Source organism: Ochotona curzoniae, unplaced genomic scaffold (assembly GCF_017591425.1).
Source record: "Ochotona curzoniae isolate NIBS_2020 unplaced genomic scaffold, NIBS_Ocur_1.0 scaffold_4701, whole genome shotgun sequence".
NCBI classification, from domain to species: Eukaryota; Metazoa; Chordata; class Mammalia; order Lagomorpha; family Ochotonidae; genus Ochotona; species Ochotona curzoniae.
The window spans coordinates 64,880,149-64,951,732 of NW_024467122.1; the positions used below are offsets into that span (position 1 = coordinate 64,880,149).

A 71,584-nucleotide genomic window follows, 5' to 3' on the forward strand; every position below is an offset into this window, starting at 1 on the left:
AGAATCTCTCACAATTCTACCACAGCCATTGATTTACAGCGTCCTAGCTGGGCGGCTCCCCAGGTGATTCCTTAAATTCCTTCTCTCCAGGACCTGGCCCGGAGCAGGAAACAAATAAAATGGTTATCAGGAACAGGGAGCAGTGGCTGGCGCGATATTGTATCTCCTGCACTTCACCGTCTTTCCAGTCATTAGCATGATCAAGCCCAAAGCTGACAAAAACTGGAAAGACAAAAAAAAAAAAAAAATAGTGCCTCTCTCCCTGCTAAGAAGACAAATGATGCTGCTATCTTGGAAACCCAAGGACACCCCCCCACACACACCACCTGACCAGGAGCCAGGCGCTCTGCACGCGTCCCTGATGGCTCAGACTCGGGACCTGTGAGTCACTGACAGGGAGGGCGGAGGCAGGAAGCACAGCGGAGCCCGTTGGACAAGAGCAAAGTCAGGGCCAGGAGGCCAAAGCCCTAAATGGAAACAGGCCGTGCAAGGAGGACAAGCCACGAGGGAGGCCTGGGATGACGTCCTGACATCAAGGACAAACACCGCAGAGTGGGAAGTCGACCAGGTCCGTGAGGGCCAGCTCCCCACCAACATTGTCTGGTATTTGCTAATTCATGTATTTTCTAGCTGTGATTATATATCCATATTTATTTATTTATTGCCTTTTTTTTTTTTTTAGTTTGAAGATTTATTTATTTTCCTTGGAAAGGCGGGTTTACAGAGAGAGAAGGAGAGACAGAGAGAAAGATCTTCTGCATGCTGGGTCATTCCCCAAGTGGTCACAACAGCCAGAGCTGAGTTGATCCAAAGCCAGGAGCCAGGAGCTTCTTCTAGGTCTCTCACACAGGTGCAGGGTCCCAAGGCTTTGGGCTGTCTTCACCTGCTTTTCCTGGCCACAAACAAGCAGCTGGATGGGAAGTGGAGCATCCAAGACACGAAGTGGCACCCATATGGGATCCCAGTGCATGCAAAGCAAAAACTTTAACCACTAGGCTACTGCACCAGACCCTATTATCTCTTTCTTTTTTTAAGTAGAAGTGTTTACCTTTTATTATTTATTTTATTTAAAGAGATGAGGAGAAAGAGCATGACAGAGAGATCCTTCGCCTACTGATTCACTCCCCAAATGTCTACAATGACTTGGGCTGGGTTGGGCTGCAGCATGGAGCCAGAAACTTAATCCAGGTCTCCCACATGAACCCAAATACTTGAGCCATGACCTACTGCTTTGCAGAAGCTGGAACTGGAAGCAGGGCCAGAGCAGAACTCAAGCATGCTAATTGCTACAGCCACATTTGCCTCTAAAAGCTTCTTGATACCAAGCATGAGGCCCAGGGGCTACAGACGTTGCCTCACTCAGTCCTCACGGCTCTGTGAGCTCCTCCTCTGCCCAGAAGATGCACACACCTGGGCAGACTCCAGGGAAAGGACTCCGCTTCAGAGTACGCCCAGCCTCACACACAGGTTCGAGGGAAACAGGCTCGTGTTGGAGTAAGCCCTGCAGCCCCAACATGATCATTCCAGCCAGCCCATGGCCCACTCCCCAAAGCTGGGCTCAGACACATCCAATCCAGCTGACTAGCCACTGGGTGCCCTCAGCCTTGGTGAGGATGGGAAACGACCGAGTTCCTCATCTCTGAGGGTGAGGGATCAGACGCTTCCAGTACAACGCCCGTAACATCCACAGACAGCCCACTCTCCTGGTTCTTTCAGAGCTGTGTCTTATTTATATTTTGGTTGTAAATGAAATGTGTAATTGTGCTGTATCCTGAGCTTTCCTCATCCCCTGGTTGAAAACCTCCTCTTGAAAACCATCTCCTCTGTTGATGAGATCATAAATGTAACATTAAATACGCTGGCAGAGCCATGAGGAGGCAGGTAGCATTTATGCCTGGAGACAAGCTGATGTCAAGGGAGGCATTTCCGGCAGAAAGGCAGGTGAATGGAGTTGCAGCAGGACAAGGGAAGTGGTCTGGTCTCTGTACTCAGGTCACACACCCTCTGTGCTGAAGGAATAACCTGTGTCACCAACCAGGAAATTGCCCGGTGAGCTAAGCAAGATGGAGTCCCAGCATCACCAGTGGGACAGACATAGCAAGGCCCCTGGATGAAGTGGCTGGCTACCCCAAGTGCTGGGCAGAGTCTACCACCCAGGGACTGCTGCTCCTGTGATGTGGATGCCTACCCAGGACGGAACTGAGCAGAGCAGGGCAGACTTTTGTAAGAAGGGCTCCGGGGCCTGGAGAAAGGGGCAGTGCAAAGTCAGAACTTCAGCGTGGCAGGGGAGATGGCAGCAGAAGACAAGTTACAGCGAGTTCCATCCCTGCAGGGCCAGGGCTGCCAGAGTGGGGACAAACTGTGAGCCCCAGGTACCCCTTCCCAGAGGGGTAAGGAAAGCCAACAGAGCCCCAAAAGCAACCTGAGGTGCAGTTGAACAGAAAGATCCCCCACAATCATGTCAGCAGAGCTCTGAAGCTGGGGCACAGGCAAGGCTGAATCTGTTAGTGTGGGTTCAAGGCCTGTGGCAGTCCATTTGCCTGTACCATAAGGCAAGTTGGAAACTGGGAATGCACAGAGAAAAGAAGTTGACACAGCTCACTGTCACTGCAGGCCGAATGTCTGCAGAGTGTGAAGTCCACCAACTCTGGAAAGAGAATGGTTGGCTGCCTCACCTTGTGCAGGAGGGCGTGAAGGAGAGAAGAGAAAGCATATGACAGGACAGGGAGCCAGGCTGAGGGGCTAGGACCGCTTCTTCCAGGTTGTGACCCCTGCCCAGCAAGCTTCCGACTCATAAACCCCAACCAAGTCCACAGCAAAGCCACTCAGCCATGGGCATTACAGCTGCCACTGAGACCAGGAACAAAGCTGAGAAACCTGAGCCTGCTACGGATCTGTTAGCTCACCTGCCATTGACAATACTTGGAAACCACGCCAGTAAAATAGCATTGGCAATGACCCCACTGAAAGGCTGAAGGCTTGATTCCCTGCTATCATTATCTGTGGCTTCTCTGCTTTCCCAAAAACTTGGGCACAATCTCTCAAATGCATCCTGCACTCTTCGCTCTAGTGTGCTCCCAACAGGAACCTGTTTCCTTTCCGACAAACGACACTTAGTTAACTCAGGCTCTTCAACACAGAGTGAGATCGGCATTATGTTTACTGTGCTTTACCTGGCCTAGGTATTGGGAATCATAAAATGTCAAAAAAAGAAGAGGTTGGCACAGTGGTACTGCAAGCTTAATCCTTTGCCTGTGGCGTCGGCATCCCAGTCAGGTGCCAGGTCATGTTGCAACTGCTCCACTTCTGATCCAGCCACCTGCTAATGGCCTGGGAAAGCAGCAGACGATGGCTCAACTCCTTGGAACCTGCAACCACATGCGAGACCTGGAAAAAGCTCCTGGTTTCCAGCTGCAGGTTGGTTCCGCTCTGGCTTTTGCAACCACTTGGGGAGTGAAGCAGCAGATAGAAGACTTTCTCTCTCTGTGTCTCTCTATAAATCTAAATTTTAAATAAAAATAAATAATTCCTTTTCAAAAAAATGTCAAAAGGGGAGGCCTGTATGGAGGCTCAAAAGACTCTATGTGCAAGTGCCAGTATCATATATGGGTGCCAGTTCGAGCCACAGCTACTCCACTTCCCATCCAGCTCCCTGCTTGTGGCCTAGGAGAGCAGTAGAAGGTGCTCCTAGCCCTTGGGACCCTGCACTCACATGGGAGACCTGGAGGAAGTTCCTGGCTCCGATTGGCTCAGCTCTGGCATTGCGGCCACTTGAGGAATGATTCAGCGGACAGAAGATCTTTCTCTCCCTCTCTCTTTTCCTTTGTAGATCTGCCTTTCCAACAGAAATCAATAAATCTTTTTTTTTTAAAAAAAAAAAACTAGTATCTAAACTGTCACGCAAAATAAAATATAAATAGATATATAGGTAAACACATATGTAGATATACATATATTCTCATAAATGAACTATATAATGAAGACAAGTATACCAAGAAATGAAAACACATTGCAGTATGTGTCTCTACTCCCAAGTAAAAGGAAAACTCCCAATGAAACTGCTGAATATTTCTTGGCAATAGGATGCTGGGCTCTATACCATTGTCCATACCTACTACGCCATGATACACTTAGCAGAATGTTGGGCTTGTGACTGTTGGTATAATAATATGGGAGAGAAAAGGAGGGAGGCAGATGGAGGGGAGAATCCCTGTGTCTGTGGAATTACAGCAAGAAAAATATTTTCTAAAAAAGGAGAAAATGCCTGAGGCTGATGTGGTGGGATAGCAGGTTACGCCTCACCCTGCAGTACCACCAGTCCCACATGGGTGCTGGTTCGTGTCCCAGCTGCTCCATTTCCAATCCAGCTCCCTGCTGATATCCTGAGAAAGCAGCAGAGAATGGCCCAAGTACCCTACGTAGCTGTGATTGGTTACTGAGCCTCTCCAACATCCCCACCAGAGGAGAGAATGCTATGGGTGGTGTGCAAAGGCCCAGCTGTGCCATTCCCCCATAACTGGGTGCCTCCTGTTCCCCCTGAGACAAGCAACTTGCTCCTCCCTTTCACCCCGGCACCTTCCTACCATGAGGTGATCCAAGCCTGCCTTCTCTAGAAACAGACTTTGAAAAACCAAAAACCACCTTACCTCTTCCATGGGGCAAAGGACGTTGAGTTTCGCTGCTCAGTGCTTGCTGCCTGCTGAGACAGAGGAAAACCGCCTCTCTCGCCTCTGGTTGTCATCAAGGAAACGAGCTCGCTGGCCAGCAGGACACCCAGCCGGCTGTATTCACTGTGACTCATTCCACTTGGGCTCACAGGTGACTTCCGTTGTCTTCTTCATGCTTTTCTGTCTTTTCCAACTTTCTTCAGTGATGCCACATCCCTCTTAGAACAAAAATCATCTTGTTTTAAGGACTGATGCCCCAGACACCCTACAGGTGCCTTGTGCCAGACGAGGATCAGTGACTCCAGGCTTGCAAGCACCTGCAGTTGTTTCATTCACATCCCTGGTTCTTACTGTGCTTTATATCCACGTTCCTAACGCTTTGTTCCGTGACTACCCCACAGCAGGTATGTCGACTCAATGAATGAACAGGTCAATCCACGAATAAACGGATAAGACCAAATAGTTCCTTCATTAACTTCAGGCTTTAAAAATCATCCTAGTCAGGCTCAGCACAGCGGCTCAGTGGCTAAATCCTTGCCTTGCCAGCACCAGGCTCCCATACGGACATCCCATATAGGCAGCTGCTCCACTTCCCATCCAGCTCCTTGCTTGTGGCCTGGGAAAGCAGTCGAGGATGGAACCGTGCATTCACATGGGAGACCCGGAAGAATCTCCTGACTCCTGGTTTCAGATCAGCTCAGCTTCAGCTATTGCAGCTACTTGGGGAATGAACCAGCAAATGGAAGATCTTCCTGTCTCTCCTTCTGTCTGTAAATCTGTCTTTCCAATAAAAATAGATAATTCTTTTTAAAAATCATCCTAATCACATAAAATACTTATCTGTTAGGACCAAAATGGGGGAATAAGTGATACAGTGAGAAAGACACCCCTTGGAATTCCTGCACCCATGTCAGAACGCCTGGGCTGGAGTCCCAGCTTTGCTTCTGGTCCAGCTTCCTGCTAATGTAGACCCTGGAAGGTAGCAGGTGATGGCTGAAGAACTTGGGTCCCTGACACCCATGTCGGAGACCTGATGGTGTTCTTGGCTCCTTGCTTCAGCCTGACCCAGCTACAGCTATAGCAGCTATTTAGAGAGTGAACCTAAAATGGGATCTCTCTCTATCTCACTCACTTGCTCACTCACTCTTTCCCCTCCTTCTTTCTTTCCCTTTCAAATAATAAGACCAAGATAAGTCTCCAAAATCAAGAAGCTGTGATGAAACAAAATCTTGCAATGTCACTGATACAGCAACCTAAAACTTGTTTTTAGTATCTCTCTATTCTTGATCCAAATGTCTTGTTATCCCCTGAGCTCATTAAACAGTCTTATTTTCAAAGGATTTTTTTTAAATGTATTTGACAGGCAGAGTCCAAAAAGAGAGGGAAATCTCCCATCCATTGGTTCACTCCCCAATTGACTCTTAGGGCTCCTAGCAGGCCAGATGAAAGCCAGGAGGTTGGAACTCCATCCAGGTCTCCCACAGGGGTGGCAAGGGCCCAGGTACTTGGATCATCTGCTGCTTTCCCAGGTGCATTAGCAAGGAGCTGGAACAGACCAGGAGTACCTAGGGCCCCGAATAGGCGTTCCGTACTGGATATTGTGTGCCTGTGGCGCAAGTGGCAGCTCAGCTAGCTGCACCACACAGTGATTCATCTTTTGAGATTAATTTATCTTTAGAGATTGGCTTCAAATGGCAGCCCTGAGCTATGATGGGTTACAGCAATCCTTACCTCCTGGTTCAAAGTCACAGCACCCCAACAGGCAAGCTCCAGTGACTTAAATGGTCTTCCCATGCTTTGTTTCTTGTGAGGAGGCTGATGGTCCAATTCCAGATCAGAAGGTTGGAAGGGGCTTGGCTGGAGAAGAACTGGTGAGGATGCTAATCAAAAGGCTCTTCACAAACCGGAGGGAAAAGCTATGCTTGGCTTTCAAATGCTTTTGGCCCCAGAACAAACATATCTAAATTCCATTTTCTGTGGTCTTTTGAAAGTACCCTGATACTACTTAGATCTTTTCTTCCTGTGATTTGAAGGGTCCCAGAAGGCCATCTAAGACCCCACATGGTCTGCCTTTCCTCACTCACTGCTCTCTTTCCTGGACTAAGAGGGCGCTGCTTTCATTCTAGAAGGTAAGTTGGAGTCTGTGAAACCCTCTCACAAAAGGAACGTAGTTTCAACAGCCATGCCAAGGGTGAATCAGCAGCCCTTAGGTGCTGAAAGCAGAGACCCTCCCCTCCCCAAAGAAAAGTTTGCAAGATTTGCGTCTGACCTAGGCCGTGATTTATTCTTGCCTAGAAAACTCACAAGCTTTTAAACTGCAGAGTGGCTGCCTGGCTGCCGTTGTCTTTGGCTTCTGTTACGGCCTGAATGAAGGTTCGCTGTCCCCTTGTCTCCCACCTTGCCTGACTGCGGACGCATAGCTGGGCACGGCGCAAATGCAAAAGAGGACTGACTGGCGAGGGAGGAAGGCAGATTTTCTGTTTCAGGAAACTTGCTGACATAGGGAATGCTTCTGTTTTTCTGCAGAAATGCTGCTTTCGATGGGCAAAATTCAGCCACAATCAAGCTAATTGAATGCACAAATGTAATATTTTTTCAGGGCACCTCCAATTTAATGCTTGATGAAATCGTTTCTTTCGCATATATTTACAAAAGCTTTTCTTCATCCAGAAATGTCTGTTAAAATTGCTTATAGATGCTGAGGTAGCAAATCACTCTTCTAATGTAATGAGATAAGTCATCTCTATAAACTTTGCTTGCTCAAATGTACTCGCATAAAAGAAATCAGGCTACAGGCTCTTTTCAATAAATAGAATGAACAACGAGAACTTGATGGCTCTAGCATGTTCTGCCTCATTGCTAAGGGATGTTTAAAATCGCTCCCTCTCTCTCTTGCTTGCAGCGGCGGCAGTGGAGTTTTCATATTGGTAGTTGATGGAAAAAGGAGGTCAAATAAACGGATGTGGATAAGACGCCAAAGCCATTTGTCAGAATGCAGGGAGAGGCCCGGAGACTGGAGTCATTTTGAAGACGAAAAATTGGTTTAAAAGATTTCCATCTTCAGATCATTTTTCTTGCTAAATGCAGCCACTTTAGGAGCCTGGTTGCCCCTGCTTTCGCTATCTTTACTAATAATTTATATCAAGGGAACTTCAGCTACTGCGGAAGATATTCACGCGTGCTGTTTGTGTATGGCTTAGTAAAATAGGCCCAAAGATCCAGAGGCTGTGGAAAAGGAGAGAACTTGAGGGATCTGTCCGTCGGTTTGCAAGGAAGTTGTGTGTGTTAATCATCTATGTCGTTGCTAGGCTATTCAGCACATGCCGAGGAATCATGATCTGGAACCATCATATAAGGCTGCTCAGGTTATACACTGCACAACTTCCAGGGTGATGGCATTCATACGGATTTCCACAGGATGAGTGCTGTCCAGAGTGGTGCAATGTGACAGCCTGAGCTCCGCCATGCAGGCCATGCAGGAAGGCAGTCCTGTCTTGTTTACAGGTCACATGCAGTAAGTCTCTGTGGCCACACAGTGCGGTTATTACCTTTTACTCCTCAAGTCCAAACTTACCCAGTGTTCGGTCCCATCCAGTGTCCTTGGCCTTCTCTTTGCAAGGAGTACAGTGGTAGGAGTGATGCATTATTCATGACCAGAACCCAGCAAACCATGTAGGGAGCTTCCTTCTAGGTAGAGTTTAGGGCAAGCACACATGCACCCTTCTTTTGATCATCTTCCCCAAGGTCCCCAGTCAGAGACAATCACTTTCTTCTCTGCATTCCCCATCCACGTCGGTTAGCTCTGCTTTACACAAGAGCCCCGCAGCCTGGGAGCAGCTATTTGGCCTGTGAGCAACACGCCTGTGTCCTGGGGTGGGTGTTGTGGCACAGGGGATGAAGTTGCCCCTTAGGATGCCCACATCCCATTTCAGAGTACAATTTTGCCCAGTTGCTCCACTTCCCACCCAAGTTCCAGCTAATGTGCCTGGGAGGCAGCAGAGGGCTCAGGTGCTTGAGTTCCTGCCATATTCATGGGAGAGTCAGATGGAATCCTGAGTTCCTGGCTGCATCCCAGCTCAGTTCTGACTATGCAGGCTGAGGCGGAACAACCCAGCAGATGAAGAGTGTTCTGTGTGTGACTCTGTGTGTGTGTACATATCTATGTATGTATCTGCCAGTGTGCTTTGTAAGTAGGTGAAAAAATTATGTATATATGTATGAATTTTAAAGCTAGAAATAACTTTTTTATTTGAAAGGCAGTTACTCAGAGAGAAGGAAAGACACAGAGAAAAATCATTCATCTGTTGGTCCATACTCCAAATGACCTCAACAGCTGGAGCTAAGCTGATCCAAAGCCAAGAGCCAGGAGCTTCCTCTGGGTCTCCCACATGGGTACAGGGTTCCAAGGCCTTGGGCCATCCTCTACTGCTTTCCAAGTCCACAGTAGGGAGCTTGATTGGAGATGGAGCAGCTGAGACATGGACCAGCAGCCATATGGCATGTCAATGCTGCAAGCAGAGGCTTGGCTTACTACACCAGGGTGCCAGCCTCATCCAACAGGACTTTCTATGACCATGGAAATGACCTCTACCCACATTGCCCAATATACTTCCCATCCAACAGAGTCAATGGCCACTGGCTCTATAGCATTTGAAATGTGGGTAGAAAGACTGAAGGCCAGAACATTTAAATTAATTTAAATTCAACTCAAGTTTGAAGAGGCTCACCTGGATAGTGCCCCCCATACCAGACAGCTCAGTTGCGGAACTTCCTTCCCCAGGGAAAGCCTGAGCCATCAATCAAACATGCAATCCTAAGCATGTCTGATTTTTGCACCATTCTAGGGAAAGCAAGGCCAACACAAGACTGGCTTCTAAAGTAAAAATTCAGTTTATTCTTGACACAGTACCCAAGAGGCAAAGTGTTTCACATCACAGACTTCACTCCCAATTCCTGGGAATGTTTGTTTCTTTGGCTTAATGGAGAGATTAGAAGGGAAAGTCAGGCAACAATGCTTTAGGCAACTGAAACACAATTGGGGGTGGTGGGCCAGGCTACCATCATTTTCACAGAGATAGGCACAGAGTCTGTTAGTGCAAGCTGGTTTTCTAGAACTGTTAGCGGGAAGCATGTGGAGCACCATGGGTGGCTGCTCAGGTCACGGGTGGGGCTTCAGTCATCTCCCCCGCACAGGTACAGCAGCGCTTTCTGGTAGTCGCCCTTGGTGTCTTGCTGCACATGGCCAAGGAGAGATAAGGAAGAAGGGATCATTACAAAGAAAAAACCATCCAAACACACCTGCACCTCGAAACACACAGCCAGCCATACCCGCACCCCAATATGCACAGCCAGCCACACCTACACCCCAGTACACAGAGCCAGCCACACCCAACACCATCAGCTCAACCATCCCTCTGTATGTGCCACTGGAGCAGGTGCTGGGGACACATCTGAGTCCCACTATACTGCAAGGCTGGCTCCTAAGGGACAGCATGGGGAGGCGACCAGAATACTCTTCCTGCAGGTCGCCTCCCTTTCTTCCTCACCCTGTATTCTCTACACAAAACTAGGGCATTTTCCTGCCTTCCTTTGGTTTGTGGATTCTCAAGGCCATGGGGAAATAAGCTGAGGAGGTGAGGAAGGCTCTCCTAAGAGATGATTCCTCCAGTTGAACTCTGCCTCCAGTAACTTGGGTGTCCCTTCCCCACTCTAGATTCATCCTTGGAAATTTCCAGGTCATTTAGAGCAGACACACATGGCAAAGTTGGTCTGAACTACCACGCTGGTCCCACTGTGAACAGAGTCCTTCCTGCACAGATGGACACTGAACTGAGGGCACAGACAGGAAGATGAGCAACCCCAGGGGGTCAGGCCAGCCACCAAGGCTATGCAAAGACAGACGCACAACGCAGACAAAATAGCAATGAGCGTCAGAGTGTCCTAAGGTTGTCTGTGATCACCAACATAACACAAACCATCATTACAGAGGAGCAGAGGGAAGGGATAAGACTTCTTTGCCTGATTCTATAAGACTCTAGGACAAGTCATAAACAATGCTTTCAAAATAAGTCCCTGATCTCTCACAACCAGTATCTCTTCCCCCAGAGAATGAAAAAACCAGAAAATCATGAGCCTGCCACCATTCTCTCAGGCCACCTGCCCAGGTACTGAGGGTGGCAGCACCGGGCCATACCTGGATGACGGAGTACAGGGACTTGCCGTACTTCCTCTTGAATTCAGACCTGATTTTCAGCATGTCCACTTCACTGCGGGAGACCATGATTCTGATGAGGACTTTGTCACGGGTCCCCTTGCCCTGAAACAGAAATTCATGTTCCCAGTTTAATTTTCTGAGAATACTACCACCCAAAACAGCCCAGGAAGTTCTCTTTCATGTGGGACTGCATGTTTCTTGATATTTGAACTCTTAAAATATTACAAACCCAACGGTGAAACAACTCCCTTATGAAAATAAGGAGCACTGGAGCATTCCAAACACCCCAGCATTTAACACACACATCTCCTACCCTGTGCATTCAATACACATTTTCTAAGGGGCCAGCACTGTTATGCAGTCGGTGAAGTTGCATCATGCAATGCCGGCATTTCATATCAGAGTGTTGGTTCAAGTCCTACCCACTCTATTTCTGGTCTAACTCCTTGCTTATGTACCTGGCAAAGGAACAGAAGACAGTCTAAACCCTTTGCTACCCATATGGGAAGCCCAGATGGCAAAAGTCCTGGCTTTGGCTCGGCTGAGCCCTAGCTTTTGCAGGCATTCAGGGAATGAACTAGTGGATGGAAAATTCTCTCTTTTTCTCTTTCTCCCTGTCTTGCTGATACTCTGCCTTTCAAGGAAACAAATAAATATTTTTTTAAAAAATATAGCTACTCCATGTGGGAAAAATAAATATTTACTGAGCACCAACTGTTGCAAAGCTCAATCTAAGAAGTATACAAATTTATTTATTTAATAAAATGAGTTCGATGCTCATGGGCTCAGAGAAGAAGTATAACACAGAGAGCAGAGAGCTCTGTACCACTTCGAACAGTAGGAACAGTCACTGGGTTCAACTTTAGAGCCTTAAGCCAGAAGCACTGAGGAAAGGATGCCATCTGACATGCAACCAAAGGGGTGGGAGGCAGCACGGACAAGGCAGGTGCTCCAGGAGGAAGGCACAGAGGCTGGGAGACACAAGGTAAGTTTGCAGCCTGGAAGATGGGATAGATTTGTGGAAAGAGAGGAACAGTTTCTTTATGGGAAAGGAGTGGGGCGGGCTGGGCAGAAGCACAGATGCAAAGGTACAATTTGCCATGTGGCCCCAAGCAGGCTGAGACTGCCTGGGCTCTGCTTGCCTCCCCCATAGAGGAAGTCCCAGGCTTTCTACAAAGGTTTCGCAGGGATGGGGAACATCCAGCCTAGGGGCCTATAAGACTCATGACACGGTTTTGATCTGATCATTGAACCACATGACGCCCACCACACAGCAGGTGCAGGCATGCACTTCCTCCAGAGGAGCAGCCCTCCGGGAAACCTGAGCAGGAAGCAGGCAGGGCTGCCCACAGAGCAGAGCGTCCCAGCCACAGCACTCTCCAGCACAGTGTGCCAGCCACGGCCCTCCGCAGCTCTGCATCCGACCACGTGTGCAAGCAGCACAGAGGGAGCAGATGGACTCGCAAGCTTTCTCGCCCGTCCAAGGCAGCCACAGTGCAGCAGTGGGCTCTGGCATCCCAACAGGAACAAGGGGAGCTGAGGTGGGGCACAGAATAAATGAAGCCCAGTGTGAACACACAGGCCTGTCAGCCCACCGCCCTTACCTTCATGGAGTCATACAGCCGATCGGCAAAATACAGGGGCTTGTTCTGAATGCAGTGCACTGCGGAGAGAGGGGAGTGTATCAGGAGCCCATGGTCACAGCGTCCACCAGAGGGCAGACCATACCCCGATGCTGGGGCACCAGGCGGGACGCAAAAGGAAAAGCGAGGGTAAGGGAAACTCGGGTCCTGCGGTCCGGCCCAGGTTTCGCTGGTGAAGTAATCCCTGCTGGGTCAGGACCTGGCTTCTGCGCAGCGGTTTCCATCCATGGGACTCTGAGGGCTATCGAAACCCAAAGGCACAGGTGACTGCCCCAACCCAGGCCATCCTTTTCTTGTTGTCTTACACTTCCCTAGCAGCCATCTATTCTACAAATTAAGCTTTCTTTGCATTTTGGGTCCTTAAAATACATAAAATGATTATCAAAAAGATTCTAGAATTGCCCCCTGTATACTAGGGATGGAGGCAGAGGGGGCAGGGGAGACACCTGGCTTACCTAGGTTCAGGAAAGCATTTTCCAGATCTCCTTTGACCTCCTTCTTGATGCTCTCTGGCATGTCATATGGGCTGTAGTTCTTGTATCTATCGAACACTGAGGAAACATGACCAATAATGATGTCAAACTCACAAGCCAGAGCTGCCGTGATCATCCCCACAGTTACACCCCAGGGTGATACAAATAAACTGATAGAATAAAAATGAGGAGGAACACAGCATCCTGAGAGCTCAGAAGTTGCCATGGTGACCCAGAGCTGACATCACACCAGCCAGACCATGCAGCTGTTCTGAAGGACATTGCACAGGCCACAGAACTGGACCTTCTCCATCCCCCCTAGATAGAACCAATGCTTTCTGGAAGCCACAAGAACCAGTCCAGAGTAAATCAGCCAAGTTCACTGCTTCAACAACCAGGCTGAGACAAAATGGCCTTCCAACCAGAATCACCAGCAAGCTAAAGCACAAGACATGGAAAATCTCTGGAGGAGTGAAGGACCCAGAATCGGAGCAAGGGATAAATGGACTTAGTGAAGGAAGATGGAGGAGCCCGGAAGAGTGCCTGGTGGAAAGAAAAAAAAAAATCACGTTCTGGCAGATGTGAGCCCCAGTGCAGATACACAGCTCACCTTCCCAGGAGCCCCCAGGCCCAAGTTTTCCTTGCCACAGCACCCACCTTTCTGGAGGTGGGACACGCTGCGCTCGGTCATGATGCTGATCCACTTGGGGACATCAGTTCCTTTTCTCTTCACTCCAGCATCATAGAGATCCTACAAAGAAAGCCAGCCAAGAGGTTGACTACAGGATGCAGAAGTAGGATACAGGAAATGTCATGCAAAAGAATGGGGAAGCTACACACTCCAAACTCGGAAGGGGAAAGCTCACCTGCACTGGGGCAAAAAAATAATAATAATAATAAAAGGTGGGCTGGCTGACCAGAAAGTCTTAATTTCTGTCAGTCTTCCTTAGGTACAGACAGATCGAACAAAGTCAAGCTGCAGACTATTCATGAGGCTGGTACTGTGCAAATTTCCCTCCTTGAATGGCAAAGGAAGGGCTGAGCAGGCTGCCTCCTTCTAGCAGGTTTCATGGCAGACAAGCTACAGATAATCTACTGAAGACTGCCAGACATCAGCTCCCCACATGGAGAGCTGTGCAGAGACTCCCGACATGATATTCCTGGAAGAAGAACCAGTCCAACCTCACTTTCAGTTACCAGAAAAGTCAGCGACCACAGGGAATGCGAAGAATAGTGGGAAGGGTGAGGGAAGAGAGATGCAGAGTACCTATTAGTTCAGCGATCTCCCACTGTCTGAGAGTTACAAAACCCCAGCCTCCGTGACTTGGTTGAATCCCTCTGCTGCCTCCTGCTAAGAGCCCTATGTGGGATATGATAAATTTTAAAGCTAACATGAATTTAAATTGTCTTTTTCTGCAACATTTGGACCGGCTTGGAATCCTCTGCTGGTCCTCTGGTAAAGGGTACAGTTATAGTTCGAAGCAACCTGAAGGAACTTAACAAATAGTCCTCAGGAATGACGGATGGTGGAATTAGAACTGGCAACAGTTCTCCTCAGCCCAAATGCAAGCAGCGCAGAAGGCTGTCCTGCCCCTCTTGCACTTGTACCCTCCTCTGGCACTCCCCATGATGCTCTGTTCAAGTGCAAGCACCCCCATGTGCCCAGCAATGCACACCCGCAGAACTTGTGCCAAACAGTGAGTGTGAGCCAGATTACTGATCCCATTATAAACACCAGCATCCTAAGACAATGGGCTCTCATGAATGCTGCTCCTGGAAAGCAGGAACAGAATTCCCATCGTCAGCCGGACATGGGTTTCAAATTGGTCCACAGAACCCCAGGCAAGGGTGGAGACAACTTCCCCTGCTGCAGACTGTGGACAGAGTCTGTGACTCTAACAGGTAGGGGGGACAGCAGTGACGAGGTATGACTCCCTGGAGTAGGACATAAGAGAAGCCACCTGTCACACAGCAAAGACATTCAGACGGCCCCAGACGGAGGTTCATATGGATTCTAGGGTCTGCTACCAGCAGGTGCACAGGAGCACCTTCCTGGAGGTAGATCCCTCTGACCCAGGAGACCCCTCAGATGCCTACAACACTGGCCAACACTTTGTCTGCAACCTCATCAGGGACCCTGACCCAGAACCTCCACTCTAAACTACTCCCTAATATTTGATTCATGCAGACTGAGATAAATGCATGTTGTCTTAAGCCGCTAGGGTTGGGGTTTTGCTACCCAGGGATGGATTCCTGAACAGAGGATCCCATCCAGAGATTCACTGAAAAGCCGAAGCCCAAACCCAGCTGGCTGGCACTTACCCGGGCATCTTGATCAATCTGCTCATAATCAATGACGGAGCCATCCTCTGCTCTTCTACCCTACAGGGGAAAGAATTAAAACATCAAATCTATTTCTGTATTTTAAAACTGAAAATGCTTCCTTCCCAACCCACTGGAAGCCATGACTTAATGCTCCAAGCACATACCCACTTAAAATTTTCCTTCCATTAAGGGCTACACAAAGCCAAGGAATGGCAAATTAGTGGAGGCAGCGAGTAGATGCTAGGCCTTACTACCACCAACCTCCTCACCTTGGCACCCAGTCCTGGTCAGGGCACAGAGCTCACTACTGAGTTCATCGAGCTCACTCCACATGGAGAAATGGGCACAGGATAGATGGTAAAAGAACTGTGCAAACTGAACCCGGACGTCTGGGTTGGAGCAGGTTCATGGAGCGGAGGGGATGAGGGTCCATGACACAGGACAGTCCAGGTAGAGGCAGACACAGGCTCAGGTAGCAAGGTCCTGGCCAGCAGAGCAGGGCAGTGTAGGGCAGGAAGGAGGGAGAGAAGGAGCAAGGAAGGGGAGGAGGCAAGGAGGGAGGCTCAAGGTAAAGGTGGCTGGGAGTCAGGATTTCCTGCAGCAGAAATGGATTTTGATCAGGGTTATAGAAGGGTGAAAGCATGCATGGTCAGACACAAAATGGGTGGCAGAGGAAGAAAGCAAATAGAGTGAAGAGTGTGGGAGTTGCTGTCAAAATGGAGAAGTGAGTGGGCCAGCATACAGTGCACACATCACTCATTTGTCACCAGGCTTCCTGGACAAAGCAGTCCCTCCTCCTTCTCCAGCATGTAAGACATGACACTTCACACTTGGCTGGAACTCGAGACTCGTGGAGGAAGCACCTCTCCATGCTGTGTTCATATGTTCACACTAGCTCTGCAAAGATCCCACTTCAGGCAACGGACCACAGGGGCAAAAATTCTCTTTAAGCAGGGAGAGCAGACGAAGGAAACAAGAGGGTCACTTCCACGGGGCCTGCGCTGTGGTATAGCCGGTAAACGCTCTGGCCACCTGGAACTCTGGCTTCCCACATGGGCACTGGGCTGGGTCCCGACTGCTCCACGTCCCATCCATCTCCTTGCTGACTGCAGCCTGGGCAGCAGAGGATGGCCCAAGTACTTGGGCCCTTGCCAGTCATGTGGGAGACCCAGTTCTAACTCCCAGCTCCTGGCTTCAGCCTGGCTCTGCTCTGGTTATTGCAGCCACTTTGGGAGCAAACCAGCAGATGGAAAATCTTTTTGTCTCTTACTATTTATCCCTCTGACTTGTTCAAATAAACAAATCTGTTTTTAAAAAATCACTTCCTGCTGTGATAGAAGCAAAGTGACCTTCCCAAAGCGACAAGGGGAAGGCTTCCCCATAAATCCAGGCCAGAACTTGAGAGCTGCCCATCCCTCCGCTGGCTCCCGAAGTCCACTCGTCCATGCGGTTTTACAGGATAAGAAATCCTATTATCCAAAACTGACAACTCTGCAGTGACAGTGCAAGAAAGTGTCAGAAATGCAGCTGAATTTTGGAGTCAGGCACCAGGGATTTAGTTAATTCGCTCCCAAGGATAAAATGAGGTATGTGCCTTGCCTTGAGAGGAAGTGAGGCCAAAGAAACAAAGAGAGAAGCCAACCTTGGCAAGAGCCACCATCAGCTTGCGGAAGTCCCCAGAGGTGTCGGAGACGATGTCCTTCTCCAGGTCAGTCTTGTACACTAGGAAAACAGCATATCCGGTTTTACGGCTCCTTTCCACACACGCAACTCCCCGCCTGCCCCCATCACCCTCTTCCTCACTAAGACTCCGAAAAGTTCAGACAGCTGTGTCAGCACAGAAGTATCCACGCTCCCCAACACAGACTGAGAGTGGCTTGTCTGGGTGAGATGCGAGCTGGTCATGATCAGATCTTAGGGACACACAGGGCTCCTCAGGGGCACTTTTCAACAGTCACTACTCATTCTGAGAATCACAAAACTTGCAAAGTAGAACGCACACAGAGTTGTGCTTTATCAGCTGCTGGTCGAGAAAATGCACTATGACAAAGGCTTTGGGATAAAGGCGTAGAGTTTACTATTTAACAGAGCATCTACTTAGAGATGCAGTAGCAATGCCAGCTGCGTGATCTGTTTCACCCTCAGCCTTCTGCACTGCCTGGTGCAGGACCCACGGGCGTCTTGCCCATAATGCTTCATCATGCACAGTTCAGGGTTGGGATCTTCACAATCAGAAACTAAAAAGCCCTCAGTACATGGGATCTATCTAGGATACTTTCTCTTTCTCAATAAATACTTTTTCAAAATAGGTTATTCTTTTTTTTTCTTTCATTTCTTTCTACCCTTTTTTAGTAGTGCTAGTCGAACGAAATGATGAAAACGTAGGTGGGCCCAGTGCTACAGTGCAGCACGTTAAGCCTCTGTCTGCAATGCCAGCAGCCCAAATGGGCACCGATTTGAGTACTGGCTGCCCAATTTCAGATTCAATTCCCTGCAAATGCACCTGGAAAAGCAATGGAAGATAGCCAGATCCTGGACCCCTGCCACCCACACAGAACACTGGCTGAAGTTCCTGGCTCCTGGCTTTGCTCTGGCTCAGCCCTGGCTATTGTAGCCATTTGGGAGAGTGAATCTGCCTCTTCCTCTCTCTCTGTACCTATGCCTTTCACATAAATAAATAAATCTCTATTTAAAATTTTAAAAAAGGAAGAAACAAAAATGCAGGAAAGGTGGGTTCTCAGTCTAATGAGTAAACTCCAGGCGGGGGTACCTGAGCCCTTTGGCTCCATTTCCAAGCCCAGCTCAGGTGCATGCTGGGAGCCAGGTGATGGTCGGTAGTTGGGTCCTTGCCACCCACACAGACACCTGGCTGGAGCCCCCTGTTTATTTCCACTTGAGTCTGGCCCACCTCTGGCCATTGTGGGCATCTGGGGAGTGGATTAGCACACGGGAAGTCGGTTTGCCTCTTTCTGTCTTCCTGCCTCTCGAGCAAATGAACGATTCTGTGTTTTTAAAACGCAGCCCATACAGCGGTGGAGGAGAGGCCCCTGGATAACCTTGCCTGGGGATGCAGGCATTTCTGCACATCCGGCCTCCCGGGCCTCCTATCCCAAACACTTCCCAGGGCAGAGAAATGGGCTACTCACTTTCCTTGTAAACTCTGTTAATATCCTGCAGCTCCTGGTTGGTCCTTGAGCAGATGATCTCAATGAGGGAGTCCTCGTCAGTTCCCAGGCCCTGTGAACGAAGAAGCCCCAACATCAGATGGCAAAGCCTTCGTTGCCATGAACGCATGCCTGGGACCACGCCGCCAGGTGCACAGCAAGCCTGGCTCGGGGGTGACGGAGTGGTCTTTCCTTACATTCCCACGGATGTACTCCTCAGCACAACTGCATGGTATTTTCTACTCTAGAGCACAGGATGGTAAAAACAATGTGTTTGAGTTCAACTATGATTTCAAAAAGAAAACAGTGAAATGGGCAGAGACAGAATGTGCCAAAATGTCCAAAATGGAACCACCTCCTCCTCCTATTTCTCAATGTCTATAATAACCATTCACTTTTTAAAAAATCTGTTTTTGTTGAAAAGTCAGATATACAGAGAGAAAGAGAGACAGAGAGGAAGATCTTCCATCCATTGATTCACTCCTCAAGTGGCCACAAAACCAGAATTGAGCTGACCCGAAGCCAGGAGCCTCTTTCGGGTCTCCCACATGGCTGCAGGGTCCCAAGGCTTTGGACCGTCCTTGACTGCTTTCCCAGGCCATAAGCAGGGAGCTGGATGGGAAGTGGAGCTGCCGGGATTAGAACCGACACCCATATGGGATCCTGACCATGCAAGGTGAGGACTTTAGCTGTTAGGCTACCGTGCCGGACCCTACTCTTTTTTTAAAAGATGGGAAATAACGTTGTTCATTCAGAGTGCTTCCCACTCTGTTCAAATACAGGTAACTGAAAACGTCCCTCATTGGCTGCAGGCAGTTCGTCAGGCGGAGAGTAAGTCATCTTAGCATGGAGAGGGACAGTCAAGATCAAAATTTCAGCTTCACTTCTTTGAAATGTAAAATTGAGTGAATGTTAAAACTTTCACTCTTGTGCTTCTATTTTTACTGATGATTATGCACTCTTTGGGCATTTTAGGGAAGCAAAAGGAAATAATGAAGTGCCAAATAAATCTAGACACCATCACTTTATTAGGGAGTCAGAAGTTGATGGGTGATGTATTCAAATTTAATACACACACTTTAGAGCGGGCCAGACAGCTTGAAAAGAACTCAATGAAACGTGCATTTCAAAGCTGGTTTCATGATCAAAGTCCAGATTTAATCATCAGGATTCTCTAAGACTGATCTTCCCGAATATGGAAATGACACTTTGAACTGGGGAGAATTACAACTGTTTAAAATGTAAATCAATTATAAGGTGTTAATACAATAAGAAACTTACTTATCCACATGAAAAGTGTGTCGGCTATTAATTAAACTTATTACAGTTTATACGTCCCTCCAAAAAGTGGTTGTGTAATATGAGCTAAGCCTCAGGTTAGTGGTTAATTTGGACTTTTATTCTCCGGCTCATCTTGGAGTCCCTAGCTCTTCTGGCAGAGTTTTTAGTTATCATCTGTAGAGGTCCCCACAGGGCCAGACAGGCTTCCCTGGGTATCCAAAGGTCCAGGCAACATTCCGTAACAGATGTCATGGGATAACGACAGACCCGACCTTGAGTGTTTGAGGGACGGACAGCATTTCAACCTGCAGGGTAAAAGAACCAGAGCCTGAAAACAACCCATCCCCTGGGAGCAGCTCTGTCCCCTGAGCCGGGAGACACACGAGGCAGCTGTGGCAACATCACTCCCATTCACTGGCTTCCGCCGCTGATGGAGGCCAGAGTTAATGCCTTGAGAAAGCTCGAGCAATGCTTCTCATCTCTACAGCGGAAGGCGACCTCGGCCGTCTCCAGGCCTTGGCCCCAGCTTCGCACAGGCTGTCCGCAGTTCCTAATACGAGGCAAACTTCTACCGTGCCATACGGCGGACACTGCCGCTGGTATTGCCAGAAGTCAGAACAGACTGGGGTTTTTTTTTTTGGTTTGTTTTGGTTTTTGGTGTTTTTTTTTTTTAAGTTCAGTTCATGTCACTTCCAGCTTTATGGATTTCAGAAGGGTACTCAGCCGTGATGGCTAATGGAAGAGCTGGCAAAAGGTCAAAGATGTAGCAGTTCAAGTTCCTTGTGGTGGGCTCTGTTACATGGATGACAACAATGACGGACACTCCAATGTGGGGCTGTTTCCAGTCAATAATACCCGGGAACAGGTACCGGGAGAGTCACACGAACTCAATGGATTCCTGCCAACTTGTGTGGGGTGGAAGGCCGAGGGAGGCCAGTTCAGGCACTCGGCTCCGGGAGCTCTTGGTTAAACAGGATCATTAAATGCTGTTGACAGTAGATTCTTTTTTTAAAGATTTATTTTTTTTTTTTTATTATTTTTTCATTGGAAAGGCGGATATACAGAGAGGAGAGACAGAGAGGAAGATCTTCCGTCCGATGATTCACTCCCCAAGTGAGCGCAACGGGCCGATACTATGCCGATCCGAAGCAAGGAGCCTCTTCCGGGTCTCCCGCGCGGGTGCAGGTTCCCAAAGCCTTGGGCCATCCTCGACTGCTTTCCCAGGCCACAGGCAGGGAGCTGGAAGGGAAGCGGGGCTGCCGGGATTAGAACCGGCGCCCATATGGGATCCCGGGCGTGCAAGGCGAGGACCTTTAACCACTTGCGCCACCGCGCCGGGCCCGACAGTAGATTCTTAATGACACCTTCCTTTCACTCGATCCTCCTAAGGGAGACTTCACGCGAGACTGCTCAGATCAACTGAGCTCAGCATGGGCCAAAAAGCTGAACAAGTGAAGGAAGGAGACTGAACTACAAACATTTCCACAGCCCTGAACTACCCTGGACCATGCCCAGTGTGTGTGCTGTGGCCAGAGGCTCCCTGAGGAATGGCTGGCCACCGCACTGTGACAGTAGCTCTGGGGACAGGCTTATAGCGGTGCGAGGTCTGTTCATAATAAATTCAGGGACAGGAGCAGCAGACAAAACACAGAATTAAAAAAAAAAAAAAATCCCACAGAATGCCCTCTGCGGTGGAAGTTTTCCCCAGTTGGAGCAGCAGAGGGCAGTCTCGGATCATGAAAACCGGCAGGCACCGGTCGAAAACGGTCCACCCGCCTTCTCCTCAGCACACACACTGAATGTGCACCTATTTAACCGTAGATCATCCTCGCTGTCTCCCACACACCCTAATTCAGACAATTTGCAACCCAGAATGGTTACCATGCTACTTCACCTTGAATGTTATGTTCAACATAACTTTGGACACAAAGAAATAGGAGCTACGAGACCCAGAACTAAGTAAGGACAGGTATCAGTCTAAAATCAGCCCTTGCATGCGCCGGGAGGGTCTGCACACACGGACTGCCTGCTTCTCAAACCAATGACAAGACTGACCAAGGGGAGGGCAGAGAAAGAAATGCCACCGGCAGAATTCGCAAGCTCCACCAAACAAAAGCTGAGCTGTTCTTTTCCTTAATCTCACAAGGCGTCCCTTTCATGGAGGAAGTGTAATCAAGGAAATCGTTTCCCCAAATGGTATTCCGATTGCCCAGGTGCCGAATAGTAGCAGCTGGGAGCAGACTGACTTTTCAGCATCATAAAATGTCTTTCGTTTCAAAAACAGTAATTGAAATATTTTTGGTACAAATCCTGAAACTTGTAGCTTCAGTTCATTCAAAAAAACAAAAAAATGGCTCCAAATGAGAACTCAACAAAACCAGCAATCACCTAATTACACTCTGCAAGTTGCAATTCACCCGTCTTCACGGCAGATCTGACGGAGCCGACACCCCGCACGTGCTTACCTTCATGGAGGCCTTCAATTCGGAGGCATCATACTGAGCAGGTGTCTTCAATAGGCCCAAAATCACTGTCTCCAGGTGGCCCGACAAGGCTGACTTCAAGGCCGCGGCAAGTTCCTTCAAGCAAACGTGGCAAACAGTAACTCTCACATCCCCTCACGACTCACCCAGGGAGACCCACAGGCATTAGCAGTCTTGGCCCACTCTGGACTTGCGTCCAAATCCCTCTGGAGCACTTCCTGCATTACAGCCAGAGGTCAGCACCCGAAGAGCAGGCTTTGTGGCGACGATATCCCTTAAGATCCAAGCTCACAGGGCATTCTACAATCAGAAGGAGACTAGGGGAGCATACACTTCCTCAAGGGCAAGGACCTCTAGCCCTTGACCATCCACTGCAAGGCAGGGCACTTTCTGGAGTCAGGTCCCGGGCAAGACAGAGATGGAGAGAGAAATCCCTGTGGCTGCTGATGTCCTGAAAATAGGTCTGTGCTGGGGGTGACCCCTCCAAGTGTTCATAATGAGCCAGAACAAGGGAAGAAGGGTTAAAAAGTTTTGCTATGTAAAATACTTTAATGCATAATAACACGACCTTGGTCTGTCCATACCCAGTTAACTTGGTGTTGATGGGGAGAGAGGCAAGCAAAGCTCCCACCCACAGCCCCTTGAGATCCCTGCTGGCTGAAGGGTTCCACAGTCCTCCTGAATACACAAGACTTTGATGCAGAGGTCTGAATCAGAGCACATCAGCATGATCAGCATGGCTGCAAACAATGCTTCCTCCTGGGTTAGAATTCTTCCCAATTACTGGCATTGGGGGACAGCTAAACTCTCCCACCATAATTATTTCCATCTCCCATCTCACTTTTCTGCTCAGCTTCTCTCCCCTTCTTTCTTCCCCCCACCCCTGCTTTCCAATGGCACCCATGGCACCTGCCACATTTAGGTTTATCCCTTGAGATATCTATGGGTTGGAAGCGGTGATTGGCAGCTGGCTTGAGAGAGAATCGTTTCAAATCAGAGAAGGGAACATTAAAATTGACACAGTTCTTAGCAATCATCGGGCCCAATTCTCTCACTACAGACTTTCTCTGGCTTCCTGGCATCCCATGTACCCATAGCACTTAGGAGAGTGCATTTGAAGCAACACCTCCCAATTATACTACCAGTTTTCCAATTTGGAACCTTGAGGTTAGGTCATTCCAAACTTAGCCTGCTCTAGACCCCTCTATCTGCTCTCTGTTCAAACCTCAAATAGCATTTGGGCACCTGCTGACTTCATTCACTTCTATTCTTAACTTTTTATGGGTGTTCAGTTTCCTGTTTCTCACAATGACCAGCTTTTGCACTTAAAAACCTCTGAAATGATTAATATATTGAAAACAAAAGAAAACAAAACAGAAAACATCATTCCGTGTAAGGGGGAGCCTTGTATCTGGTTGAACATGAAGAAAACCAAACAATAAGGCCTTCCTCCCAGATCCTCTCCACGTCTGCTGGTTCTTTAAGCTCAGCCCCGGGGCTCACATTCCCCATGTGCTCTGCAAATAGCTTATTAGCAATGATAAAGGACCTCTTCAATTTCTTTCAGGAATGGTCTCAAGTTGTTCAGAGACCTTTCTGTGAAAGACAGCTCTTCCTTACCCAATGTCATTAAGAACAGTAGGACACTGAAAGGTCCCTGGCACAGAACAAAGCTGTGCGGACAGGTGCTGAGCCCCATTGGGATTCTGGTAAGTTCTCCCACCATCAGGGCCTGTGAAAGCTTTGCTCTCCATCTATCTAATCGGAAGCTGAGATTCAAGGTGGCTTTCTTTCGTTTTGTTTTTGCATGTGTGTACACACCCAAGTGTGTTCCTAGGCCACACTTGCTAAGGTGACAGCTGAATGAACAATGATTTATCTACTGTCCCAAGAAGTGGGCCTCCTTGCCTTAAGAGGAACTAGCCTCTTCCAGGTCAGAGGAGCCCTTTTGGAGCCTTTGTGTCTCATTGTAGAAGATTAATACACGTCTAGTGGAACAAGAATTTCAATGCACTTGAGATGAAAGACACCAGATGCTTTCCTATTTATGTTCTTTCCAACTGCTTTGTGTGTGGGGAGGGGGGTTGGAAATGGGAGCTCCAGCCAGGCTTGACCTGAGACTCCCAGGTTCCTGGGGGGTCCCGTCAATCCCAAGGACAGAAATCTCCCTCTGAGAACACGACCAGCCTTGCCTCCACTGTGGCTAGGCAAGAAAGTCATAAGTCAGACAGGAGCTGCAGGGAGCCAACCACATTTAGTGCACGGTCCAAGAATAAATCAAAGGCTTTTAATAGCAAACTGTTAAAAATAAAGCAGTACATCCTTAAAAATAAAATTTCCTAACACTGTGACAAAATATAGGATGAGCAAGCGCTGGCTGGTCCTTAACCGTGAGTGGACAAGCAAAGGAAAAGGCACACAAAGACCCTGGAAATAGGGAGAGCATGGCCGGCTGAAGATAGCCTGGGAGACCAGGCAAGTGTTCACCAAGTGCATGCCTGGCAAAACTCCCAAGAATCCCAGGGTGGGTTTTTTTGTTTATTTGTTTGTTTATTTGGGGGTCTTGTGGGAGAGGTTTTAGAAGGAAATGAGTGTGTTCATCTCGATACTCAGTGGGGGCTACTGTCCTAAGATTAGACTCAAAACAACTCATCAAGAGCAAGCAGAAGGCAGCTAAAGACCAAGGGGTTGCTGCATGTGGATACCCGAGCGCAGGGTCTGGCGCAAAGCAAACACTGCATATGTGGTGCCTGTGATCACTGCTGTTCATATTCCCTAGCCTTTCTAAAGTCTGTTCCCAGAGGCTGGCAGCCCCCTCCACATCAAAAGGGTATTGTCCTTGCACTCTAACCACAGCAGAGGCTATGTACACCTGAGTGTAATTCTCGCCAGGACAAAAGGGTCCCCAGGGGTTCCATCCAGAAGATTCTTGCTGGTGAGAGCCACATACAATTGGAGAACAAGGAAAGGCGTGTTTGAGGCAATCGGTTGTTCCAATCCATGCCCTCGGTCCCTGAGAGTGCCTGTACCTTTTTGGTCCTCCTCTGGTAGGCGAAGGCAATGTCCTGTCTCTGGGCATTGCTGCGGTTGGTCAAGATGTTGACGATGGTGACCTCATCCACACCTAGAGAAACACAAGTTGTGGACACTTAACAGACATGCTCTCCAGTACTGCAGGCTAACACAGAAGATTTAAAGCAGTGTTCTTAGTTTTTTAATAATATGGTTTTATTATTATTTGAAAGAGTTACAGAGAAGAGAGACAAGCAGAGATATCTTCCATTCACTGGTTCACCTCCCAAATGGCTACAACTGCCAAAGCTGGGCCAGGCCGAAGCCAGGAATCAGGAGCTTCATCCAGGGCTCCCAAGTAGGAGCAGGGGCCCAAGTACCTGGGACATCCTCTGCTGCTTTCCCAGGCATATCAGCACGGAGCTAGATTGGAAATAGAGCAGCCTGGACTCCAACCAGCACTCATATGAGATGCCAGTGCTGCAGGTGGCAACCCAGCCTGCTATGGTGCACAGTGCCAGCCCCAGAGCAGTATTTTGCAAACTGAAATCTATGATCTGTTTTCCAAATTGAAGAATCAGTACCCCAAGATTTGTTCCTTCTCTGTTGTCAGTGTCCTCTGCCCAACCTGAACACCCTCTTCCTCTTTTTATCTTGACAGCCTTGAACCTAAGTGGACCTTTTAAATTATGTGTTTTTTTTAAAAGCTATTTTATTCATAAATTGGTTTCTAGCATCAACAGTAGCAGGTGCATTTGTGAGGCTTTGACAGTCAGATAGAACAACAAGATTTAGGAGAATTTTAAATGAAGGTCCCCAAATTGCCACTTAACTGGAGATTTAATAGACAGTAACTGCAGACTGAATTAATAGAGACAATTATTTATATTTATTGCAGGATTATGGCTATAGAAGCAGCTAGGTATAATTTCTATAATTATAGAAACTGTCATGACAAATGAGTCAGATTTAATATGGCAGTTGTATTTTAATAGCATAATTGATTAATACAATCATATTTATTGAAGACTAAATTGTTTTGTAAGGAAAATAAACGTTCCACTGCCTTTAATCTTCAATAGGCAATTTTAATAATCAATTTTACAACTTTATTAAAAAGAGTAAGTGTTTTAATCTAAATTAAATCTAAATTGGGAGGTTTGAAGTGCCACCGAAATATTTTAGTACCTATTTTAATTGGAACATGTGTATTTACAAAGATAAGCAATGCATTCTGGCATCTGAAAGTTTCCAATTTCATATCAGAAGTGCCCCGAACAAGCCATTTAACTGAAGGAAGCATGACTTTAAGAACTTGGAAATGTGAAAGGTCTCTCTCCTCACCAATTATTAACTTTGTTTAACGAAAGGAAATCTTCGGCATAATTTGTGGGGGAGACAACAGACTCCAAGCACGTGAGGACCCCTGCAAACCACGAACAGCCGGGGCTAGAGCCAACCAGAGGAGTCCCAGACACAGAAGGACAAACATCCGCTTTGAGAACACAAGGAACAGCAAGCGGACTGACACTGGAGGAACTATGAAGTCTTGACAGGGTGAGATGAAAAAAATACAGTTAGATTTTCTGGGTATAAAAATAAATTTCTTAAAATCTCCAATTGAGTTCTGTCCAATATAGTAATTATCATATCTGCATCATCTATGATTTTAGCTCTCAGTTTAGAGTGGCCAGCATAAACACAGAAACCCAACTGCTGAGTACAAGAGCTTCAGAGATGCTCATTTCAGCACTGCACAATATCACAAATTAAAGGGGTGAACTATGTCCAGTAAGAGACTGATCAAATGTCTCTTTGTCCCTCCAGTGCGATAGCATGCACTCACTTCCGGAGTGACTTGAACATCTGCAACGTTTCCATCAGAACCTGTTAAGGCTACAGGGATACCTGACTGGTCTGCACTGGGACTTAAGAACGCATGCACACACACACACACGCACGCACGCACACACACACGCACGCATGCATGCACACACGCGCACACGCACGCACACACACATGCACACACGCACGCACACACATGCGTGCACACACACATGCACGCACACACACACGCACGCACACACGCACGCGCGCACACGCACGCACACACACATGCACACACACACACGCACATGCACACACTTTCCTTCCTCCTTTCCACCTTCCCTCCCTCCTCCTTCCTGTCTTCTTTCGATGGATGGATGGATGGATGGATGGATGGATGGATGGATGGATGGATAGATGATAGACAGATAATCTCAAAAAGCCTATGGCCCTAACTTTATGAGGAAAATCGTTTGTTTATTCACTTACTCTGCCTTATACCTAACTTTACTACCCACATCTGAAAATCCGAAAGAACCAAAACTAAATACAATTCTATTCTCTAACCTCAATTCTATTTCTTGAAATCAACCAAAGGGCCACTAACCTGAACACGAACTAAGAACTAGAAAATCATTCTCTCAAGGGCCACTATGAGGTAAGCCTCCACCCACACTGTTGGCATCTGATACAGGCGCTGGTTTGAGTCCTGGATGCTCCATTTCCAGTCCAACTCCCTGCTAATACATCTGGGAAAGCAGCAGCAGATGACCCAAGTGCTTGGGCTCCTGCACACCCATCTGGGTGAAGCTCCTGGTTCCTAGCTTCAGAGCAGCCATTGAGGCCATTTGGAAAGTGAACCAGCAAATGAAGATCTCTCTTTTGTCCCTCTTTCCTCTCTCTGCAACTCTATGTTTCAAATAAAATTAAGAAATAAATCTTTTTTTAAAAAAAATCATTATCTCGGGCCCGGCGCGGTGGCGCAAGTGGTTAAAGGTCCTCGCCTTGCACGCCCGGGATCCCATATGGGCACCGGTTCTAATCCCAGCAGCCCCGCTTCCCTTCCAGCTCCCTGCCTGTGGCCCGGGAAAGCAGCCGAGGACGGCCCAAAGCTTTGGGAACCTGCACCCGCGTGGGAGACCCGGAAGAGGCTCCTGGCTTCGGATCGGCATAGTATCGGCCCGTTGCGCTCACTTGGGGAGTGAATCATCGGACGGAAGATCTTCCTCTCTGTCTCTCCTCTCTGTATATCCGCCTTTCCAATGAAAAAATAATAAAAATAAATCTTTAAAAAAAAAATCATTATCTCTCTTGGAAACAAATATAAAGTTAATATTTTATATCACAATGGGGTCCCTAACCCACCTGTACTGCTGATATCACATGGAACATTCATTAAAATTCTAGTCCCCTGGACCCTAGATACCCCTTGGTATCTGCTGGTTATTACTCTAAGGTGTTGCACCCCGGAAGCAGCACTGCAGTCAGCTCCATTTGGGTCTTCCACGTGGGTGACAGGAACCCAGTCATTTGAGCCATCACTACTATCTCACAGGATCTGCATTATCAGGAAACTGGAGCCAGGACTGACCCCAAATACTCTATAAGGACCACGGGCATCCAAACCAGTTTGCTGCTGATCAAACAAACCAAGTAAGAAATAACACCTAAAAGAGTTTATTCCACAAACCGTGACACAGTCCCTTGCTCAGAGTCGATAAAACCATTCTTTTCTTCCCCCTCCTTTTTGCAGCAGATAAGTGTCCAGCCAGCAGAGTGGGAAAGCAATCCAATTATTGGAAATCCCCATAAAGAGCCTGAGTGGTTAACCTGCCTCTCACCTAGAAGGCAGCTACCACTAGAGTCTGAAGGAATCTAATGCATTTTACCTAAATAATTTACCAAGCAAACAGCCTGCTGAGCTGCGGTGCCTAACATGCTGGGGCTCTTGACAAGTGAACCATGTAACGCATTACACACATGCCAATGCCAGTAACTACAAGGAAACTAAAGAGTGGCTATTTCTGTAGGCTGAAAGCTTGTCCACCCCGCTCCTCATACCCCTAAGCCTCACCTGCATCAGCTATTCCTCTCACACCTGAAGCCCAGGACCAACTGTCTAATGAGAGCCACTTACAGCAAGCCGTCTGCCGTGACACCGGCATATGCAGCTCGGCCTGCCTGTGGGACAGCTCCTGCTTATCACCTGAACAGCTTGCCTCCTGCCCACCTGCTGCCATAATTGGCAAGGCTGGGGATTCCTACGGAAATAGGGGTCAGCACGTTACTGTCTTCCGCCACCCCAGGATGCAGCTGAAGGGTGAGGGTACAATACTCAGCACAAACTCCCAGCTGTGCTCAGCCGGGACGTGAGGAAAGCCTCACAAGGAATGTGGCTCCAGGGGCCCTGGAAAGGCGGCTCTGCCTCCTCAGGCTTTCCTGACCACTCCAGTTCCACCGGGGCTGGTTTGCTGGGCAGAGGACCCAGGGTCTAAAAGAACCTGAGAAGTGGGGCAGAAGCCTCGAGAAGAGGCAACAAGCGATCCCGAAGAAACCTCAGCGAAAGTTCCCTCTGGGGAGCAGTGCTGCGGCTGAGGGGTGATCCAGGCAGACCTGTAACTTTTCAGAGGTGGGTCTGTGGCTAAAATGCCAGTAAGGACACTGGCTTTCCATATCAGCGCTGGAGTCAGGTTCAAGTCCCAGCTCTGCTTTTTGCCAGTGTCCTCCTGGGAGGCAGACAAGATGGCTCAAGTACTAGGGGCCCTGCTACCCACTGGAAGACCTGGGCTGAGTCGCAGGTTCTGGCCTTGGTGCAGCCTATCCCAGTTAAAACAGGAAGGTGGGAAATGAATCAGCAGATGGGAGCTTCCAATCTCAATCTCTCTCTCTCTCTCTCTCTCTCTCTCTCTCTCTCTTTCTCTCTCCCTCCCTCCCTTCCTCCCTCCCTCTCTGTGTCTTTCAAATAGCTTTAAATTTTAAAACTAAAAATTTATTTTCAGAGCCCAGCACGATAGTCTAGTAGCTAAAGTCCTTGCCTTGTATGTGCCGGGATCCCATATGGGCCTCACTTCATATTCCAACTACTCTACTTCCCTTCCAGCTCCCTGTCTGTGTCCTGGGAAAGCAGTCACGGACAGCCCAAAGTTTTGGGACCCTGCACCCACGTGGGAGACCCGGAGGAGGCTCCTGGCTTCTGATTTCAGATTGGCTCAGCTCCGGCTGCTGCAGCTACTTGGAGAGTGAAACAGCAGACGAAAGATCTTTCTCTGTCTCTCCTTCTCTATGTAAATCTCATTTTCCAATAAAAAATAAATATATCTTTAAAAAAATATATTTAAGGGACCCAGAACAGTAGCCTAGTGGCTAAAGTCCTTGCTTTGCCAGTGCTGGGATCCCATGTGGGGAGGCCCCATTTCCCATTCAGCTCCCTGCTTGCAGCGTGGAAAAGCAGTTAAAGACAGCCCAAAGCCTTGCGACCCTGCACCTGCGCGGGAGACCCGAAAGAAGCTCCAGGCTCCTGGCTTCACATCAGCTCAGCTCTGGCCATTGCGGTCACTTGGGGAGTGAATCATTAGACGGAAGATCTTCCTCTCTGTCTCTCCTCCTCTCTGTATATCTGACTTTCCAATAAAAATAAAAAATATTTCTTAAAAAAATATATATATATATTTTAAATCCATTTTCAAAACCAATATAAATTAAGGTATCACAGACTGGGGACCCAAACACAACACATGTGTTCATAAGATACACCACTAGCACTTTTATAAATATTTACTCCTTTTTAAGGAAACATTATTTTATGTATTTGAAGGGCATGGGGTTAGAGACAGCAAGACAAAGAGAGATGGAACTTTCTTCTGCTGGTCCCCGTCCTAAAGGGCTGCAACTGCCAGCACTAGATCAAAGCCAGGAACCTGGGACCCCATCTGACATTCCCAGGTGGGTTGCAGCAGCCCGACCACTTTCACTGCTTTGCTAAGTCATGTTAGCAGGAAGCTGAGTCAAATGTAAAGCAGCCAGGACGCAAACTGGGGTTCTTGTGAACAGTGCAATGACTCAACAGGCTATCCTCCACCTGCAGTGCCAGCATCTCATATGGGCACCGGTTCTAGTACTGGCTGCTCCAGTTCCAACCAAACTTCCTGTTTAACAACTGGAAAAGCAGCAAAGGATGGTTTAAGTCCTTGTGCACCTGCACACATGTGGAAGACTTATAAGAAACTCCTGGATCCTGGCTTCAGACAGGTTCAGCTTTGGCTGTTGCAACCATTTGGGAGTAAACCAGCAGATGGAATCTCTCTCCGTCTCTGTCTCTACTTCTCTCTGTAAATCTGGCTTTCAAATAAAAATAAATACATTTTTATCATGGGATGCAGAAGTCAAAGGCGAGGTCAGCTGTGCAACAGTGCTTGCCCCTAACATTTTACTCAAAGGACCATCCCTGTTCCAAGTGCCAACCAAGTTGAAGCCACAGCTCTGATAGGTGAATGCCACTACAGGTGCCACTGACAGCAGGGCTCCCGCAAAAACTTTAGGGTCCTGGATCCCTCAAGCCATCCACCTCATCTCTATGACGCCTAAAAAACAGTCAAGTCTCAATCGATGTCTGAATTCAAAGCCATAAAGTCAACCTCCTGGAGTCCCCCCTTCCCACTGTAGGTGGAAGCCACCCACTAGGAGCTCCAGCGTCTGGCACTCCATGGAAAATGTGTGTCTTTATTGACCCTGGCAAGGGCCCAACAGCCGTTTGGAACAGGATGCTGACTCAAATCTGCCGAGACACACTGGCTGCACCAAGAAAATGGATTTCATCCGTGTTTGAAGAGCTGGGAGGTACCCAGGATGAGGTGGGGGAGCGGGTGCCTTGGTGAAAAGTCGAGGACAACAGCCTAGATCCTCTCCTTATTCAGGGCACTCACTCACACCAGTGTCAAAGCTTTGAGGAAATCATCTTTGCAACAAGCTCCGAGGCATACAAGGAGGGCGTAGCCACAGACCCACGGGTGTGCACATGTGGGCACATCCTGCTCATTTTAGTAACTACAACCTTCTACTTGGGGAACCTCCTGCATGCCAGGCAATCTACCAGGTGCTTCCTTCACCTGCATTCTCTAAAGCACCTGCACCACACCCATGCCAGGTGGGTGAAGCCGTCACGCCTGTTGTGCCAGTGAGAAAGTCAGTGCCCATGGAGGGCAGGGCTGCAGTCAAGGCCACACCAGCAAGTCACTTACAGGATTGAGATTCTTACCAGGATTCAAGAATCTGGTTCTTGACAACTGCCAACCCTGCGTCCTGTTATAAACACTGCCCCAGGCCTCAGCGGGTTCAGCTGCCTCTTGGTGTGCCCACTTCCCAAATCAGAGCACCAGCTGGAGTCCCAGCTGCTCTGCGTCTGATCCAGCTTCCTGCTAAGGCCCAAGGCACTTGGACCCTGGCCACCCAAGTGGGAGACGGGAGAGTCCCTGACTCCTGGCCTCAGCCTAATCTTGCCCTGGCTGTTGCTCATAGTTGGGAAGTTAACCAGTAGCTGGAAGACTTCCTCTCAGATCTCCTCCACACCCGTCTCCTGTCACTTTTCCTGGAAAATAAGTAAACAGATAAATAAATAGCTTTCTCTTAAAAAGACAGAGAAAACTCAAAACCTGTAAACAACAGGAAGATAAGTTACCTTCCTGAGATGTGTCTCTAACGGCAAGCTGTGAACACATTCTTCAGGGGCATGCTCTTGAATTCCATTTGCTACACAGCAGCCGAGGGGCTCACCTCCACGCCCTCCCTTGCCTGAGTGTCTCAGCCTCATGAACACAGATGATGACAGATTTCTTTTATACCATGATACCGAAAAGACTGGCCGAGCTAGACATCAGGAATGCGTCCCCTGCCCCCACCCACCATTGACTTTGGTCTATGAAAATGCCAGGGAAGACAGACTCATCTTTGCCAGGAGCACACATTCATTTAGCACTCCAGTGACATGATACACCCTGGCAGCTGCCTGAGACCAGAGAGAAAACAAGTATAGCCCCAGGTGAGGGACGGGTCTGGGGCCCTCAGGACCTGGCCCAAGTCTGGCAAAGTCTGGAGACGAGGCTTTAAAGAGGCAGCAGAAGCAGCTTTGGTCTAGAAAGCACATTTTTCCTCATTTTGTTCCCATCTCACCTCAGCCGAGTTTCTCAGATGGGATTTCAGATCTCAGCTGTTGGGTAACTAGATACTTCCATGATCTAGAAGCTGGCTGCTTTCTATGCATGATTATGTATTATGTATAATATAAAATGTATTATATATGAATATGCATTAATATATATTATTTAAAATTTATTTACTTATTTGAAAGGAAGAGTTGTGGAAAGAGGAAAAGATCCAAAAAAAGAGAAAGCTATCTTCCAGCCAACAGTTTGCTCCCCAATGGTTGCAACAACATGGCTGTGCCAGGCCAAAGCCAGGAGCTTCTTCCAGGTGTCCTGTGTAGGTGGCAAGGACTCAAGTACACAGGACATCTTTCACTCTGCCTTCCCAGACGTACTTGCAGGGAGTTCAACTGGAAGTCGAGCAGCCACCACCTGAACTGGCACCCATATGGGATACCGGCTTTGCAGGAGACTAGCTATGCCACAACACCAGCTCCAAATGATCATCTTCCTGGACTACTCTGCAGGACCAGCAACAAAACATAAAGCTGTCCACCACGCAAGATGTAAATATAATTTCCAGTGAAGGCACTTGCATAAAATGCATGTACTAGTTTATACTGACTCTATCAGTCTTAGGAGAGAAACAGAAATCAACAAAGTTGCTCTTCTCAACCCAGCCTGGAGTTGTTCACTTTGGACCTGGTTCCTTTCACCATCCTCAGGTGGAACTGGTATTTTGCTAACCTTAGGGTAAAGTGGTAACCATACTTTATAAAAAGAAAAGAGCTGAGCAGACGCAGGCCTTGAAAGCTGATGCCTATCACTAGGAAGGGCCCGGGGACCACGTCTGGCATCTTAGAGAAGCCCCTGGTGTGGGTGCCACAGCCGTACGCAGGGCCAACCAGCTGTGACACAGCTCAAGTCTCTTCTCACCCAGCACTGGAGTGGAACATAACTGGAGCACAAAGAGAAAAGCCTGGGCCCCGGGAAGCGCCTGCTCCCTCCTGTGTGCAGCGGAGAGGATGAGAAGGGCCGGAGGGCCTTGAGCTCGCCCTTTCTCACCAGGCTGTTTGCCAACTCTCCCCAGACAGAGGCCGCTTTTGCTCCCGCGCCCTTAAGACAACACAATGTTGATTCCGCTGTGCTCAGCTGAAGGTGTGCAAGTGAAATCCAGACACCTGTCCTGGCTTGCTTTCCAGAGCGGGGAGGCAAGTAGAGTCTTCCAGCCGAGCAGAAAATCTTAAGCGCTTCTATTTTCAAAGTGTAAGAACAAGAAGCACAAAAACTTGCTGCAGTTACGCTTCTATACTTGTGCTTCTGAGAAGGGAGGGAAAAATCATCTGCTTTTGCCTTTCTTCCGGAGAACACAAATACTGCTAAAAATCAATGCTGGCAATAATAATGCAGCAGCTCATTACCCACCCCTTCCAGAGAGGGACCAAAGCCATACCAGTTCTTTGGCACTGACACTAACTCGGGTTGTGCTGCTGCTAATTACAATCTATTTTATGTAGTCTACATTCATCCTTTTCTAATTTAGCTGACTTTCCTTTCTAGTTATTCGGACCCATATGGGAAGCCATTCGCAGCTGTGTTGTACACGCCGCAGCATATATTTAACCCAAGGCCAATCTAGACCAAGTGACTCCTGCAGATTAAACCTCAGAAAGCTCGGGTTAATTAAGCAATATGATTACTTTGCTTTGGCTTGACTTCGTTTCTAACTGGATAATAAATTAAGGTAAGTAATTGCAGAGTCTACCTCAAGCTTGAGTGACAGGAGCCCGAGTTGGGCTTCTGGCTTAGGGGACACACTCACGACTCACCGCGACTCAGCAAACAGGAGAGTGAGTCGGAGTTACTAGCAGACCAGCACTCCCAGCACACAGCTCTCCAGGCTGGAAAGCATCAACATTTTGCTGCCTCGAGGGGGGACTCACCTGTGTGCTCCTAACAGCTGCATCCCTTCTAGCTTAAAAAACGAAAGCCTTCCAGGTAGGCATGGGGGTGAAACAGGCTAACTGCCCACCTGCAAGAGCTGGCATCAAATGTAAGACTGGAAGTCATGTTCAGAGCCAGAAGTCCACACAGAATAGAATCCAGCTTATTGTCGCTTTTAAAAAAAATGTATCATCCAGCTAAATGTATTTTTTAAAAGATTTTTAAAGATTCATTTATTTTTATTGGAAAGTCAGATATACAGAGAGGAGGAGAGACAGAAAGGAAGATCTTCCGTCCAATGATTCACTCCCCAAGTGAGCGCAACGGCTGATGCTATGCCAATCCGAAACCAGGAGCCAGGAGCCTCTTCCAGGTCTCCCACAAGGGTATAGGGTCCCAAGGCTTTGAATCATCCTCCAGTGCTCTCCCTAAACACAAGCACGGAGCTAGATGGGAAGCAGGGATACTGGGATTAGAACCAGAGCTCATACGGGATCCTGATGTGTGCAAGGCAAGGACTTTAACTTATAGGCTACTGCATCAGACCCAGAATATAATTCAGCTTAAAAGGAGTTTTATTGGGAGTGCTCCTGGGTGAAGTTCACTGGCCTTACAGACAGTGGGCCAGGGAACTCGTACCCAGGGGACTTAAGGTTTTGCTTTATTAGGGGAGGTGAGGGTTGGCGGACAAAGAAATGTGCCTTCTAGAATGTCACAGGCTCCCTCAGACCTTGGTGGATTCGTACATCACTGCTGGCCGAGGAAGAAGCTGCCTGCTCCTGGTGTGGCCTCATCAGCCACCCTTCTCAGCCTCCCCGTAGGCCGCCCCTCACCACCCTTGCTGGGCCTTACATCCTATATGGGTGTCAATTCGGTCCCAGTTGCTCCACTTCCAATCCAGCTCTCTGCTTATGGCCTGGAAAAGCAGTAGTGGATAGCTCAGGTCCCTGGAACTCTGCACCCATGTAGGAGACAGGGAAGAAGCTCCAGGATCCCTGCTTCAGATCAGCTCAGCTCTGGCCATGGTGGTCATTTGGGGAGTAAGCCAGCAAATGGAAACCTCTTTTTCTGTTTCTCCATCTCCATGTATAAAATCTGCCTTTCAAATAAAAATATTCAAAAAATTCCAAATGTATTTGCTTGAGGAGAGAGAACTGGGAGCTTCCACCCACTGGTTTACTCCCCAAATGCCAACAAAGGCTGGACTGCACTGGGACCAGATCATGGACCTCAATTCCCATATTCCATGTGGATGGCAGGAACTCAACAACTTGAGCCATCCCCATTGCCTCCCAGGGTTTACCATCAGCAGGAAAGGGAAAAAAGGATGCCAGGTGACAGGAGCTGTGAGTCGGCCACGTATGAACACACAGACCAAGCAGGCATTGCTTCTCCCTCCTTGTCAAAGGAAGCTTGGAGAGGAGGCTGTGGGCCAGCACCTGCTGGGATGAGGGCAAACTGCCAGGGTGATGGAGATGGGAGACGGAGTTTGGAAGAGACAAACAAAGCTACATTCTGCAAAGGCCACCCAAGAGCTGGAGACCACGCTCCAGCGAGCATCCGGAACAATGAGGCAAGATGCCCCCTTAAAACTCTGATGCAAGTGAGAGGTGGCAAGGGTGGAGCCTGCCGCCCCCACCCCGGTTCTCTTCCTGAGAACACTCGGATGCAGCCGTTTCCGGCCCCGCCCTTGCACGCTCCAGCAGCAGCTGCCCACCAGGAGTTACTCTTCCACTGGCTGGCACAGAGAGTCCTCCGGTGGCCCTCAGGTTTCTGCTGGCATCAACAGTTTAGAGCTACACTTTGTTTCCTTTCATGTCAAGGAAACACCAACCAGAAGGCGCTGTGTTCCGATAAGGGCTTTGAGGTAGGAGTGAGGGCAAGGTGTGGCACAGTGTCTTAATTACACAGAAGGCAGACTGGCTTTACAAAGGACAGCAAGAACTTAATGAGCTCATTTTCTAAGTGGTGTGAGCTACCTAAAAATAGCAAGAGAAAGGAGAAAGGAACAATGGGGCAGTTACCTTCCCCCAACTAATGACTTCATTTGTGTTTTTAATTAAGTTTTCTGTCTTCCACTGTGAAGGTGCCTGTCATCATAAAATAATCTGGGGGCCTTCATCTTGACCCGGAGCCAAGACAGCAGGTAAGCTGTGACTGGCAATGCTGGCATCACATCCATATAAGCTCTGGTTCAAAGTCCCGGCTGCTCCACTTCGGATCCAGCTCCCTGCTAATGCACCTGGGAAAGCAGTGGGAGGATGGTCCAATTGCTTTGGCCCCTGCACAGGCTCCTGGCTTCAGTCATTTGAGGAGTTCACCATCAGATGGAAGATACAGCTCTATCACTATATTCCTGTCTCTGCAACTCTACCATTCAAATAAAATTAAATAAATTATAGAAAAGAAAAATTGGGGTTGGTGGTGTCATACACAGTAGGAAAACCATCCACCTTCAGCACTAACATCCTATTTGGGTGCCAGTTTGTGTCTCGTTGCTCCATTTCCAGTCCAGCTCGCTGAAATGGCCTAGGAAAGCAGCAGAGGGTGGCTCGAGTCCCTAGGTCCCTGTTCCTACATGGGAGACCCAAAAAGAAGCTCCTAATTTCTGGCTTCTGGCTTTGAATCATCTCAGCTTTGGCTGTGTGGCCACTTGGGGAGTGAACCAACAGATGGAAGGTCTCTACTTCTCTCTGCCTTTCACATAAAAATAAAATAAAATTTAAAAAAAAATAGAAAATATGCTAAAAACACAAGGAAAAGAACCAATTACCCATAATTCCATACATTAGTTAAAAACCCTTTTTTTTTAAATCTCAAAAGTGTCCATCCTCTTGTGGCTGTATACAGTATAGAGCATTTTATATCCATTCTTCCATGAGACTGACAAGTTTCAGATGAACAGATGATAAAATGAGTTGCAGAATTGACTATGATGGTTACACAACTCTGAATATACTAAAAGTATTGAAGTGTACATTTTAAATAGGTTGTTTTTATGGCATATGAATTATAAATTATACCTCAGTAAAGATATTAGATGGTTCATAAACTTTCTCACATTCACATGACAAGTCTTTAAACATTCTATGCAATACAGGGAGTTATGTATTCCCAATGCAATAGAGTTTTACTTAATCATGTAAGCTTTTCTCCATAAAAGAGCTGGTTTTTCATAACCATGAGCAGTGCTGGTATTAACATCTTTGGAACGCTGAACTCTTCCAGATATCATACTCTTTCTTCCCAGCAGTCTCTAATTAAGGCTTAAGGTCTCTCTAACTCTGGCTTTTGAATAAATAATAAAATATATATATATATAAAGTAATGCAAACCCAGCCTGCTTGGAGTGATGTTCAAATCAATCCCACTTGGAATTAAAGCCAAGTGACCTGGGGTATGTGAATTCTCAACAAAGTCAGGGATGAAAAAACACTACAGCAGAGGTCACAAAGATCACCTGCATGGCTGTGACTCCAGTGTTTGGTGCCACATCATCCATAAGGAACATTCAACAGGGAATCACCTGCTCATGGTGACTTCAGCTGCTTTGGACCCAGCTATGTGGCTGACTCCAGAGCTCAGCCCTTCAGCCATGACTCCTTGGAAACTGAAGTTTTGTTGTTGCTGTTGTTGTTTTTCCTTCCAGCAGCTCTGAAAGGGCCCTGAGGTATTCTTACTGTCATGAGAATTTCAGCTGTGATCAGAGCTCATTTGCCCAATCGTTACATTCTAGTGCTAAAAGCTTTCTCATGCAAGCACAAAAGCAGCCTTTGTCCCAAGCTTTGAATGCACAGTCTTTGCTAAGTGAGTAAACTGGTAAACTTTGAGGGAGTTTCCACAGGGTGTGTTGGGAAACCACAAGAATCCAGGTGCACTCCAACAGTGAAAGAGGATGCACTTTAGGAGAGCCAAGAGAAAGAGACATCTTGCACAATGTCTAATGTCTGTGCACCAAGCACCATGCTCAGTGCTTCCTGCTTCACAACGACCCTTGGGGCTAGGAACTTTGGTAAGCCCCACTTTACGGATATGAAAATAGAGTATTAGCAAAATCCAGTGCTTTCCCATAGTCAGATCTCTGGCAAGTGCCTCACAGAGCCAAGATGTACACCCAGGATCCTGCTAGCTCTCCCCGTGACCAAAACTGACTGTAGAGACATAAGCCCTGTAGATTGTAGTTTAATCTCCTAGTCAATGACTTTTGACAAGAATGGTCATCCAGCAGCAACAACAAAAGGTTATTTACAGGTTTAATTCTGATATTTACTGAGCCTTCCTCCAGCTGCCCTGGCAACCACTGTGGGGGTAGCTACAGCGTCCCCATGGAACACGAGGGCAACCCTGTGTCTTGTGAGAATCACAGGAGATTGGTGCCACTCTCCTGGCCTTTGGACACAAAGCCACCCATTGCCCCAGGGTGGCTGTATAATTTATTCTCCAAAACAAGACCACATGGAACACTATGTGCAAACATGCAGACATGAACCTGTATCTACATCCCCTTGAGTGTCAGGTTCCCCAACATATTCCGCCTTCAGTGAACTGCCCACAAACCACACACGTATATCAACCCCTAGATTGTTCTTGCTGCTTGGGAGAGGCAAGCCACCACAGGTTCTTCAGCAGGAGCAGAGAGCAGCAGTCATTCTAACTGCTGGCTCCCCAGTGCGTCTCCATCTAGCTTCATGGTAGAACGAAGAGCCTCATCCAAACACAGGTACCAGGAAAACGTTTGGTGGAGCAATTCTGATACTGGGTAAAGGGGTCTGCATCCCATCGTAGAGTGCTTGCATCGAGTTCCGGCTTCTGCTTCCAACTCCTGCTTCCTGCTGCTGTGCACCCTGGGAAGCAGGTGATGGCCCACGGAACTGGCTTCCTGTTACCCATGTAGGAGACCTAAACTGAGTTCCCAGCTCCTGGATTTGGCCTGACTGTCTCCTGCCATGGTAGACATATGGAGAGTGAACCAGCGAATGGGAACTCAGTCTCTCAAATAGTAACAATCATAATAATCAAGACTCACAACAGTTCAAGACGAAGGAAGCATAAGTGGAGACACCCAAGAGTCACTACAATCATCATAAAGTCCCTAGGAATTGTGGGATGGGTTAGCCTCAAAGACGGCTTCATTTAGCTAAATCAAAAAAGTTTAGGGCCCGGCACAATAACCGAGTGGCTAAAGTCCTTGCCTTACATGCACCAGGATCCCATGTAGGCACCAGTTTGTGTCCCAGCTACTCCACTTCCCTTCCAGCTCCCTGCTTATCACCTGGGAAAGCAGTCGAGGATAGCCCAAAGCCTTGGGACCCTGTACCCGCATGGGAGATCTGGCTCCTAGCTTCGGATCGGTGCAGCTCTGGTTGTTGCGGCCAGTTGGGAAGTGAACCAGCGGATGGCAGATCTTTCTCTCTGTAAATCTGACTTTCCAATAAAAATAAATAAATCTTTTTTTTTTTTTTAAAAAAAGCTTGAATATCCATTTAGGTAAATCCACAAAACATGATGACCCCAACAAGTTGTTGCCCAACTCTAAACAATTAAAAGTTTTATTTTGAAAGAAATGCTTTAATGTCTCCTGTTCCTCCTTTACTCACCCTGGAATTGAGGAAACACTTGTTCTCACAGCTCTTCTAATTTGAGCTCTCAAGCCACAAAGGATCATAAGTTAAGAGGGTTAAAAAATTTTTTTTAATTTTTCACTCATTATATCCAAGAGCAACACAGCAAAATTTTCCCATAATCTTTCCAACAAATGTAATGAAAGCCAAGGGTGTTCCAAATTAGAACTGGCCCCAGAGATTCCCCAAAGACCAACTTCTTTGTTAGAGAAGAGGGACCGCAGGAGCCCAGAGGTACACCCCCTCGCCCTCGGCTCACCACACTCAGCCTGCTTCCTCTCATACTCCTCACACTTCGGATCTTCTCTTCACACAGAGGGGCCGGGGAGCGGAGCAGGGAAGCAGGGAATGGAGGAAGGAAAGGGCACACCGGGCACACTCAGCTGGACATACTCCATTGCAGCTGGAAGGTAATTCTAAATGGGCAGTGTGTATGGATGTGCAGGAGAAGGGCAAGTTGACCAAAGATGCCTCCAGAAGACCCAAGTGGGAGGTGGGCAAAATGTCACCTACCTTTGGTCTTGATGGCCGTCTCAATATTCAGAGCATCCCGCTCGGCGTCAAAGTTGGTGTAGGCTTTGACGGATCCATATGCACTTGGAGGTGTGGAATGCTGAAGTTCGAAGACAAACAAGCTCCGTGACTCACCCTGACAATCCTCTTGTTAAAATAACAAGTGCAAAAGAAATCAACATTTCTCTATTGTTTCTTTCTAGCACTCAAATCATTCTGACGCGAGTTGACCCAGGTGACCAGAGAACTGCTAACCTGTCCTCACACATCCCAGAAGAGTCCTTTTGCTTAAATGAGCGTTCTTGAAAGGCTCAGCTAGAAGGCCGGGCACGATGGCTCATGATTAAACCACCTCGCAAGCACTGGGATCCCACATGGGTGCCGGTTTGTGTCCTGGCTGCTCTACTTCCTATCCAGCTCCCCTGCTTGTGGCCTGGGAAACTGCAGTGGTGGACAGTCCAAAGCTTTGGGACCCTGCACCTGCATGAGAGATCTGGAAGAGGCTCCTGGCTCCTGGCTTCAGATTAGCTCAGCTCCAGCCGCTGCAGCCATTTGTGGGGAGAAATGGCAGATGAAAGAGCTTTCTGTCTCTCCTTCTCTCCGCAAATCTGATTTGCCTTTCCAATAAAACCAAATAATTAAAAAAAAAAAAAAAACCTCAGCTAGTAAAGGATACACTGTGTATATTTCCACTTCTTACCTCTTAGCAAGAGGTCAAATGCAGACAATGCCAAACTTGGAGGATGGGCGGGAAAGGGAGGGGGTACTAAAACCAGCATTTGTTCTGGAAGGTGCTGAACACCATGAAACTGGGCTGCCAGCCAGAAGCTGCAAATGTGGAAATGCCTGCATGACAAGCGTGTAGAGCCAAGTTTTTGCTATACTGGGTCTCTATCACTGATCTCCGAGTTCTTTCCAAAGCAAGGGTAAAGGTTAGCTGCTACACAGTCAGAACCACATCTTCCTCCGCTCCTTCCCCCCATCCTGGCAACAGCAGCAGCCCCAAGCTTGCGGGCCAGATGACCAAGGGCCCATGCGTAGAGTTTGCCAAGTCTTTGCTCTTCCCTCTCTTCTTTATGTTCTTCCTCTACCTTCATAACCACCGGTTCCTGGGCCTACCATTCTCCCCAACCTTTTTCTTTTCTTATCACCTTTCCATCATCCCCTCTTCCGGTCCCAAGATCCCTTCCAGATCTGATGAACAGGGCCTCCCCAGCACCCAGACAGAGGTGAGGACAATGGCACCAACTCTCCTATTCCCTAACGGCAACTTAGGCAACTTAGACAACTTCCTTCCTTCTTGCAAATGCTCTTACAGTGTGACCCCACTGCCGCTCCTGCTACCCAATCTCAAAGCAAAAGGCAGGCAAACAGGAAGGACGCTGTGGTTTAGGTGAATTAATGGTCACTGCTCCACCCTCAATGTCAAGGTTGCCCCTTGGCAGTGCTTCCTGCCCCCAGTACCTGACGCCTGCAGAATGTGATGACTTGGCCTTGGCACAATTCCTCTGAAGAGTGCAGTGATTGAGGTACCCTAACCTAACTCTGCCCACGGGAAGCCCAGCACCCAACACTGATCTCGTGTGAGCAGTTGAGTTGCTTGGGTAAGCACAAAAGCTTCCCTCTCAGATGTTTCCTGGGACGCAGTAGCAATCCAAGTCCAGGGTCAGACATGCGCATTTCTGAGGGCCACCTCAGCCAAACAGAGACCCAGTTAATGTAACTCTGAGCATCCAGGTATGTTCTACTTAACCTCACTTGCTCAGCTTCCCAGTTAGTCAAGAGGGAGCACCCAGGCAAGACAATAGAAAGGCTAAGTGCTTTTTGGAAATACTCAGCTGTGTTTGCTATTGTAGCTATGAAACATGGGTGGAAAGCTAAGGAAAAATATTTTTCCATTTTTTAACAGCACCATCAGTTATTTATTTGCAATGGCAGGCAATCTGGCCATTGAGCCATGTCCCATATGGCTTCACTTAGGAACACATACGTCATCTCATTCCAAAACCGACAGCAAACAGGGAGCTTTGTGTAATTTTATATTGTGTTTAGAAACAAAATTAAAGGAATAGCTGGCCCTATTAACTATGAAATCCACTTGTCTTAAAATCAAATTAATAAGGCAAACGTGATCTTTTCTTAAGATAGGGGAAATATGTGACATCTTCTGTATCAGGCTCACCTCTCCACACACAGAAATGTGTCACAGTTTAATTTCAAAGGTTATGTGAAAACCCCCTCAAGAAAATTGATACTAAACTAAAAACAAATAGTCAAATGCATTAGAGAAACAAACCATTTGACACCTGGACCTGTCTGGACTTCCACATGCAGCTTGTACTGCTGCCAACAACAGCAGACACAAGGTCCAAAAGGAAAGCTTTCAGAAAACTACACAGGCTTTAAGTGCAGGCTCTCTGCCCAAGCTTGCCCTTGCCCATTCATTTGCACATTTGGAAAACAAAAGCCACAGACAATACAGAGCTTTTTACACCACGACCAAGTTGCTGTCAATCTCCTGTTGAGTGTATTTAAATTGCTAAGAGCACATGTGAGGGTCCTCCAAAAAGCTCTTGGAAAATGTACTAAAAGATCATGCAGCGGCAGATGTTCTACCTGGTGGCTGAAATGCTAGTTAGGATGCACATGTCACACGTCCCGCTTCCTGTGAACGCAGACCCTGATGGCTGAAGGAACTGGGTTCCTGCCACCCATGAGGGAGAACTGCATTGAGCTCCTGGCTTTGGCACTGGTCCAACCCCAACCGTGTGCATATGTGGAGTGCGAACAGTGGATAGAATTCTTTCTGGCTGCCTCTCAAATAAAAAAATGTTTGAAAAGACGATGCCTATCTTCCATGAACTTTTTTGAAGTCCTTGAACTTTCTGAAGACATCATATTTTGAAATATCTAAGGGATAGGGCTACAACCACTGTCAGTGTTGAGGACCTGTAAAAGCCATGCCTGCCCTGATGGCTGGAAGTATGGAAGCAGGAAGTATTTGACATGCTCGGGGTGCTATGTGGGTGTGGAAGGTTAAGCCACCACCTGCAACATTGGCACTTCATGCTGGAGAGCCTTTTGGAGTTCTGGCTCTGGATTTTCAATCCAACTTCCTGTTGACATGTCGAGAAGACAGCAGAAAACAGCCCAAGGACTTGGGTCTCTGTCGCCATGTAGAGGACTGGGAAGGCATTCCGGGCTCCCAGCTTTGGCTTGGCCCAGCCCTGGCTGTCACAGTCACTTAGGGGAGTGAATCCCTGGATGGAAGATCGGTCTGTTCCCATCTCTCTATATCCCTCTCCACTGCCCTTTCAAATACTTTTTTTTTTAAGATTTATTTTTATTACAAAGTCAGATATGCAGAGAGGAGGAGAGACAGTGAGGAAGATCTTCTGTCCAATGATTCACTCCCCAAATGACCACAACGGCCAGTGCTGAGATGATCTGAAGCCAGGAACTTCCTCCAAGTCTCCCACACGGGTGCAGGGTCCCAAAGCTTTGGGCCATCCTTGACTGCTTTCCCAGGTCACAGGCAGGGAGCTGAATGGGAAGCAGGGCTGCTGGGATTAGAACTGGGCCCCATATGGGATCCTGGGTGTGCAAGGTGAGCAGTATAGCCACTAGGCCACCGCACTAGGCCCTCAGATAACTGAATTTTTAAAAAATATAATTTGTATACTTTTAATGTATCTGTTGCTTGAATCTGAAAGTATCTTCAATGACTACCATACAGTTTTAGTTTTTAACTGTAAAATGAAGAAGCATTTGCATTAGCATTTTCAGGTCCATGTATTTCCTATGAAAGACAAATTGAATTCTGACCACCCCATAACCAATGCAGAAAAAGGAAACATAAACTGTAGTCATTTCATATTTCTTCTTAAATAACAACAACAAAAGAAACACCCCAGCTCTTAATGAAGAAAGAAACCAGGTATTAAAAAAAAAAAGTTAAGTCCTTGTCTGGAATAACTTCTTGTATACTTCCAGGGCCTGCATAAGCATTAGATGGAAGTTGGAGGCAGGAGCCTGACCAGGGTATTGAACCCAGGTACTCGGACACAGGACATGGTGTCTTAACCAACATCTCAACTGTAAACCTATCATCTACTCCAAGAATCTTATCAAGACTATAGCTTACACCACACATGAATAAAATACCCAGGTCATGTCCTAAAACCAACTGTAACCATTGTTACCGGTGACATGTTAAGGACGGCGTCCCTGTGTTACTCTGTTCAGTTTTAACATAATGCCAAGAGAGTTTTTCGAGCCATGGCATATCTTCTAAATCGAACTACCAGGAACACATAAGTTATGAAGGAGAAGGGGAAAGCAAGCAATGACCATCTGAGTTTTGCCCCCATTTTTCTCAGCTAGGTAAGTTAGCCAGAGAGAAATGTCCAATTCGCAAAAATCATATAGGATGAAAATGATATACTTACGTCACCCTCCAAGCTCAGCTTGCACAGGATTTCATGAACGGTAGACATTTTGAAAGAAGCTGAAAAAAAGAAAAACCCCACAAAAAGGCTTTAGGAAGAAGGTCTGCTTTCCCCCTGAAACACAGATTCATTACACTACCTTCTACTTCTTGGACCATTTCATCTCAGGATATTAGAGTGAGTTTCGCAAATAAATGCAATTTCCCTCTCACAATTAGGAAAATGGAAGGTGAGTGATGGTTTGCCTTGGGTTTGGGATGCACAATTAAATTAGCCAGTCTTCCCTGTTGCTCTATTTTAACAGGGGCTGGAAAGACAATTTGTGAATGAGAAGCCAGAACGCTGCCCACTTGTTCTAACAAAACGCAAAGAACTGTATCTTTCACTTCTTGTGAACAGTGATAACCAGTCCAGCTAGTCTTTACTGTTTTCTGTCCTTCGTGTAGCTTCCTACATTGAGAAAGGTCTGCAAAATGAACGGCATTTTCATGCTGGCCCATTCCTTAATGGGCCCCGCATCAGTGTCCATAATTATTTCCTTAGTCTAATGATGCTTAGAACACATTAAACTGTTTACGAGTCAGACAATGAATATTTCTGAATATTAACTCCCTCCATAAAAGACTGAATTTCTTGTCCTGAAGATTCAAAGTGGCTGAACTGAAGTCATCCTGCAGCTGCTGACCGTCGGGCAAGCGACACAACAGGCTGAGGAATTTGCTTTCAGCTCTGCCACCACACAGTTCCTGGATCACACAGACCCAGGCCTTGCCAATAAAGGAGTGCTCTTCCAGCTGCAGACAGGTCACCACAAAATAAAGGAAAACAAGCCGAGGTGGGCCCTGAAATAGTCGGGAGCAACAGCTGGCTGCCCAACCCTTCTATAGCATGGTCTTTGACCCAGAAACTTGTGCACATAAGGACTTAGCCTGCTGCTCTTGTTGCTTAGTCTAAATATTTTCATAAAACTGGGCTGTGAGAGAGTATTTGACATGGACCCTGGCCAATTTAGAGGAAAGTTTCGGACTGAGCAGATTCCAGGCCCTAGGTGGGGCGAGAGGTACGGATGTGGGAGAGAAGAGGATTGGCCTCTATTTGTTACCAGGGATGTGTTGCTATGAGATTTTCATCCTGGTTTCTCTCCTAGACTACCGCCCTCATCCTGAGGCTCATAGAAGTCTTATAAGCAAGGCAAAAAACGAAGTCCAAAAGGAAAAAAAAAGTCCTTATCTCTGTCTTTTCGAATAAAAAAGAAAAGGTAGAACGCTAGAGAGTTTGGTAAGGAAATTCTGTATGACACTCTACAGCAGAACAATGCCTATGCACATTTGTCAAAACTCAGAAGACAAGAGCATGCAAGTGACCCTAACTTATGTTAGAGTGGATGTTGAGTGGCACTGTTATGTCACAGTGCTTTCAATTCAACACACTCTGGTGGAGGGCGCTGCTGGTGAGGAAAGTGAGCATGTTGCGAACAGTGACATCACTGAGGAGTGTATGTAAACTCTACCTCCTACTTAGTTCTCCATGAGCTCAAAACTGCCCTCAAATGGTGCGGTAGCCTAGTGGCTAAAGTCCTTGCCTTGCATGCGCCAGGATCCTATATAGGCACCAGTTCAAATCCCAGTTGCTCTGCTTCCCATCCGCTCCCTGCCTGTGGCCTGAAAAAGCAGTCGAGGATGGCCCAAAGCCTTGGGACCCTGCACCTGCGAGGGAGACCCAGAAGAAGCTCCTGCCTTCGGGTCGGCTCAGTTTCAGCTGTTGCAGTCACTCGGGGGGTAAACCAGGGGATGGAAGTTTTTTCTCTCTGTCTTTCCTTCTCCCTATAAACATGACTTTCCAATAAAAATGATTTTTTTAAAAAAAGAGTGCATTTTGCAAAACATCTCACTCATTGCTAAGCTAACAGAATAACCACCCATGGATATAGCGATTAACCACTTGAACTGTAAGCAGCCCAAGTAGATTTGCTGCAAGATTCCAGCACATACTATATTTTGAAGATTTATGGAAAGAGGAAAAAAGAATATAAATTCTCAATACTAATTTTCTACTGATTACTTATCATATTTATGACATGTTGGGTATATTAAGTTAAGAAAAAATATCACCTAAATATAATTTCAACCGTTTCTTTTACCTTTTCGTTTTCTTTTCTTTTCTTGTTTTCTTTCTCTTTTCTTCCTTCCCTCCTTTCTTTCTTCCTTGCTTCCTTCCTTCCTTTTTTAAATGTGGCTTCTAGAAAGTTTACACTTACTGGAGCTGCTATTATAGTATGGTAGGGTAAAGCCACCACCTCTGGCACTAGCATGCCATATGGGCACTAGTTGGGCTGCTCCACTTCCTATCTAGCTCCCTGCTAATTCATCTGGGAAAGCAGCAGAGTATGGCCAAAGTGCTTGGGCCCCTGCACCCACATGAGTAATCAGGCAGAAACTCCTGGCTTCAACCTGGCCCAGCTCTGGCTACTGCGGGCATTTGGGCAATGAACCAGCTGGGGGAAGGTTTTTCCTATCTCTCCCTCACTCTTTGAAATTCTGAATTTCAAATAAATACATTTTTTAAAAGATTTGTTTTTATTAGAAATGCAGATTCACAGAGGAAAGAAGAAACAGAAAGATCTTCCACATGCAGTTTCACTCCTCAAATGGCCATAATAGCTGGAGCGGAGCCAATCCAAAGCCAAGAGGTTTGGTTGTTTGATGCCCTGGAAAATTCACTTGTGCTTGGGTTAAGACTCCAAAAGGCCCATCTTTGTAATAATCCATCTCACACCTAATCTCCACCTGAGCAGGCTGTGAGATGGAGGAGTTTGGATTAAGGCTGAACTATGACTCTCTGGAATCCTCCAGAACAGCACTGCACAGTAGAGACAGAATATAAGCAGCATTGTTGTAGATTTTACTTTTTAACTTTTAATTAAAAGACAAAATGGTCCTGTTGCGATGGCTCAGTTGGCTAATTATCTCCTTACAAGTGCTGTGATCCCATATGGGTGCCAGTTGGTGTCCTGGCTGCGTTATTTCCCATCCAGCTCCCTGCTTGTGGCCTGGGAAAGCAGTAGAGGACGGCCCAAAGCCTTGGGACACTGCACCCGCATGGAGGACCTGGAGGAAGCTCCTGGCTCCTGGCTTTGGATGGGCTCGTCTTTGGCCGTTGCAGCCACTTCAGGGGTGGGCCAGTAGATGGAGGATATTTCTCTCTGTAGCTCCTTTTCTCTGTGTATCTGCCTTTGCAATAAAGTAGAGTAAATCTTACAAAAAAAAAAAAATAGAAGAAGCAATGTGGAACCCAGCATCCTATATCCCAGCATACACCCTGAGAGGAACAGATGGCGCTTCATGTATTCACATCCCAGCTACTCCCATAGGAAACCTGCACTGAACTGTGGGCACCTGGATTCAGCCTAGCCAAGCCACAGCTGCGGTGGGCTGTGAACCAACAAATGGAAGATCCGTCTCTCTCTCCCACCCGGGACTCCCACATTGCCCGGATCAGATACAACCTGCATTTGTACTGGCTCTTCTCTCACAGACCCTGCGCCTGGAGGAGAGAAACAACCAGGCTTCCTCAGAGCCTCCCAAATTTTGCCTTCCACATTCTTATCTGTGCTACCCTTCCATCCAACCAGCCCTACACGCTGCTGTTGACGAATTCCATTTGGTTTTTTCAAAACAGCTCAGAATCCGTCCCTCGTGGTGTCCTGTTGCTCCAGCAGGGTTCAGGAGCTTCGAAGCAGAGCGTCAGAAGCCAGCTGCCAGAGTGGGCACGGAGTCTGTCAGCTGAAAAGCCCGCGTCCTACAGTCTCCAGCTCCCGACTGCGACTCTCTGCTCATGCAGACCCTGGCAGGCAGCAGCGACAGCTCCAGTAGCGGAGTTCCTGTCACCTGCTTAGGGGACCTGAGTTAACTTCCTGGCTACTTCTTGCTCCCAATTCTGGCTATTGCAGGCATTAGGAGGGTTAACCAGTGGAGATGAGCTTATTCTGTTTGTTTGCCTCACCCTCTTAAAAAAAAAATCTGTCCTCACCTGCCTGAGTACCGGAACCCTCCCCCTCCCTCATTTCTCACTAACAGAGACAGAGCCAAACGGTTACCTGCCTCTCAAACACACAGACTTTCATCTGGAGCTCTTGGTTCATGTTTTCACCCATCTTGCAGCACTCTCGCCTTCTAATTATAAAGACCCTTCCCATTGCTCGTCAACACTATTTGAGCTTTGGGTCCAAAAGGCCCACGGGGTCCCCATTCTACAGAGCTCTCTGGCCCTCAGTGCCAGCAGCTCTTTTTGAGATCTATTCAGCAGAGGCTGCTGCATGACTTCCATGGGCTACAAATTCATGCAGCAAATAGGTGTCAAGTACAGTTCCAAGAAGTAGAGACTGCTAGTATCTCCCCTCCTCTACAGAATGCCAGCTATCCTGTGAACAGAAGAGTGTCTTAGCACAGGCTAGGTGTTAAACAAAATGCTGCAATAACCATGGAATTACAATTACTGGCGCCGATGTTGTGGCACAGCATGTCAACCCACATCCCATACCAGTGCTGGACTGAGTCTATTTACAACCCAGCTCCCTGGATTAATTTGCCTGGGTAAGCAACAGATGAAAGCCAAGTACTTGGCTGGAGCCCTGCCACCAGTGTAAGAAACCCCTGGAGTTACTGGCTCCTGGCTTCAACCTGGGCTGGCCCCAGCTGATGTAGTTATTTGACTGATAAACCAGCATATGAAAAATTCTCTCTTCCTGCCCCCATTCTCTCTGTGTGTGTGTCCCTTTCTGCCTTTCAAATAAGTAAAATAAATCTTTTACTTTAAAATAAAAAAAGTCACAATTATAGAGAAATATCCAACTCCAGGCAAATGGCTATAGCCATTCAAAAACCTCATTTTATACAAGGTTAACAAGGCATGTTGTGAACCTTAACAAGCAGCATAGGCCCTTGCTTCTTCACTCCATCCAATTCCCCAGCCATGCATGTGAAGTCAATAGGAATAAGACTGCCACCCCAAATGTTTGTAAAAACACTGGCCTACTACAGTATCTTTGACTGACATGTCACTGTGCTGCCGCTCTCAAAGCACAAACAGCTTTGACCGTGTGACAAACCCCGGCAACCTGTAACGAGCACACACTGGCCTGCCCTTCCTGAAACAGAGTCCCAGTCCTCTGTAACACACCAGAACCATTGGCCTGGGGCCCCCAACTCCCGTGAGGGAGTGGCACAGCCAAGGCCAGAGCCCAGGGCTCCTGACTTGTGGGCCTTTGCCCTTTAGACTTCACCACCTCAGCTCTTCTTCCCAAATGATTGAGATCCAGAGAGAAAGCCAAGGAATTCCGGGAGATTAGCTCAAGGCTAATCAGTGAGGCCTAGGTCCAGAAGGATGAATCACCAAGGAAGGTTCCAGCCAAATGGGACAGGAGGAAAAGCCCACGGTGTCGAAAGAACAGGGTTGAAAATGAACCAGTAGGTGCGGTGTAGTGCCCTATCGGGCTCAGCGGAGTCAAGTTAAACTCAACCGTGGAGATCCTGGAAGGCTGAAGGCCAAAGAGAAGACCAGACACTTGTGCTGACCCAAAACATCGAGAGCCCTCACTTTTTTACTGAAACCAAAGGTTTTGTCTCCAGGGTCTCCATTGTTTATTGCGGATGAGATTCCAAATGAAATGAGACCTCTTTGGCTGTACTGAACCCTCGTCCCAGTTCAGGAGGCATAAACACAAGGAGAGTGTAGCACAGGCATCAATCACTTTCTCCCAAGCCTGAATCCCTCAACGCAACCTCTACCTCACCCGGTCAGTTAACTGGCTGCCACTTGCAAACAAGGAAAAAATTTGATCGACCGAAGCAGCTGCTGATGTAGCATTCCTGCGGAACGAGTGGGCTTGCAGAGTACACCATGAAAACAGCTCTTTTGCTGGAGGACATAAACTGGAGTGGTGCAGGCAGCCTTACTGAAAGCGCCACACCCACCTCAAACTGGTTTGCAACAATGCCCCAGTGGGGAGAGAACACAGCCTCACCCAGCTCTGCCCTGACCAAGGGAACACGGGACTTTCTCTGGCCTTCAAAAGATTAAAGATTAGAAAATCAAGGCTATCCAGGGCCTGGGCTAGAGAAGGTCTTAGATTTCAAGATAGATAGTAATGAAATCTAGGCAACTGTTGAAAAGCAATGGCATTTACATGCAACAGAAGAACCAGGAAGAAACTTCAAAAAAGCTCATGGAACATGGAATTAAAGCATGAGTTTATTTTCCTGCCAAAACAGTTTTAAACCACGGAGATGAGAGATCTTTCAAAAGCCCATGGAAAATGTGTTTCGGAAAATGACATGGATCTCAAAGTTTGTTGCATCACAATCAACTTTTCATTTAATTTTGTTTTTTCCTACAAACTTTAAGTACGGTCACATTGCTAGAGCTCCCTAGAGATTGTCCATTTTCAAAACCCCTCAGAAGTTTTTATTGTGTTGTAGTGTTTCACTCCAAAACACACGCACAAAAAATTTACAACAGCAATGAAGTACACACAAAGCAGCCAGTCCTTCAAAGAGAAAAATGAAAGAAAGTTAAAAAAAGAAAAAACAAGTTCCATTGAACTGAATTGGGATGAACTGGTCCCAGAAAGCCCAGATATGAGCAGACCAAAACGTGCTACAGCAGGGCTGCCCCGCACACACAGCTCACAGTCCAACTCAGCATTTCCGCAGACACACCCACCCACTTTCGAAGCTTAGACTGAGTGTTGATTCGTTACCACAAAACAGATCCTTAGCAACCAAAAGGAAAGCTGCAAGGGCCAGAGGCATAAATGAGGGTTTTAAAGCAAAACTGGGGAGGGTGGGAGTGTGGAGGGCCAGGATTCCCCACCCATGCCCTGATTGTACAAGGGCTGGTCAGGGACGTGACCATCCGCAGACGGCACTTCAGTTGTAAGTCAAAACAGGCATGAATGTGGGGGACAGGGGAGTTCCCCATAGGGCTCCACCCACCCACCTCCTAAATCATCTTTATTTAACAAAACCTCTTGAAAGCACATACTTTTTTGGTTGGTTTTATGGTCTTGATTAATGGCTGAGTCATAGAGCCAAGTCATTCCCCGGAATTCCTGGAATTCTGCCCTGTGGCTGAGATCACCGCCAGCCCGAGGGACCCTCAGAACACTTGCTTCAGCTTGTCCCTTTCTCCCTCTGGGCTGAATCAGTCCTTGTCTGCTGGTTCACACACACACACTCCAGCTTCTTGCTCTCACGGCCACTCTGCCAGTCTCTCCTGCTACGGGACTAGAGTGGGTAGAAGAGGTAGGCAGGCAGGATGGCATCACTTGGCAGGGACCAAGGTCAAGGTTGGGAAATGCAGACCTTGCCAGCTTTAACTCAATTTCCATGTCTTATGACCCACATTTTGTGCTTTCCACAGGACCCAGGCACCAATGGGGGAAAAATAAAGCCTGAACACAGCATTTAAGATTTTGTTCAGCTGGCACCCAAATAGACTTTAAGATGGTTACTCTGTGAAACCTGCGTGCTGTGTGTGGGTGCAAGTCACCATCCACACTGCCTGTCCCCAGGGTCTCTGACATCACTCCCCCTTCCTCGCACATGGGAACACACTCAATGGCACACAGGGGGCACTGGATTGTGTTGTGGTTTGGTATGCGCATATCTGGTCTTTTTTCTCACTACTTTTCCAACATATTCTCCTTCCTTGTTTTCTCTCTCTCCCATAGAGTGAACATTTCCAGTGCAGTTCCAAGTCCACACGGCTGGCATGGAAGGTGTTGACTCGCAGCCTCTGCAGACCTTCGTAAAGCCCAGAGGGTTTTTCTGGTGACCCGGGCCCCACCTCCACCCCTGCACTGTCAGGGTGACCGGCCAGGATCCTAGACCTGGCCACATCTCCTCTGGGCATGAGGCAAGCAAGAAGGCAGTAAGCAGACAGGATGTACTTCCTGGGTAGCTTGGGTGTGGTCTGGGACAAAAGATGTGGGCAGAGAGTTCCAAAGCTCAGACACTCCCTGGAACATTTCACACCAAGCCTGGGTTTAGAACTCAGACCACTGGGCTGCCACTGGTTTGATCTCTAACAGTGTGGATCTCAGATGACTTACACAAGCATATCATCTCAGTGGACTCCATCAGAAGCTCCGGTGTGGGCATTTCACTCCTCCTGACCTAGGCCCTCAACACCATGGAAAAATACACACCAGACACTCAATGAGTGGAAAGAGTTGTGGGATTTATTTTATTTTATTTTTTTTTTTTAGGACTGGAATTTCCTCCCAGTGTGGCCGACAACTCTCTTAGGGTGTGGCACCAGGGAAAAGAAGGAAGCTAATTCCCACGCACAAAAATAGAGGAACACCCAATTTCCCCCAATTCTCACAATCCAAGGTGGAAATCGTCACAGCTTTCAGCCACAAGTTTCCAAAATAGGCTAAGAAGGATGCCCAGCTTAGGTGTGACTTAGGTGGATTCAAGGGAAAATGAGAGTCCCAGTGAAGTTTAGAATCTAACATTAATTAGGGAAAATGTAAACTTCTGATAACCAACATAAAATTCACAGCTAGCTTTCAGGTCTACAGGGCGAGGTGTGTGTGTGTATTACTCACTGTTGTGTCCCTAGGGGCTACAGCTATGATTGGGACACAGTAGGTGCTTTGATAGTTTGTGGAATAAAGGCACATCTAAAGCAACCCAGGACACAGTTACTTTCTCTGCAATGATTAAGGTCTCCAATGTCCCACGTCCTACAAGGAGTGATAATCAAGGTTCACCATATCGCATCAGTGCCAGATTGTAGGTTCGCAGGTGCAGGAAGAGGCTCCAGCTCTCCAAATCGATAACAATTACAGAAGACCTGCTTTGCCAGGAAAACTACTTCCATCACTAAATGAACTAGAAAACGAATGGCCACAACTTTAATATCAATCAATACAGTCCTTTAATAGCTCCAAGACAGGGAATGTTAAATACTGACTCCAGCCCAAGACTGGCTGTTCATCAAAGTTAGTGAGTCAGCAAATATTTCCTGGGCTTCAGCTGAAACCAGGCAATCCAACGGAAAAACCGCACACTGGTAGTCACACCCTCCTGCTGCAATATCCCCCTGAAACTCCTGGGCTGTAGATTTCAAAGTCAGTAGGAGGCTGGCACAAACTCCTGGTCTTACCTGAAATCTTCCTTCACGTGGCCCAGCTATTACTGCTCCTCAACTTCCTAACCTCAAATTCTATCATGTCTCGCTTTGTTGAGGCTACCAGGTATTTTTCCTTGTTGCTCCTTAAATCACTACACCACCGCTCTGGGCTGCTGGGAGCCTTAGAACCTCCATCCATCCCCAGATGCATTGATTTCATTTGCTGGTGACTCGCTGAGGGTCAACGATACATGGGGCAGGAGAGTAGGGAATGCTGTAGAACTGGACAAGCCCCTAGCACGATGATAGCACACCAGGGGAGAAGGTCTCTGAGGAGGCAAGAGAAAAGCGGACAAAAGAAAGCAGAGGGGGGACTGAGGCATGAAAATAATTTAATCAAGATCAACTTGCAAACTTCCAGAAGAAATAGTTCAGGGATTTTTTTTTTCCTTCCTATTCTTCCACCAGTCCTACCCTCCCAAATTAGACAACACTTAACATGGCAAATAGATTTTTCTAGGTTTGCCTTAGAACCTGAGAACTTTGAACAACACTGTTTTCCTGGGGAAATACATTTCACTTTGCAGATTACCTACCATCTTGTGGGCAGGAGGCATTGGAGACCCAGGCCCTGGGACTTCAACAGTTTGTAGTGGTAGGTAATGGCCCAACGTGCACCTATGAGACCACTGCTATTTCACACCCAAATTCCAAACAATCAGCAGCTTTAAGGGTCACAAAAGTGACCCTTGGCCTTCCAGCTTACATTGGCGTCTCATAGTTATTTCTGAACAAACATGCTTTATGAAATTGTCGGTGGTAGTCCTCTTGTGGCAAAGGGGTCCTGAAGTCACTTTACAGAGAAGGAAACGATCAAGGTTACACTCCTTCTCCAGGGCCCAGGTCCTCCCCACCAGATCTGAGTCCAGCGGCATTCCAGGCTGCAGGGAGTGGCCCGGCCACACCCTTCTCGGCACCTCAAGCCCCAGACTCACTGCCGCAGCACTGCGACTAACAGGCCGGCCAGCCCGGCCTACCCAGAAACCAGAAGACACTTCCTTCTTCATGCAAATATACTCCATCAAACGGAAAACTTCCCCAGACTGACCACAACCAGAAACTGCTGTCTTCCGAGATAATCGCCCCTAAGGAGTCAGGAACAGAGGTTTCTGCTTTGTTGGGTGGGGGCCAACTATTCCAAACTCCCACCCACACTTGTCACGTCTTCCCCTCTCCGGGGTCGGCTCAAGCGTCACAGACAGGCGTCTGGTTTGCGTAAAAGTGACCCTAAGTACACAGAAGGGCTGCTTTGCAGAGGATGGTGGAACTTTGTTCACCGTGGGCGCTCAGCCGCCACGCCCTTGTACCCTCGCCCGCGCCCAGTACCTCTGGAATGTGGGGCCCCCTGCGCTCCCCTCAGCTTGCAGGATCTCCCTGCGACCCCGCGGGACCTGCAGAGGAATGCAGGACCCTATCCTGCACTCCATAGGCCAGGACACGAACGCCCCATCCCGGCCCCTGGCCTTGTGCCCCGCGTCTGCAGAACCCCAAATGCGCGCTGTCTCTTTAGGTCCCATGCCTGCCACTCGCATCCCCTCTCCTGGCCTCAGCGCGCCCCGCTAGAGCGGCGGGCCCCGGGCCATAGCGGGCTGGCGGGCGGCGGGCGTGGCGCGTCCCGCTTACCTGGGCCGGGTGCCGAGCGCTGAGAGTCTCCCCAGTTGCAGAGCAGAGCTGGCTGGCTTGGGTGGGGTTTTTATACCTGCCACATCCTCTCGGCCAGGCCTGTCCCGCCTACCCTGCCCTGCCCGTCCCCACCCCGACTCGGGGTGACTCACGCTCCCCGGGCCGCAGAGCCGCGCGGGCAGCCGCGCCCTGGAACCACCCAGCATCCCGCACCCACGGCCCCGCTGAGACTTCCCCGAGGCACCGGTCAGGCTTTTCCTCCCTTCCTGAGTCTTGAGTGAGGACCACGTCCCAGCCTGGGTCTGGGTTCATTAGCCGTTTGGGGGATTGTGACTGGATGAAGTCCCTATTTTTTTTTTTTTTCTCTAGGCGCCAGGCAGTGGAGAAAGAGTTGCTCCAAGAAACATAAATCTAGCTGAAACTTTTGGCATCCAGTCTCGCATTACCTCTCTACAAACATATAAGTTTAACCTCTGGCTGCCCGTTCCCGGAAGGAGAACAAGGAAGGCGATTCGCCTCCTCCTGCCCGGCCAAGCCTGGCTCCACCGCGGCCGGCTGAGAGTGCCAGGAGGCGCCCTGTTCCCGCGCCCCTCCGCGCGTGGGACCCGCAGTGTCCACCAGCTCTGCGTGGCCTCTTTGGCAGGCGGGCCGCGGCTGGGTGGGGCACTTTTTTTTTTCTTTTTTTCTTTTGTCCCGAAGAAGCCGCCTCGGTTTTACTGTTCTCCTAGCGGCTCTACTCCCAGGAGCGCCACTAGCAACACGTGTGACTGAGCTAATGCTGTCTGCAAACCTCAGCCTAAGAGAAGTCCTTGGCTGAGAACCCTGTGGACGGCCTCCTCACACGCTCAGCTTCTCCTGGTCCTGCTGCTGCCGTGTTTGGGTTTTCCATCTGTCTTAATGTCCATGTTTACTTGCAGCTGAGAATCATTCCGCGACAGAAAGGCTGCCAGACACTAGTTGCTGTGTTCGGCGTCATGTAGCCAGATAGGGTTTCCTAGTTCTCAGCCCGAGTGCTTTCTCTAGGAATTACACGTGGCGGCGGGCACTCTCAGAAGGACCAGGAGAAAATAGCACTTCTTTTTAAATGTGTTCATTTTTTATTTGGAAGGCAGAGCTACAGAGAACTATGGGAGAGAGAAAGAAAGAGAGAGGAATATGGATCTTCTGTCCTGTGATACATTTGCCCACAACAGCTGGGCTGTATTAGGCAGAAGCTAGTCTTCAGGAATTCATCTGACCTCTGTCGTGGGTCGCAAGGACCCAGACATTTGAGCCAGCCTCTGCTGACCCCCAGATGCAGGAGGAGGAAAGTGGGTTGGAAGTGGAGGCAGAAATCAAACATAGGTGCTGCAGGATGGGCTGCAGGTGTCTCAAGTGGAGGCTTACCCCACTGCACCACAATTCCTGCCCCAGAAGCTGCACTTTTTTATATATAATTTCTGTTGTATACCTTATAAACCTTCAATTCAGAATGAAAGTTTTAAAGGTAGAAGCCACGAGGATTGGCTTCCTCCGTGAGAACATTCAGGAAGAATGGGAGGTAGGCAGGCCATGACAATGGTGGACTGGAGATGGCCTTCCTTCCCCCAGTCTTTCTCTCACTTTCCTGGGCTCTGAGCTATGGCAAGCCCTCTGCAGAGGGTGCAGTCTAACTGAAACCATGCACAGTTTTTAGGAAAGCTACCAAATAGCTGAAAGAATGTTTTGCTTATCTTGGGCATCTGGCAAATCCAAAGTTATATAGATCTGTGCAATAAGCAGACTTTTCTTCATGCTAAATAAAATATTACCGTGATAGTATCATACAAATAAAACTGTCAAGTCAAGTTGCTTGTTTCAGAGGAATGTAAGGACAGTTCTGCCAGTAAAAGAATTTTTAAATCTTCTTTTTAAACAGATTTATTTATTGGGGGGGGCGAGGCTGGTACCATGGCCTAGTGCGGTAAGCCTATGGCCTGTGGCATTGGCATCCCCTTGGGGCACTGCTTTCGGTTCTTGCTGCTACATTTCCCATCCAACTCCCTGCTTATGGCCTGGGAAAGCAGGAGAGGACGGCTCAAGTCCTTGGGTCCAACTCCCTGCTTATGGCCTGGGAAAGCAGGAGAGGACGGCTCAAGTCCTTGGGTCCCTGCATCACATAATAGACCCAGCGGAAGCTGCTGGCACTGGCTCCTGACTTTGAATCAGTGCAGTTCTGGCCAAAGTGGAGAGTGAACCAGAGGATGGAAGATTTTCTCTCTCTCTCTCTGCCTTCTCCTCTCTTTAACTCTTTCAAATTAAATACATATAATAAATCTTTTTAAAATACCTATTTATTTTTATTTGAAAGGTAGAGTTACAGAAAGAGGGAGAGAGGGAAGGGAGAGAGAGATCTTCCACCTGCTGGTTAACTCTCCAAATGGTCACAATGAGCAGAATTGGACCCGTCTGAAACCAGGAGCTTCTCACCAGGTCTCCCATGTGGACGCAGGGGCCCAAGTACTCAAGCCATCCTTCATTGCTTTCCCAGGTACATTAGTGGGGAGCTAGACTAGAAGCAGAGCAGCTGGGACTTGAACCAGTACCTATATGGGAATTCAGATACTGCAGGAGGTAGCTTTACCTACTACTACCCTCTGGCCCCAACTTTTGAATCTTAACTCACTTACTTCTTCCCCCAGTCCTGCTCTCATGGCTTGGCAGGTGTTGCCCCAACAGACTTCAGATTAATATCTGCTGCTATGCATTTTGTCCTCTTACTCGTTGCCTTTGTTCTGCCCACACTTCATCTGCTGAACCTCAACACTTCTAAGAATGCCTAGCTAGCAATGCAAGGCTCTCCAGAAATGTTACGGAATGATAAAGAAGAATTAGTCACAGAATAATGGAAGGTTACAGCCTTAAGAATTCAATTTTTCTATGAAGAAATGGAAGTGTACTTTATCTCCCAGCCAATCCCAGGACTCAAAAATATATTCAAAGTCCTTGTATCCAGTACATATTGCAGTGTAGTCAGATATCTTGGAAAGCATACACAGCCATTTTTTTGCTAATGATTCTGCAACTGGGGTAGGACTGGTGGAAATGGCTGAAGCCTTTTCCAGATGCTGTTGGGTTAGTTAGTCTGGTTGGAATCAGAGCATGATGAGTGGCTTTGCCCATCAGTGGATTTGCTGGGGTTGCTAGAAAGATAGAGGGTAGGCTTAGCCTGTCTTGCCCCTGGTCTTTCATCCTCTTGGGCCTCCCCACTCCACACCAAGATAGTAATAGCAACCGGCTTTGTAGAAGCAACAGCTGAAATTTCCAGTGCTGATAGCTCAACAGCTGTGCAAAAACAGGTGATGGGAGATGCTGTCTCTGAGTTCTAGTTTGCTGATCCTTGCTTTAATCCCTTGCGCTGTGCGGTTTCTGGCTTTGCCATCTGGCATCTGAGCTCCACCGTCTGAGATGCTTTTCTTGTTCCTTAATAATGACTCTTATTTGTAGCTCAGAACAATTTTAATCTATTTCATTCCAGTAGAAATCCAAAGGCATTCAGAAACCTTTCTCTATTTGGAACTGTTTTTGTGTCCACGTTTACAGTTCTTTCATTCACACAAGTATTTTAAAATCCATGTGGATTTTCTCTAAGTCACTTCATGCTTCAAAACCCATTCCTAATACACTTTTCTCAGAAACCTTATGGCATATATGTAAATTGTATTGGGGTGAATTCCATGCACCAAGATTCATATTCATTATTTTATCAAATCTCTTTCCACCTTGTACATATTGGGCTGGAGGAGATATTGTGCTTATGAGTCTAAGATTTTAAGGCCCAAGTGGTTCCCAAAGCATCACCTGAATCTGTTCTGGAGTCTTAATAACAAATACAACATAAAAATGTGTTTAGAGCTGCACCCAAGATTTATCTTCAGTCTGAAGCCATTTCTTTGCAAAGTTGTCTAGAAAATCAAACTGCTCTTTCTTCAGTGTTACATTCTTATTGCTCTTATCATAGGCATATTTTTAAAAGCACATTGGCATTTGCAACATCCTGCTTGGAAATCTCCTTGGCTGAAGTCACAGTTGGCAAGGCACATGTTCCATCATTCATGTCACCACAGGCACAGCAATGTGAAACCTCCTGCCACTTTGTGATGTATGCTGCCTTATCTACAGCTTGTCTGCTAAGATCCAGGCAGATCCCAGGCCCTTTACATTGCTTCATTGAGAATCTCATTTACCAAATATTTCCTTGAACCTGATATACACAATCAGTGTCTCAGGCAGCAGCTTAACCCACTGCACCAAAGTGCCACCCACTTTAGGCTAGCATAGGAGTTTTAATGGGCCTAGCACGGTAGCCTAGTGATGGAGTCTTCGCCTTGCATGTGCCAAGATCCCATATGAGCACTGGTTTGTGTCCCAGCTGCTCCTCTTCCCTTTCTGCCCCAGTCAGAGGAGCCAGGATTCCTTGCAGAAGGCTGATTCCAGGATCGGGGCAGAGAAATACAAGGTAAACATTTTGCTAAACAACTGAGGGTAACATGTGGTCAGGATACAAAAGTCAGCTGGGATATGCTGTTACTGGGAAAAAGTGGGACTAACTTTGAGCATCAAATTGAATGCTGATAGGAATCCATGGCATCACATTTAATAGTCTAAATAGAATAAACAAGAATACCTGGGCAGATGCTTGGCACAACAGCTTATGTTGTGCCTTGGACACACCACATATGGTACTGGAATTCCTGGGTCAATTGCCAGCTACCCTGTTTCCTACTAATGCACATCCTAGGAGGCAGGAGTCGATGACTCAAGTGCCTGGGGCCCTGCCCTGCCCCACGGGAGACACATGCGTGGAGCTCTGGGGTGCGTTGGCCTGGCCCAGCCCTGGCTGGTGTAAGCATTTAGGAAGTGAACCAGTGGATGAAAGATCTCTCCATGTGTGTGTCTGCCTTTCGAGCAAGAAAGCAAGAAAATAAATAAACAGGAAATAAGTACATAAAAAAATTAAATATACACGTTGGATGGGGAAACATTCTTGGAGATACATGGCAATTTAGAAACATGAAACCTTTGAAAGAAAATCAGTTTTCTGATCTGCCCAGCTTTTATAAGATTAGAAAAGTTACGCAAGTGCCCGGTATGCTGCAGATGCTGAAAAGCTGGTGCTCATTTCCCAGGTATCGCCTCATCACCTGACCCCACGAGACTTGCGAGCAGACCTGATTCACAGCTTGCGGCACTCAGCTGTCACACCCTGGAGCACACAGAGCACTCTGGACGTGGACAAGCCATGATTTTGGCTTTGTTTTGAGATATTTTCAGGAAAACAGCTGCAGTGACTCCAATGGTTCTTTCTCAGCTGTCACAGATATTTTTGGTGTCAATTCATTCTCTGCAAGGCAGCCAGAATGATCTCTCTAAGATGTAATTCTGATTATATGATTGCTCTCAAAAGCGTTCCTCGTAGGGTGCTGAGCTGCCTGACTGCCTTACTCCCATCTTTGCCTTTGCTCCACTGTGGGCCTCAGCTTAGACAGGCCAAACCCACGGCATCCCCAAGCTGTTCCCTCCCTGCTGGAATGCCCTGCCCTGCTTTGCAATATTATTTTCTCCTAAAGGTAAGCCTTTCCCAAACCCCTAGGGCAGACATGGTTCTGATGCTTCTCGCAGCATTTCTCAGATCTCCTTTTGTGCCGGCCACCTTTCCTTGTTTGTATTTGTTGGTCCTGGCACCCAGGCAGCAGCTCCCAAGGACAGTCGTTGGCTTGTCTCTCCCTGGGTTGGCATTGTCTAACCCTGTACTTTCTCTTATTGATTTCTCTCCACACATGTATCATCTTGCCTTTTGCTCACACTCAAGACTCATCTGGGAGAAGATTTAAAAGGTGGCTAGATCCCAGCATGGTGGGAATGAGCAAAATGGGACTTCTCATACATTATTGCTGGGAAGACAGTATTTATTCCTATTTAAAATACTCACATGGGGCCAGCAGGCTAATTGTTGTGGTGCCAACATCCCATATAGACATCAATTTAAGTCCAGGATGCCTCACTTCCAATTCAGCTCCCTGCTAATGGCCCGGAAAAGCAGGGGAGGACTTTGGATCTCTGTATCCACATGGAGAAGCTGGAAGAAGCTCCTGGCTTGGGCCTGGCCCAACCCCAGCTGTTATAGCGATTCAAAGAGTAAGCGAGCAGACTGAAGATCTCTCTCTTCTGTCTCTGTGACTTTGCCTTTCAAATAAATAAATAAAACCGTTTTTTAAAAATGCTCATGGCCTTTGACTGAGTGATATTGCTTTAGAAAGCCATCCTGAGGACAGCGCTGTCTGACCACAGCAGCATGTGTGTATAAAGACATTTATTGCAGCATTTTAAGGGTGGGACATCCCAAGTATCCATCATTGAAGCTAAAATTAATTATTTATGAGAGATTTGTACTGTGGGCTAAAGCTACTGAAAAGCATGTCAGATCAATATGCTCTGACATGGTCATATTTCTAAAATATACCAATGAGTCAAACAGCAAGCAGAAAGGAACCTGACTCTTGAGCTGTGGCACACTAAGTTACATGAATGAGCCCTAAAATATTAAGGAAACTGATTAGGGTACAAATGTTCTCCCCATCAAGATCACTCAGTTCTTTTTTTTTTTTTTCTTTTAGACTTATTTTTATTGGGAAGGAAGATATACTGAAAGAAAGATCTTCAATTTGCTGGTTCACTCCCAAGTAGCCACAACCTCTGGAGCTGAGCCAAAGCCAGGAGCCAGGAGCTTCTTACAGGTCTCCCACATGGGTGCAGGGTCCCAAGGCTTTGGGCCGTCCTCCACTGCTTTCCTAGGCCACACGCAGGGAGCTGGATGGGAAGTGGAGCTGCTAGGAACAGAATCAGCACTCATATGGGATCCTGGCTTGTGCAAGGCAAGCACTTTAGCCACTAGGCTACTGCACAGGGCCCAATCACTCATCTCTTATAAGCATTTTGGTTCTTATTTCATTGTACAGTGATTTTCTAGGTTGACTAGTCAGAGGAGGACTATTTCAAATTCTATCAGCCCCTATTATTCTTCAAGTCACATTTTCTGCTCCATTTTGTACATTTTATCAGCACCATGCTCTAACCAACTGAGTTAACCAGCCAGCCACTCCATTTTGTACATTTTATATACAAATACTTTGGTCCAGAATATCTGCTCTCAAACAGGAAGGGCTGGTGCAGTGGCTGAGCTATACCCCCACTCACATTATTAGTATCCCATATCAGACGCGTCCCTGCTGCTGTGCTTCCGAGCCAGCTCCCCGATGATGTACCCGGGAAGGCAGTGGAAGATCCACCAAGTGCTTGTGCCCTGCTACCTGTGTCGGAGACCCAAAAGGAGCTGCTAGCTCCTGGCTTTGGGGAGTGAAGCAGTGGATGGAAGAGCTTGCTATCTCTCCCTCTTTCTGTAACTCTTTCAAGTAAAAAATAATTTAAAAAAAAGAGGAATAAAGACACACAGCTAGTGAAAATGTTTGCCTTTTGGCATATTAAGATTCTGATGGCCTGTACCAGGCTTTGGGAAAAACTTAAATCTTTGTTGTCATATTTTCTGTGTGTATTTAGGAAAATATGGTAATAAAACATCTATAAATGAGGAAAATTTGATTTTGACTCTTCTAATCATAACCTATGATTACAGTGTATAAGCAAGGCTAATGCTTACATATTTCCTAGAACATAAAAAGAATAAAATGTTTGCTAAGCAAATGAATATAACAAAGAAGATAACTTGTGGAAAAAGGTTTACAGGAAGCGAGGAGTACACTTCCTTATGCAAGCAACCTTTGAACTGTTTGACTTCGTCTTTTATCTCACAGGGCACTGACGGTTTATGTGTCAAGTGGTGCCATCACACCACGGGTTCCATGTTCCTTGGCTTCCTGGGCCTTGCACTGTGTGGAGCTCCTATCAGGCCCCTCACATTCGATGACCTGGCTTTGTGGAACTGGACTCTGCTGCTGGATACCCTGCTAAGCACCACAGAACTCAGGAAACAGGGTTTCCCGGCCCAGCTCCTGTACACATCAGGTGTGCTTGGACAAATCACCAAAGCTCTCTAGTTTGGTTGTTCATCTCAAAACTATGAGATTTTTCCTTTGTTTGGTTTGGTTTTGTTTAAGATTTATTTACTTTTATTGGAAAGGCACATTTACAGGGAGAAGGAGAGACAGATCTTCCATCCACTGGTTCACTCCCCAGATAGCCACAACAGTGGCTGCTGAGCTGATCCAAAGCCAGCAGCCAGGAGCTTTCTCTGGGTCTCCCACACAGGCGCAGGGTCCCAAGGCTATGGGGCCTCCTCTACTGCTTTCTCAGGCCACAGGCAGGGAGCTGGAATCTGCACATGGTTAGTGCTAATCTAAAGCAAATTTTATCTATTCCCTGGGAAGGTACAAGAGGATTTCTAAATGAAGTATGAATCATAAAATTACATTTTTTTTTTACCAGATCTAGATCAGAAGTAGAACCACCACAACTCAAACTTGTGCTCATATAGGGTGCAGGTGGCACAGGCAATGCCTCAATTTGCAGCATCACAATGCCGGCCCCTAGATTTTTAATAAAATGAACCTGAGCTAAGATTTTTAGGAAACTAGATAAGGCAACATACAGGAGTCGTCAAAAAGAGAGACGCATGGGAAAACCCTTATGCTCTTCCTATTCACGGGATGCAACATTCTTCCCCATTCTGCTGAAGAGAATTGGCAAAACAGGGAGACAGAATTGCGACTAAGAGGCCAGAACTGGCACAAAGAGAGTAGCTGTGGGAGAACCTGAGTAAGGCTAACCCAGACAGGAGTCAAGGACATTGGGATCTGTTAAAAAGTCCAATAGACAACAGCGATCTCTTGACAGAACATTGAGGCTCTGTAGCCAGAAGACAATCAGGCAGGAGGGAAGTGAGGAAGATTGCAGATGGGGTTACCATTGCATGAACTTGACCGCGCAGCTCCTAGGGGCAGAAGGGTCAGGCTTGCTGGAGTGATAGCTTGCATGGATAAGACATTATCTCTGCCATTGCTTTAAATAACAGTGCAAACGTGAAAAGATAGGAAGACAAGAGAAGAACATGACAGTGGAGGAAAGTACTGGGAAGGGGCAATGCTGTGGTTACAATAGAGACCAGAATTAAATGAGAGGGCAGTACCTAAGCACACCTGGCATTTCTTACCGCCTCAATGTTAGCATCCAGGAAACTGCACAATTTGGTGCAAATCATCTGTTAGTTCTTTGCTAGCTCATAAATTAGTAAGATTCCAGGGTAGGCAGTGTAGCGCAGCAGGTTGAGCTGTTGCCTCTAAGGCAGGCATCCCCTATCTGAGTGCTACTTCAACTCATGGCTGCTCCACTGCCAACATAGCTTCCTGTTAATGAACCTTCAGAAGATGGTTCCAACACCGGCATGGGCCCCTGACACCCACGTGGGAGATCTGGATGGCATTCCAAGCTCCCGGCTTTGGTCTTACCCAGTTCCACCTTGCTGTGTGGTCATCTGGGGAGTGAACAAGTGAGTGGAAGGTCTCTCTCGTTTTCTATGTAACATTCGCTGTCTTTCAAATATATAACATATCTCTTAAAAAAAAATCAATTGTTAAGATTTTGCTAAAACAGAATTCTGCAAAATTCAATTAAGAACATCAGTAAAAGTTTCATGATGCAGGTTTATAACTTAAGTGGTTGAATTTTAGTTCAACTCCAGGTCCTGTGGCATCTGGATTCCCTGGGGTTGTTGGTAAGCATGCTGGTTGTTCTCCATCCTAGTGTGGGACACCACTGGAAGCACAAGGTGATGCTGAGCGGCTCTCATCAGAAATCACTGTGACTTTTTCTTCTGTCATTGAAAATGAGTGGTTGGTCTTCCCCAACTCCTGGTGCTCTACTCCTTAATTTGGAGATGAACCAAGTGATGTCATGGGTCTTTCCCTTCCCTGGTTTCCATGATTCATCTGCTATAGCAACTAGGGTGGGGTAAAAAAAAAACAAAAACAATTCCAGTATTCTATGATATTGTAGATGAAAGGAAGGGGAGGGAGTCTGGGAAAAACCATCGGGATTGTAGGAGGATGGTAAAAAGTCACCCAGCCTCCTTCTAACCTAGAATTAGAACGATTTACACGCATTTCTCTTCTGCAATTTTCAATGGCCTGAACTTCTTCATGTATGACTTAAGGGTTTATTTATTTATTTGTGTGTTTATTTGAAAGGCAGAGTGACAGTGAAAGGAGTGACAGGGTGGGGGCGGATAATCTTCCATCCGCTGATTCACTCCTAAATGGCCACAATGGTCAGGACTAGATCAAGCGGAAGCCAAGAATCTGGAATCCACATGGTTCCCCCACGTGGGCGGTAGGAGTCCCATAACTTGGATCAGCTTCCTCTACTGGACACATGAGCAGAAAATTGAATCTGAAGCAGAGTAGCTGGGACTTGAACTGGCACTCAATATGGGATTCAACACTGCAGGGGGCAGCTTAACTTACTGTGCCACAATGCCAGCCATTTCACATTTTACAAGCATTTTTTCGGTGAAATTGGTAAAGAAGTGCTTATTTTAGCACAGATGGAAACCTAGTTGGTTTTGATCATCCATAAAAAAAGCTGCCAGAAACTAATTGAAATATGCCAATCCAGGAACTCTTAAAACAAAGTCATTCAATTTAACAAGCATCAAACCATCCACTCAATGCCAGGCATGAAGGGAGGACTGTACACCAGTTATGGTGGGGAATGAGAAAGAGTAAATTATCCTGATGGTGTACTGGAAGTCAATAAGTAATTATTAATTTGACAGGCATATCAGAAATGAAATCAAAGTGCCAAGCAAGCACTGTGAGAATGACTAATCCTGCCTGAATAGTTAACCATTAGACAAAGAAAGGAAGCCAGTCCACTAGGCAAGTCCATCCCTAGTTAGTTATATTTGTTTGAAGTAATTTCATAGCTATAAAAGGGGAAATGCAATGTACAACAGTGCAGTCTACATTGGCAGGAAACAGGCAGGTGTGCTGTCTTTTTAAAGAAGCCATCTGGTATAACAATTGATGAACAGGATTGGGCACTCAGCGGAGAAGGTGTGTGATTGGTGATAAGATCAATGATGGCTCTATGACTGGCGCTGTGAGAGTATCTTGGGAACTCCTCTTTACTATTTCCCTCCAAGTCAAAGGCTAATCACAGCTGAGAGTTGGAGCAGTACCTGGCGGCACTGTGAGCCATGGCTGGTGGCAAAGTGGGCATAGGTTAGGAAACTACCGCAGGACTGGAGTTGAAAACACACACTGCCATACCAGGCTCTCATTTGACAACGTCATTCCATAACGCCAGCAGGATCCCATTTTCTGGTCTTAAGGGAAATCAGTTCATTTTGAGATGAGGCAGGTATCAGTCTCATCTGGATTTTATAGTTCCTGAGAAAGTAAATACTAACTCCTGTAATACCAGCTCAGGCAAGGGGAATCAAAATGTCCAAAAATATGGTGGTCAGAAATTCAATTTTTGGGGGGATGATGATACGTCTCTGAATAATTAGCACACTGACATGTCAAAAAAGAAGGTACAAGACCCAGTGCTGCTCTGAGCCAGGGAGCAGACCAAATGTGTGACAGTTTTCACTGAATGACCTCAGCACCATGTGGGTTTGGATGGCAATGAGTTACCACCATTCACTTCCTTGCTTTTTCGGAGTCAGTAGTGTGTTGGTAGGTATTCTGGATAGCTAGAGCAAATGTAGACTTCTGAAGAGGAGACGATGCAGAGCTAGTGGCTGTGGCTTAGGTGAGAGAGCCCCTCTGCCTGCCCTCCATCATCATATTCACTAAGGGCAGTCTTTCTCATGGGGCTGCGGCTACTCTTCTTTCACAAGTAGAAATGATGTCTTAGGATAGTTAATAGTGCTTCTGTTAGTTTTCCTTTAAGCTAGCCTGGCAATAAATTATGCACATAATGAAGTGATCTGTCCATTATTGCTAAAAGATTACATGAAGACTTCATGCCCTTTTTAAAATATTTCTTTGTTTTTATGGATTGGGAATTTTTATGTTTATATTTTAGAAAATGTATTGGCAGTATGTAAAATGTATATACACACATACACACAAATACATATATAGTGAGAAAAAGACAGATCTTCCATCTGCTGGTTCATTTCCCAAATGACCATAACAGCCACAGCTGAGCCATGCTGAGCCAGGAGCCTGGAACTCCATCCAGGTCTCCCAGATGGGTGGCAGAAGCATGAGTGCTGGGCCATCATCAGATTAGTTGTATCATCAAAAATGCTGGATTGGAAGTGGCAAAGTTGGGACTCAAGCCAGTACCCTCATACGAGATGCCAGTGTGTTAAGTGGTAGCTTAGTCCACTGCACCACAATGCCAGCCACAGCTTCACATCCTTAATATCAAGCTGAGAAGGGGCTAGGATTCCCTTGGGCTGGCAATACAGATCAACATGTTACTATCTAGTTCCAGTTAGTGTAGCTCAATCATTTCTTTCAAGGCTGCAGCATCCATTTTGAATACTTACATATCAACCTAAAACCATCATACATGTGAAAACAACCTAGGAAGGAGGTCCCATCACAGCTCATGCAGGACCCCAGGGTTTTCATTCAAGCACCTGAGCTCAGCTGCCAGGTTCCCTTTGTTCTTCTTTGCTATACCCCAGAGCCCAGGTTTCAAAACACTTAGGAGAGGTGCCAACTAGGCAAAAAATAGAATTTCAAGCATTTATTATTTTCTAAGCAACTTTCTCGAGCGATTATGACCTTTCTCCTAATTCCAGGGTCTGCAGTAGGCACCACACTGTTATTCTCCTGCTCACTCCAGTCCACTTTTAGGCATCTTCCATCTCGCTGCAGCAGCCTGCCGAGTTCTCAAGAACAGGGCAGGCATACTTGGAATCAGGGAAGCCTGGTGGTGAAATGCTCACCAAGGACACTTGATTAGGGTTACCTGATGAAGTGGAGCAACAGCATCCACAGACCTCTCCAGTCTGCGTTTTGCCTCGCCCTCTGTCCTACCTTATTACAGCCACGCTGTCCTTGGTGGGAGTGCTATTGCTCACCCTATATCCCACCTCATCCTAATGTGCTTCAGAACATTGCATCTCAGGGAGGCACCCACACAGTCCTCGCCAAGGCATGCAGGAATTTTCACTCCCAAATCTTCTCTGGTGTTTGTCCCATTTTCCACAGGCTCCATGACCAGACCTTAGCATTCCTGGATGACCTCAGCAACACTGAAGAGACCTTGTCGTTCAGCCTGACATTGCCTGTCCAGTCTGGCAAGCTCCTTTCAAGTTTTAGCTCAAATGACAGCTCTCACTGATTTGCTCTGCAAATACTTCACATTGATTCGGTGACTTGTCACTTAAAGGAAGTTTTCTATCCATTACTGACCGTAAATTCACATCCAGGTTTCACAGATGAAAGACCAAAAGCTTAAAGAGGGGAGGCACGCAGCCTTAGCAAATGGTGGAGTTGAGACTCTGCCTCTGTTCCCTTCCTCTGTTCACGGTCTGTTCCAACAAACTCCAGCCCTGGGCTCACGACATCTGCCACTCAAACCCCTTGACACTTTTCTTGTCTAGAGTCAACCTCCCCACACTGCTCTTCCTCTCCACGTGGCAGCTGACTATTGTGTTCTAAAAGACTTCCCACTGCTGGATGTGAAGCAACTCTAGCGCTGGCCTCCTGGGAGGCCATGCTGACTCCTGGCTCTGGCTTGGCTGACAGAAAGCTTCAGCACTTCTTTGTATGCAAAATGACATTTTGGCCTTAGGCACTTACTGAGATACTGTGCCCTTGCTCCTGAATGGTAAAAGTTTTCAGGCACTCCAGTAGAGCATTACAAAAAGCCAGACTGAATTAGGGCCTGATCTACCACTTTATTAGCCTCCCAACATTCACATCCATCCAGAGACATTCATGTCTAACATCCTGGGAGTTTACAATTTCTCTCACTGTATCCTTTCTGATTTCCAAGCATGCAACTCTGTAAGGCTGCAGACTGGAGCTAGACAGAAGCTTCTGGCCCTTGTTGCACTTGGGAATCCTAATCACATCATTTTTGGTGAGGTAGAGGGAAGCCATTAGATTTGCAAAAACGTGTTTTTCAAAATAGTGAAAGTGCTATTTGCCTTTTGCTAACACCCATGACTAAATAATTAACAGTAAAACACTAATTCCGTGAATTATACAGTGGACACAAAAAGCACTCTATTTCTTTTTATACAAAACTATTAATTTTCTCCTTCAATGAAACAAATGGATTTTTAAGAAGACTTATTTATTTTTACAGGAAAGACAGATATACACAGGGAAGGAGACAGAGAGAAGGATCTTTCATCTACTGGTTTACTCCCTAAGCGGCCATAATGGCTGGAGCTGACCCAATCCATAATGGCCAGGAGCTTCCTCCTGGTCTCCTACGCAGGTGCAGGGTTCCAAAGCTTTGGGCCATCCTCTACTACTTTCCCAGGCCACAGGCAGGGAGCTGAAGAGAAGTGGATCAGTCAGGACACAAACCAATGCCCATATGTTATCCTGGCACTTGCAAAGGGAGGATTAGGCAATGGAGCCATTGCACTGGGCCAAACAAATGGATCTTAATCACTTGGTCTTTTTTTCCAGGATTTATGTCTCATTATCTGTTGAAAACAGAGTGGGAGGGACCCAGCACAGTGGCCTAGTGACTAAAGACCTTGCCTTGCATGTGCTGGGATCCCATATAGGCATCAGTTCTAATCCACTTCCCATCCAGCTCCGTGCTTGTGGCCTGGGAAATCAGTTGAGGACGGCCCAAATCCTTGGGACCCTGCACCTACATGTGAGACCTGGAGGAAGCTCCAGGTTCCTGGTTTCAGATCGGCCATTGTGATCACTTGGGGAGTGAATCATCAGATGGAAGATCATATTCTCTGTCTCTCCTCCTCTCTATATATCTGACTTAAAAAATAATCTTACAAAAAAAAAAAAAAGAAGGAAAACTTCAGAGTGAAT

At 47.3% G+C, this 71,584-nt stretch overlaps 1 protein-coding gene across 2 annotated transcripts; it reads right to left on the reverse strand.

Moving 5' to 3' along the window:
* Positions 1-9,541: 9,541 nt before the first annotated feature.
* Positions 9,542-56,658, reverse strand: ANXA2 (annexin A2). Of its 2 annotated transcripts, XM_040970031.1 has the most exons (13): positions 56,574-56,658; positions 45,753-45,811; positions 41,305-41,404; positions 25,280-25,374; positions 22,233-22,346; positions 18,469-18,559; positions 16,965-17,044; positions 15,320-15,379; positions 13,655-13,748; positions 12,980-13,075; positions 12,486-12,544; positions 10,861-10,983; positions 9,542-9,899 (listed from the first exon to the last, which is right to left on the reverse strand). In XM_040970031.1, the coding sequence occupies exons 2-13, from the start codon at positions 45,798-45,800 to the stop codon at positions 9,840-9,842; spliced, it is 1,020 nt and encodes a 339-aa protein (XP_040825965.1). In that variant the 5' UTR covers positions 45,801-45,811; positions 56,574-56,658; the 3' UTR covers positions 9,542-9,839. The 2 variants fall into 2 exon arrangements, with proteins under 2 accessions (XP_040825965.1, XP_040825966.1); XM_040970032.1 differs by lacking the exon at positions 56,574-56,658 and having other exon boundaries at positions 45,753-45,812.
* Between the last annotated feature and the right edge of the window lie 14,926 nt (positions 56,659-71,584).

Bases quoted from the DNA above. Each gene is read 5' to 3' on its own strand.
- ANXA2 (XM_040970031.1), bottom strand. From the start codon at position 45,800: ATGTCTACCGTTCATGAAATCCTGTGCAAGCTGAGCTTGGAGGGTGAC. The intron at 41,405-45,752 runs GTAAGTATATCA...TTCGAACTTCAG, and splicing joins AGCTGAGCTTGGAGGGTGAC to CATTCCACACCTCCAAGTGC. The intron at 9,900-10,860 runs GTATGGCCCGGT...GGCCATGTGCAG, and splicing joins CCCTGTACTCCGTCATCCAG to CAAGACACCAAGGGCGACTA.